General features: G+C 42.2%; 2 non-coding genes across 2 annotated transcripts; one reads left to right on the plus strand and one right to left on the minus strand.

Annotated features, from left to right (window-relative positions):
* Positions 1–24,089: 24,089 nt before the first annotated feature.
* On the minus strand, positions 24,090–24,164 carry Trnat-ugu (transfer RNA threonine (anticodon UGU)). The gene has a single exon. It is a non-coding gene; the product is annotated as a tRNA-Thr (tRNA).
* Positions 24,165–24,634: 470 nt separating this feature from the next.
* On the plus strand, positions 24,635–24,709 carry Trnat-ugu (transfer RNA threonine (anticodon UGU)). Its single transcript has one exon. It is a non-coding gene; the product is annotated as a tRNA-Thr (tRNA).
* The last annotated feature ends 47,380 nt before the right edge of the window (positions 24,710–72,089 follow it).

The following is a 72,089-nucleotide window of genomic DNA, read 5'->3' on the forward strand; positions in this document are numbered from 1 at the left end:
TAATATCAATATGAACCATGGACCTTGCCGTTGGTGGGGAGGCTTGCGTGCCTCAGCGATACAGACAGCAGTACCGTAGGTGCAAGCACAATGGGAGCGATATTCGTTGAGAGGCCAGACAAACGTGTGGTTGCTGAAAAGGGGCAGCAGCCTTTTCAGTAGTTGCAGGAGCAACAGTCTGTATGATTGACTGACCTGGTCCAGTAAAATGAACCAAAACCGCCTTGCTGTGCTGGTACTGCTAACGGCTGAAAGCAAGGGGAAACTACAGAGGTAATTTTTCCTGAGAGCATGCAGCTTTACTGTAGGGTTAAACGATGATGGCGTCCTCTTAGGTAAAATATCCCGGAGGTAAAACAGTCCCCCATTCTGATCTCCGGGTGGAGACTACTCAGGAGGACGTCGTTATCAGCAGAAACAAAACTGGCGTTCTACAGATCGGAGCGTGGAATGTCAGATCCCTTAATCGGGTAGGTAGGTTAAAAAATTTAAAATGGGAAATGGATAGGTTAAAGTTAGATATAGTGGGAATTAGTGACGTTCGGTGGCAGGAGGACCAAGACTTCTGGTCAGGTGAATACAGGATTATAAATACAAAATCGAATAAGGCAGGAGTTGGTTCAATAATGAATTAAAAATCTAGGAAGGCGAGTAAGTACTTCGAACAGCATACTGAACGCATTATTATAGCCAAGTTACACAAGAAGCCCACGCCTGCCACAGTAGTACAAGTTTATATGCCAACTAGCTCCGCACATGACAAAGAGACTGAAGAAATGTATGATGACATAAAAGAAATTATTCAGATAGTGACGGGAGACGAAAATTTAATAGTTGTGGGAGATTGTAATTCGATAGTAGGAAAAGGAAGAGAAGGAAAAGTAGTAGATATGAAATGGGTGTAAGGAATGATAGAAGTAGCCGCCTGGTAGAATTTTGCACCGAGCGTAACTTAACCACAGCTAACACTTGGTTCAAGAATCATGAAAGAAGGTTGTATTCGTGGAAGAGGACTGGAGACACTGGAAGTTTTCAGATAGATTATATAATGGTAAGACAGAGATTTAGGAACCAGGTTTTAAATTGTAGGACATTTCCAGAGGCAGATGTGGACTCTGACCACAATCTGTTATTTATGAACTGTAGATTAAAACTGAAGAAACTCCAAAAACGTGGGAATTTAAGGAGAAGGAACCTGGGTAAACTGAAACAACCAGAGGTTGTAGAGAGTTTCAGAGAGAGCATTAGGGAACGATTGACAAGGACGCGCGAAAGAACTACAGTAGAAGAAGAATAGGAAGTTTTGAGAGATCAAACAGTGAAGGCAGCGGAGTATCAAATAGCTACAAAGACGAGCGTATATAGAAATCCATGGGCAACAGAAGAGATACGAAATGTAATTGATGAAAGACGAAATTATAAAAGTGCATTAATGAAGCAGACAAAAAGGAATACAAACGTCTCAAAATGTCTAAGCAGGGATGGCTAGAAGACAAATGTAAGGATGTAGAGGCATATATTACTAGGTGTAAGACAGATACTGCCTACAGGAAAATTAAAGAGACCTATGGAGAAAAGAGAACCACTTGAATGAATATCAAGAACTCAAATGGGAAACCAGTACTAAGCACAGAAGGGAAAGCAGAAAGGTGGAAGGAGTATATTAGGAGTCTATGCATGGGCGATGTACTTGCGGGCAATATTATGGAAATGGAAGAGGACGTAGATGAAGATGAAATGGGAGATATGATATTGCGTGTTAAGTTTGACAGAACAAAGAAAGACCTAAGTCGAAACAGGGCCTCCGGAGTAGATAACATTCCGTTAGAGCTACTGGTGGCATTGGGAAAGCCAGCCGTGACAGAACTCTTCCACCTGGTGAGCAAGATGTATGAGACAGGCGAAATACCTTCAGACTTCAAGAAGATGATAATAATTCCAATACCAAAGAAAGTAGGCGTTGAAAGATGTGAAAATTACCGAATTATCAGTTAAACAACTGCAAAATACTAACACGAATTCTTTACAGACGAATGGAAAAACTGGTAGAATCTGACCCTAGGGAAGATCAGTTTGGATTCCGTAGAAATACTGGAACACGCGAGGCAATACTGACCCTACTACTTATCTTAGAAGATAGATTAAGGAAAGGCAAACCTACGTTTCTAGCTTTTCTAGAGTTAGAGAAAGCCTTTGACAATGTTGAAGCCAGCCGTTGTGGCCTAGCGGTTCTAGGCGCTTCAGTCCGGAATAGCGCTGCTGCTACGGTCGCAGGTTCGAATCCTGCCTCGGGCATGGATGTGTGTGATGTCCTTATGTTAGTTAGGTTTAAGTACTTCTACGTGTTGGGGACTGATGACATCAGGTGTTAAGTCCCATAGTGATTAGAGCCATTTGAAGCAGTTTGACAATGTTGGCTGGAACACTCTCTTTCAAATTCTGAAGGTGGCGGGGATCAAATACGGGGAGCGAAAGGCTGTTTAAAATTTGTACAGAGACCAGATGGCAGGTGTAAGAGCCGAGAGACATGAAAGGGAAGCAGTGGTTGGGAAGAGAGTGAGACAGGTTTCTAGTCTATCCCCGATGATAATGATTCTGTATATTGAGCAAGCAGTAAAGGAAACTAAAGAAACAATTTGGAGTAGGAATTTAAATCCATTGAGAAGAAATAAAAACTTTGAGGTTTGCCGATGACATTGTAATTCTGTCAGAGACAGCGAAGGACCTGGAAGAGCAGTTGAATGGAATGGACAGTGTCTTGAAAGGAGGATATAAAAATTAACATCAACAAAAGGAAATCGAGGATAATGGAATTTAGTCGAATTAAATCAGGTAATGCTGAGGGAATTAGATTAGAATATGAGACAAAGTAGTAGATGAGTTTTGCTATCTGGGGAGCAAAATAAGTGATGATGGTCGAAGTAGAGAGCATATAAAATATAGACTGGCAATGGCAAGGAAAGCGTTTCTGAAGAAGGGAAATTTGTTAACATCGAGTATAGATTTAATGTCAGGAAGACTTTTCTCAAAGTATTTGTATGGAGTGTAGCCATGTATGGAAGTGAAACTCGGACGATAAATAGTTTAGACAAGAAGAAAATGGAAGATTTCGAAATTTGGTGCTACAGACGAATGCTGAAGATTATTTGGGTAGATGACATAAATAATGAGGAGGTATTGAATAGAATCAGGGAAAGAGGAATTTGTGGCACAACTTTACTATAAGAAGGGATCGGTTGGTAGGATACCCTCTTAGGAATCAAGGGATTACCAATTTAGTATTGGAGGGCAGCGTGGAGGGTACAAATCATAGAGGGATACCGAGAGATGAAAACACTAAGCAGATTCAGAAGGATGCAGTAGTTAGTTGGAGATGAAGAAGCTTGCACAGGATAGAGTAACATGGAGAGCTGCATCAAACCAGTCTCTGAACTGAAGACCACACCAACAACAACAATATCAACAGCAGCAGAATATTATAACGTGAGTGAGACTCGTTATGAATAGGAAGAGAGGGCAGAGAGTGAGATACTGTGAACAGTTCAGTGACATGGCTATCGTATAAGAATAGACAGCTAACCAACACCGACAACGATAGTTTAGGTATAGGTGCCGACATCGCAATCTGAAGATGAGTAGATAGAGAAAGTATATGAGGATATTGAAAGGGTATACATTACGAAAATATATCTGAAAATCTAATAGTCATGGGGGATTGGAATGTAGCCGTAGAAGAAAAGGTCACAGGAGAATATGGGCTTGAGACAAGGAATGAGAAAGGAGAAACAATAATTGAGTTCTGTAATAAATTTCAGCTAGTCACAGCGAATACTCTGTTCAAGAATCACAAGAGGAGGAGATATGCTTGGAAAAGGCAGGGTGATAAGGGAAGATTAGATTACATTATGGTCAGACAGAGATTCCGAAATCAGATTCTGGATTGTAAGGCGTACCCAGGAGCAGATATGGACTCAGATTACAGTGTAGTAGTGACGAAGAGTAGGTTGAAGTTTAAGAGATTAGTCAGGAAGAATCAATAAGCAAAGAAGTAGGATACAGAAGTACTAAGGAACAACGGGATACGCATGAAGTTCTCTAAGGCTGTAGATACAACAACGTTTCATCAGGCAACGTCGGTCAACTGCTCTTTGTGTATGAGAAATCTGTTGGGAACGTTCCTCATGTCAGCAAGTTGTAGGTGTCGCCACCGGCGCCAACCTTGTGTGAATGCTCTGAAAAGCTAATCATTTGCATATCACAGCATTTTTTTCCTGTCGGTTAATTTCGCGTCTGTAGCACGTCACCTTCGTGGTGTAGCAATTTTAATGGCCAGTAGTGTAATATTTTCGTGTACCCCATATTCACTGTTGCAACAATAAACCTTGAGTGAACTGGAAACATCTGAAAGAATGTACTAATTTATTTCGGCTGTGTGTTAATGAATACTGTTGTTGGTTTCAAAATGTTATTTTTGCATCAGAAACTCGATTATGGAGTAAATTAACTCCGAGACTTTTGTCAGTATACAGAACTGTTTAAACAGCTATCTGAAACAGATTTTATAGCCAGTAGCATTGTATTATTATACCCTTTTATGTAACAAATATTATCTTCAATCAAGAGCATCGTAAGAATGTGGGACGTTAAGACATTAGCGAATTGAAAAAGAGAAAGTAAGCCAACTTTTCGCATGGTTATCTCCAAAGGCTCCTTTCACTTGTAATGCAAAAGTTTTAGAACTTAGATGTTTAATAAGATCTACTGCATATTACTTCCAGTTTTGGTTCTTTGAATGTTAGTACTCATGGATTTCAAACATTCTGTTTCATTTGTTTATGATACCCCAAGAATTATTTCTATCTGGATGGTCAGGCCTTGTTCAGTAGAGAGTTGCGTCTATTGTGTTTTATCTGAGTTGGATGACCGTTCAATTGCCAAACACTAGTTAGAATTTAAGGAAATTGTTTTTATTATTTCAGACATTAAAGTTTCTCTATCAACGCTCGATAATAATATTGCACCATCAGCAAAGAAAATTATTTCATTGTTTTGGAGGTACACCTGCAGTGATTATTCGCCACTGCGAAGACATTGTTTCGTTGTGTACTTTCGCTTGGTTTCTTAATGTGACACACTGCGTTCTCTTAGTTGAAAACTACTTCTCAGTGAGATCTCCGATGTTTGAATTTTTCTGGGTGTAGCTATACTATTAACTGCACAAACAAATGATTATGATAAGTCAAAGAAAATACCAACTGGACACATGTTGTTTAAATTTTGTGTAACATGTTCCGGTAATTGGTAAAAAACACGCTTTTTGGTGAGTCCCTTTCGGAACCCAAATGGTGACTGTAGGTATCTTATTATGCGATAGCTGTGTTATTGTTCTTGTGTACATAACCTTTTCCAGTATCTTCTAGAAGGAGCTAAGCTGCGAGAATCGTCACTGGTTATTAGTACAGCCTCACTATTTCAACGTCCCTCAAACCTTTCATAGTGATCTACTTCATATTGGTCAGTAAACTGGATAAGTGCTAAGAATGTGATTTCAGTAATTTATTCGAGATATTGTCGACCCCATAAACATTTTTCCTTTTGATAAAATTAGAAACAGTCTTAATTTCTTTGACAGAACGTCGAGTATTAGCGATTTGGACTATGTATGTGGCATTTGAAACACCCCCGTTATATCCTTTACTGGGTTTTGTGTGATTTACCGAAGCCGCCAAACAGTTAATTATTATGAATATATGACTGTGTGCTTAATGGATGAAAGGCCATCGGTTTTTCTGCTGTGGTTTCGGGGGTATTTCACCAGAGTGCGACTGTTCTGAGACGGAATAGTTAATGACTGAAAACTTTTCTATTATTAAAGACCACAAAGGTTGCATATACAAACTGATATGTATTTTGTTATTAACACACAAATTCTGAGGCAGTTGCTACCTTCGCCTTACACGTTTAATAACGGTTAAATCTTTTATTGGTTGCTGATTTTAAGTACTTCGTCACACTCAATGATGATAGTTAACATTCACAACAATCCTCACTGCAGTTCATGGTTGTTGCTAGCCGACGCGGTTGACGCGAAACACGCAATTCGGCACTTGTCACTTTTGGTTTTATATCACTCGCGAATCGGTATTGATGAGGGTCAACCCCACGACGATAAGGGGACGCGCTCATTTGTCACACTCCGGTGAATTTACAATTTACTCCTCAGTCGGCACATCCGCCATTGATGCCATACTCAGCTCGACCGCCATTTTTTATTCTTGCTAGTCTTCCCAGTACTGCTTGCACTCGTCACTAATCTCACTGCCTCCTGCAGCGCTCGACAATCGACTCCTGTCTGCTATCGATCTGGGTGTCGGATACTAATATCTTTGTTCGTGGGATCACGGATCCCTTACACATTGCTTCTCGTATGTATTCTATTGATTTAACTCTTGAAGTGCCCACACCAATCTTCTGAGCTACGTCCAGATGTTGATCACCTGACTTTTAAAACAATTATTATTGTGCTGTTTTAGTTATTAATTAAATCCTCAATTTCTTAACCGATGTTCTGGCGTCTCTTTTAACTATCCCCCAGATAGATTTCCTCAATACAACGAAGTATTTCTTCAAGTATGAAATCAGTCGCACCTCCTTACTTACTACAGTCATCTCATATAGTTTTCTCTTCCTTGCACGCGATATTTTGGTTACTTTTTTAATCCATGTTTTTTGTGGGTTGCTAATACCTCGCTTTACTTTTCTCTTAAGAAGCTCTACAAAAACTTCTCTCCATCGACTCTGTATGACTGCAAAATCTGTTGAAACAGATAAAATAAAAATAATTTCAATTTGAACAAAATCACAGTTTTTTTCATATTTGCCATGTTATTGACAAAGAACTCGCTAATAACATGAAAAATGCAAAAATATTATGATTTTGTCCAAATCAAAATCACTTTTAAAGTTTATTTCGTAGAAGAAACATAAATTGTTTAATGACTGTATCTATTTCAAATGGCTAGTCATTGATATTGCCAGTCAGTTGAAATCAGTACAGACAAGAAGCAACAGCAGTCCAAGTTGGGAACATTATGGGAGGGAATTTCCAGTTTTGGCATTTGTCTCTCGAAAATCTTTGTGGAAACCTGGGGATTAGAAGTATTTTAAATTTTTTTAATCCATGCCAAAAATGTATGTACCTCTAGTGGGTGTTCGAATAGGCGTTATGGTCTTCCAGACAGTAATATCGGTGTCTTGTTCGATAGGTACATTTTACGAAGGGCGTTTAATAAGTAATGAAACACATTTTTTTTCTGAAAGCGTGTTGGTTTCATTCAGCATTCCAGTACACCACATTATTCCCCAGTCTTTTAGCTACAAAACCGTATTTTTCAACATAATTTCCGTTAAATGTGCCGATCTTAAGCCACCTTCCTGGTCGGGCCTGTATGCCCGCATGGTAGCGCTCTACTGGTCTTCGTCGGTGCCAACGTCTTGTTGTATCTACAGTATAACCTCCGCATCATCCACGTACTACTTTCTGCGGAGATCGGAAAGTGCGAGATCCTGGCTATAGGATGGATGAGGAAGAACAATCCAATGAAGTTTTGTGAGCTCCTCTCGCATGCGCAGACTTCTGTGTGGCCTTGCGTTGTCATATAGAAAGAGAAGTTCGTTAATATTTTTGTGGCGACGAACACGCTCAGGTCGTTTCTTCAGATTCCTGAAGAGTCACAGCTTTGCGCGGCCGGCCCACACGCGCGATATCGGACAGGTTTGCGCGACCTTGTTGCGATGATGACAGAGGCCTTGTCCAACGACTCCTGTACTTTTGTTCACTGTCCGATCTCCGTAGACATTCTGCAAGCGCCTACAGATATCTGCAGTGTTTTGGTTTTACTGCAAGAGAAACACAATGACAGTTCTCTGCTTGGAATGCACTTCCGTTACAGGTGACTTTTGAAGAGTACTTATAGCGCCACCAACTATCGGAACTTCACGAAACAATAGGGCTGAAGCGGAAATATTCCACGATGTCCCGCAACAAATTCCATATTTTTTCAAGCGAAATTGACAGAGCAAAAAATGTGTTGCATTACTTGTGGAACGCCCCTCGTATCATTTTCACTATCCACTACGTGGAGCTACAGTACGAGCCAGTTTATGCCGCTCGTCATTGAAATTGCAATACCGTGAAGGCGACATACAACAAACGTTAAACTGACGAGAATTGTACTACACGCCTCAATATGGAAATCTTCGGCATTCCAGCCGAACCTCACATAATGGAGTAACGACATATATATTCTGTATACAAGGAAAGATTACACAGTGGGCTTCTCATTCAGGAGTCATATTTGAATATCAGTTTTTTTTTTGGGAAAATAGCGTTACGCCACGTGTAAGATAAATTAACATTTACCTTCATGTGTCGGAATTTGACACTAGAAGAAGATTGAGATATTCCATTGCACGTTATTGCTACTCACGTAGAACTGAATCGATGACTGTCATGCGAATATGGAATCGAGATGTTAAGGAGGTCCATATTTACTGGCATCCACGATCTCAACGACCCCACGCGACTAGTGCCCGAGTGGACAGACACAGTGTTCAGTCGCCTGGATCGTACTGCCACATCACGTTCATTGCGTCAGGAAATCAGGTTGTTTGCAGCAAGTTAAGCGTCCGCATGGACAGTGCAGCTATGCCTGGTGCACTATTTACTGACAACATCGCAACCACTGTAGCGGCTTCCCTTGATGCGGAAGCTGAGCGAGGCTCAGCGACAGTGGCGCATCTAAAGACATTACTGGTAACTGTACTGGAACCACGTTATCTCTTCAGACGAGTCCCGGTTCTGCACGTGGCATCACGGCGGACGTCTCTATGTTATAAGCTCCAAGGGGAACGAACACGGTTAAGTTCGAAGCTGCACTTATTGTCCGCAGCAATCAGGCAAAAAATCGGACTCCAGTTGTGCGCGGTCCACCTCCTCCTCCGGACCTAGCCCCAGCAGACGTTTCACTGTTTTCCAAAACCTCGTTGAGAAAACGTTGTTTCCGAACCATAGAGAAGATTGAGGACAATGCGACTAGAGAGCTGTCCGGTATCCCGGAAAGTGCATTCCAGGAAGCTTTTTAAAAGAAAATGGAGTGAACGTTGGGAACGGTGTACTGACAATGTAGGAGAATACTTTGAGGGAGAAAGTGCTTAAAATATAGTGCAATGAGCAATAAGGATGTTATAAACAAAGTTCGCTCTTTTTTTGAACTCCCCTCGTACAATTAAAACTGTTTGGCGTGTTCCGCGTGCATGAGAAACATTTCGCTTGTGATCTGTGTGCGGTATATTAGCATTCTTTTCTTTGTAAATATTTTTTGTGTAGTCTTGTTTTCTGGCATCTTCTACATCCTGGAAGATCTTCTTATTATGGATCTATTGAAACATTAAGTACATTTAATCAAAGCTAATCAAATGAAGAAATCATATCTGAGCAAGATATGTGTCTTGTTCTCTTTTCTCAAAACTAGAGTGATTTAATAAAAAAGAAATAGTCGTCAACGTAAGAAAGACCAAAGACGCTGTTGCGTATATTGTTTATTACTATGATTTGTTTATTAATATAGACCTATTTCGGCGTGATTGTTATCCTCAGGTTGTCTCTGAAAAATACGTAGTCTGGTATAACATTTCAAATCTATCGTAGATAATTTAAAGAAGTATAGAATTATGGTTTGCTACGTACATCAGATGGCCTTGATACCAATATGACGTCGATGTCTCAATTGCTGTCTCACTATTGTGCAATTCTGGTCCTTTGTTGTTGGGCTTTAGCAGATGTTGAACTTTCTTTGGAACTGTTCTTTCGTAATGACGTTTCGTGTCATCTGTATTGACAGTTGAATCAGCGATGTTATATCGTTACAGGCTGTTCGTTTCAATGGTATCCTTAGGTCATATCTTTGTTCTTACCAGCTATATTGCTTGTATGATTCGCGTGTATGTGGCTCTATGCTCATTTTTAATTTAATCCTATTGTATTTTTATGGAACTGGTTATGCTAGATAGTCTAGTGGTGCGCGAGGTTTATGACAATTCCCAGGTGTTTTCTTTTAAACGTACGCTTACCAGCGCTTATTTTTAATTTTGTGGTAACAAGATCTCTAATACGTTTGTAGATCTTGTTTTTCTATTCATGTCGTGTTTGGAAGCATAATTTCAATAAAAGCTTCTGTGCAATATTTGTGTTTCGAATCGATTCGTCGCGTAGAATTCTTTGAGGGTAAGTCTGTGCGTATGAATATATTTCGATTTCTTCTAGAATATTCATTAGTGGTCCTTTTTGAGCAATGTGTGAAACTTCAACAGTCCTTTCTGTATCATCTGCTGTTTGTCGTTCCGTTTACAAGTGCTTGAATAAAGTTCATGGGTTACTGTCGGTCTCTCTAATACGTTCTCGGTATCGAACACTGCAATTCCGTCCAGTTTGATCTATGCAGAATTCATAACATTCTTTATAATGAGTTTTATTATGCCTGAATTTGAATGTATGGTTGGCTCTGTCTGACCGGAATCTAGTACTGTTCGAAGATTGTGTCGTCATCTGGCGTAATTAATTCCGAAAAACAAATCGATTAAATAACATATGAGCGCAGAACCACATAAACACGAATTATACAAGCAATATAGCTGGTAAGAACAAAGAAATGACCTGCAGAATATCATAGAACCAAATAGAGTGCAAGCATATAACATCGCTGACTCAACTGTCAATACAAATGTCAAGAAACGTCGTTATGAAATAAAGTTCCATAATTTGACAGGTACACAAATAACTGCTCCAAAAAGTGTTTAACATCTGCTATAACTCCAGCAACTTCGAAGGACCAAACATACAATAGTGTGGCAGCAACCCAGACATCGAAGTCATATGGACATGAAGACCACCTGATGTCCGTAGCAAGTCATAATTCTATAATACGTTAAATTATTTGAAATACTGTATCAAACTATGTACTTGTCACAGATAACCGGAAGAACGCATTCACGGCGAAATAGGGCTGTGTTAATAAGCAAAAATTCTACGGCTCTGAATTCGAAAGCAGTCGCATTTTCATACTGATATTTATCTTCGAACTAAGACGCTGTAAACGACATTTGTCAACAAAAATCCGCCGTGCATAGTGAACTACGCAATTTACAGCAGTGTACCTAAGTGTGAGACGGAAGAGCTTTTATGTAAAAGAGAGGATTTTTCATTTGGGCTCCTGGGGTGGAAACATCGCATCTGAAGGGCAGTGCGAGCCGAGCCGAGCCGAGCCGTCCTCTGGCGGCTGTCCGGAGCGGCGTGAACACGGCGGGCGCGCGCTGCAAAGAGTTGACAAACGAATGCCAAACAAAATACTAATCAAATAAATAGCGGGAAAACACGGCGGCTAATGACGGCCGGGGGACCCGTCGCGTTACAGTGGTGGTGTGGGGAAGGGGGCGGCGAGGGGGCGGGGGGTGCCCGGTGGGGACAATTGAGCATCGCGGCGCTATGTCGGCGCCTGGCGTCGCGACGCACAGCCAACCAAGCCCAGAGGGCGCTCGCGCCGCTGCCAGCGACCAAAAGCGGCCCTGAGGGCGACGTGTCCTTTCCCTACATGTTCTGCACTTACTAACTGCTACACGTGTACTAGATAGGACATGCAGCAAGAGGAGCGTATCGTGCTGTAGGTACTGTTGAATGAAAACCAGTGGTCTCTCACTACCAGGATGGAGAGCTCCAGCGCACCTAGATACACTGAATGTTGGGATAACTCCTCATATCGTGTCGGACCTCCTTTTGCTCGAGGTAGTCCAGCAGCTCGACGTGGAGTGGACTCAACAAGTCGTTGGAAGTCCCTGCAGAAATTTTGAGCCATGCTGCCTCTATAGCTGTACATAATTAAGAAATTGTAGGCGGTGCAGGAATTTGAACACGAACTGACCTCTCGATTATGTTCCCTAAATGTTCGATGGGATTCATCTCAAGCGATCGGGGTGACCAAAGCATTCGTCGAATTGTCCAGAATCGCAAAGAATTGTGCCCCGCTGACATGGCGTAGTGTCATCCATAAAGCTTTCCATCGATGTTTGTAAGTATGGAGTCCATGAATGGTTCAAATGGCTCTGAGCACTATGCGTCTTAACTTATGAGGTCATCAGTCGCCTAGAACTTAGAACTAATTAAACCTAACTAACCTAAGGACATCACACAAATCCATGCCCGAGGCAGGATTCTAACCTGCGACCGTAGTGGTCGCTCGGTTGCAGACTGTGGCGCCTAGAACCGCACGGCTACCCCGGCCGGCTCCATGAATGGCTTTACATGGTCTCCAAGTAGCTGAACATAACCATTTCCAGTCAACGTTCGGTTGAGTTGGAACAGAGGACCCAGTCAATTCCATGTAAACACAGCTCACGCCATCATGGAGCCACCATCAGCTTGTACAATTCCTTGCTGCCAACTCGGGTCCATAGCTGCGTGGTGCCTGTGCTACACTCGATCCGTATTACAAGCTCTTTCCAGTTGAAATCCGGACTCATCTGACGAGGCCACGATTTTCCAGTCGTCTAGGGTCCGACTGATGTGGTCACGGGGCATGAAATTTACTGTAGGCGATGTCGTGCTGTTAGCGACCCGCCAGAGTGCTTCCTGGACTTGGGTAGACGCGCCGCCCCCGGATCGAATCCGCCCGGCGGATTAAGGACGAGGGCCGATGTGCTGGCCAGCCTGGATGTGGTTTTTAGGTGGTTTTCCACATCCCGCTAGGTGAATACCTGGCTGGTCACCATGTTCCGCCTCATTACATGGATAGCAGACATATGATCACATTCGCACTATTCCATGGATTATACTCGTTGCAGTCAGTTGGGGTACACTACTTCCGTCCCGGGGGGTACGGGGTGGCGGCACCCGGCCACCCCTAAAATATTTACATGCCAAATCCGATTAACGATGGCTGACCCTGTGTAACTGCGGGACAAGGCTCAAGTGATAGAATAGAATAGATGTCGTGCTGTTAGCAAAGACACTTCCACATTGATTTCTGCGGTTATTTCAAGCTGTGTTGCTTGTCCGTTAGCATTGACAGCTCTACGCAAACGCCGCTGCTCTCGGTCGTTAACTGAAGGCCGTCGGCCACTGCGTTGTCCGTGGTGAGAGGTAATGATGGAAGTTTTGGATTCACGCCTCACTCTTGACATATTGAATTCCCTACTGATTTGCGAAATGGAATGTCCCATGCGTCTATTTCAAAAAAACTATTCCGCATTCAAAGCCGGTTAATTCTCGTCGTACTGCCATAATCACGTCGGAAACATTTTCACATGAATCATCTGTGTACAAATGATAGCTCCTCGAATGCTCCCTTTTAAGCCTCGTTTGAGCAATACTACCGCCATCTACATATATGCATGTCGCTATACCATGACTTCTGTCACATGATTTACACACAGGCCATGGAGTAAAAGGAGCGTATCAGTGGGTTCTACATACCGTAGAATGAAAACCAGTGGTCCGTTCTCTACGAGGATGGAGAGCTTCAACGAGCCTACACATTCCTGTCGACTGCATCGTTCGATTCATTGCAGTTAAGTAATAAGTTCCTGCCGGCGTCTGGTGACTAAGAAAGTTTTATAATGTTGTGTTTATTTTTAACGGAATTACCAGCAGCGCGAAGTGTAGTGTAATCTGCCGTCAGAACTACAATACAGGGATGGGAAAAACCGACAACTTAAAACAAATACCGGTATTTCACCTCCGAAAGGCCGGTATTCTTCAGTATTTGGTCTCGGTTACAACAGGTGTTTTTTTATTATTTTTTTACCGAAAGCCGGGTGAAGAAACCGGAGTATCAATCAGCCATAGGACTGCTAAACTTTTTCGGTTTTAAATGACCCTTTTTAAAAAAGGAGGGATTTTTATTCCCAAAATCTGCATTGTTTTAAAATATTTCGTTTTTACAGAAATTGGGAAAAGCGATCAGTGCTATTTTAGTAACAGAGCCGACAGAAACGAGCAACAAACATATCGCATTACGGTTGGTACAATATTTCTGAGACAATAATGTGCCCCTTACCATGTTGCGTGGCCTTTTAAATGGTAAACGTGGACATGCAGTATCTAAAACTTGTCCCTTTTGGTCTGCAGGGTTATTTCTCGCTGTCATCACCAGAAATCCGTTGTACTGCAGAATGGCACCAACTCTAATCTGGAAAAACGGTACAAAATGATGTAACAATAAAGTACAATCCTTCATCTGCTTTAACACATTAAACATTTGCCTATCATTCGTCTGAAACAACAAAAGAGGAAGCAAATAATGATAGCAATAATAAATTAAAAACTTAACAAAAATTCATTCATGACTTAGAATAAAGATGCAATTAGCTGCTGCCTTAGTCTACACATTATATCTCTGTCTGCTTGTAGTCACTGAAAACGACAAAATATCGCGAAAAATAGAGTTTTTCAACCTCAGTTTTCACGCTTTCTCACGTACTATTCGTAATGCACAAATAGTTGTATGACCCCTAATTGCAACATGATTTTGAGCAGAGTTTCAAAAAGTTGGAACCGAACAGTTGTGATTTTTTGAAGTATACAATCATTTATCGCTTTTCGAGAATAGCAGCGATTCACCTATCGGACAAACTTTTCTTTTATTTGCCTATGTAAATTAATATTTTGATTCTATACATCTTGAAACACAGAGTCAAAATTTTTCAATCCGTTTTCGATTTCTACGTTTTTTCATGATGTAATAGTAATAAAAAAACGAAAATCGGTTATTTAAGAAAACAGTTATTTTAAGTGGTTTTAACAGTTGGGTTAAACTGGCGTGGAAGAAACCTTTATAACCGAAAATCGGTTATTTCAGCGTTAACTACTATCCCTACTACACTACAGGAAAAATAAAAAAAGCACTACCACGAAGGAAAAAAAAAGGTTCAAATGGCTCTGAGCACTATGGAACTTAACATCTGAGGTCATCCGTCCCCTAGAACTTAGAACTGCTTAAACTTAACTAACCTAAGGACAACACACACGACCATGCCCGAGGCAGGATTCGAACCTGCGACCGCAGCAGCGCGGTTCCGGACTGAAGCTCTTAGAACCGCTCGGTCACAGCGGCCGGCTACCATCAAGGACAAGACCATTTTATTGATAAGTGATGTGGCAGATAGTTCGTCATTGTAAGAGTATATCATTACAAATTTAGACCAAATGCTCAACTTGAAGAAAGATAACTTCTTAGGCAAGATCACATTTGTGAAACCTTTATTTACGATGGACGGTTTCGGTAAGCAGAGCTATCATCATTTGGTAGGTACAAGAGATCAGATGATAGTAGCTCTATTTACCGAAACCGGTCACCGTAAATAAAGGTTTTACAAATGCAATCTTGGTTGTGAAGTAGTCGTCCTTCAAGTTGAATATTTACAGATCACCCCTTTTCACTCAGTGCTAGCAAATGCGCTGCAGTCTGGAACCGCGAGACCGCTACGGTCGCAGGTTCGAATCCTGCCTCGGGCATGGATGTGTGTGATGTCCTTAGGTTAGTTAGGTTTAACTAGTTCTAAGTTCTAGGGGACTAATGACCTCAGCAGTTGAGTCCCATAGTGCTCAGAGCCATTTGAACCATTTTGCTAGCAAATGAAACACATGTGTCATTGTAAAGGGTGCCCAAACAGCCGCATCAGTAGCATGTGTAAGCCCCTCCCTGTTGGCGTTGCAGGCATGTATTCTTACATGCAAACGACAGTAAAGCTGCCGAAGGGCGTCCTGCGATACTTTTTCCCAAACACATTGATCCTTTTGTGGTACTTAGGCAATGGATTTTTTGCACGGTCTGGAAAAGGAGAGGGAGTGTGTTCCTGGTTCACCAAATCCCATACGTTGGCGAGAGATCTGGTGACCTGGCCAGGGAAATGGTTTTACAGCTTGAAGAGCACACGGTGTCATTGCCACCTGCTGAAAAAGCACATCACCTTCCTGTCGTAAAAACGGTAGAAGCACAGAGGTAACAACCTGTGGAATTTAGCAGGCACTGGTTACTATATCCTGGAGAAACAGGAAATGAGACTGTGAGATGAAACTCATTGCAACTCCGCCCCTCCCCCCCCCCCCCCCCCGCCTTCCCACACCATGAAGTACGTAGGCTGTGCAGCTTCTGCGACAAGGTGCCTCACTGATTATGTCATCGATGACATAAATACTGCATCATAGGATTTCCTTCCCCCTCCCCCTTCCACGTGTCTGACATAACCCAATTACCCAACGTATAAAATGGCGGAAAATTCAAATATTGGTAGAAAATTCAAAAACAGCTGGGTTTCTCCTTCCTCCATTCCTATGATATCCTGTGATAGTAGGGGTGTTATCCTAAATATATACTGGTGGGAAATTAAAAACTATCCGAGATGGAACATTGTCATACTGGTGGAAGTAGGTTATATGTGAAAAAAAAAATAGAATTCAAGGTTTCCACTGGGTTTTTCCCTGATGTCACTGTGAAAGTAAGTCATTTGTGCTGGGATACTGGCAGAGTCTCTATCACATCAGAATCAAAAATGCTACGACAAAGGAAAGCAACAAGCCTGCTGATCTACTTCACATGTTTTCCTCAATTTACTGTTCACTCTGACTTTCATGGCTATTTATATTAGTCAGATCACTTACAGAATTCGAGCTTTTTCTCCTCTGACATCACTGTTTAATCAGTTGTTTAAATATGGAAAAAAGCATATGTGATACAGTGTAGTGTTATTTAAATCCAAAAATTGTAAGCTCTATATTTAACACCACACTGAGGAGAAAGGGTCCTCGATGGTCTCTGGATGCGCTGCCCCCACTGGCATTGCACTTGCACTGGGCCAAGGCATTTACAGCCACTGGCGTTACGTGCGGGTTGTCGGCTGCACCAGGCTAGCAGCCACTACTACCACCGCCAAATGATGGGGGGGGGGGGGGGGAGTGGGTCTATTTCATGTATTTCACACAGACACCACTACTACTGCCACAGCACTCTGTCATCCAATCAATGATGTCACCATCTTGTACTGTTGCACAATTATGTACTAGACCAATAGGTCACCGACAGGATGGCATACCACATTACTTCAGTCGCCATCCTGCATCTGCAGACAATCAGGGCTGTACATCGCAGTCTATGATATCACAGTAATGGCTGTCCCCTATCGCCCCCCCCCCCCCCCCCCCTCCTGCCCACCTGCCTCTGGCCTACTCTGAACTTCGTATAGCCACAGACATACCCAGCCAACTCGCTACTTTCTGGAGATGTGTGACGAAGCCGTCAGGAATTCTCTAGGTCTTTATAGATGACATACAGTCATCATTATTGTTATTCATAATCAGGACAATAGATATAGTAACCAATTTGCTCTTTTAGCTGAAAAGTCTGATATATGTAGTTGACAACGCGAAAAACCAATTAACAAGAATTCCCCTCTCTATTTTTCACTCAACAGGAATTTCTGGTCTGTCTTCAGTGCTATTTATAAGTGACATAAAAAAATTCACTTCTCAAGAATCTGAAGAAATATTCCATATAATGAACAAATTTTTGTGACACCAGAGGAAGATAATTCGTGAAATAGTAATAATGAATGAAGCTTTCGGTGTGGCAGTCAAAGAATACATTTATTCAAAACTGGTAGGACTCAGTTACCGAAAAAAGTAGCTTAAAGACGATAATCAAACATTAATAGTCTTTCTGTTACATCATCATCCACCTAAGAAGTGGTTTAAGTCATGTATTTGGAGTAGTGCAGCTGGTTAAGTTGTAGTAGGTTCCACAAAGAGTTGTGGTAACATATCTGTTCCGCAGATTCAACGTAATGTCCTATCCTAGCAATTGTTCTACTATACATATACATCTGCAATACATCAATCACACATTTTTTTCCGTGAAGGTACCGACACTGCATTGTGAAATCAATATTATATACCATCGATAAGTAATGATTTTAGAAAGCAATGTGTGATCAGCGAGGTAACATGACCAACACGAACTGTCAGACTCCACCTAAACAATCAGCATCTTGTAAGCATTATCAAGGTCTGGGCTTTAACTTGTTTTATTTTCTTATTGCCAGCTGATGTTATGGAGCACAAACGCCTTGGCAGAAGTACATATCCGTTTCTAACATATCTTTCACCCTAAATTCAAGTGGATGTAAACGTGTCAGCTTCGGAATGTTCCCTGATCGTGAATTCAACCTGACTGCAATTTTCGAAAACCCATTTTATTTTGGCATGAAATTAATATTACCCATTGTAGCGTGTTATCGGTTGTGTGAAAGCTTATTAGTAATTTCAGGAATGTTTACTCAGAATACTCAAACAGCATCTACAGTGATCACAAGATCAGTGCTGGCGACTTCCGACGAACAATCAAAATTTTTAACTAAACATAATCGACTCACATGCAGGAACAGACCTCCAAGAACTTAAAGTAAGTCAGTTTCGCCATACAGCATACTACATACTTTCACCCAAGGTGATGATGCATCACCATCAGAAGCAAATCCCAATACAGTTGATATTCGATGATGTCATTGTGGAAAATCAAGATTAAATATGCAAAATACTTTTGTTTTGTCAGCCGTAGTCATAGGGGAAAATCAGGATTAAATACACAAAGGTAATTTTGTTTCGTCCCCCATAGCAGTGTTCATAAATTTTATCTAAGCCAGCCATATTCCAGGATCACAAAGCAACTGATAAGTGATGATGAGAACCTTATTATTGCCTTCAAACGGGATAACATAAATCTGAAACACATTTACCAGATACATGTAGGAACTGTTATAACGTTTGTTGCATTTACGTTATGTAAAGGTTTCTGGAATCACAGACGGTATACCTTTTTAGAGGATGTCAAATTAAACAACTTTCAGCGGTCAATTGTCTACTTTATTTAGTTGGGAAACCAGTTTCAGCGTTTTACTACGCCATATTCAGGTCCCTGACCGACAGGCAGAAATAATTTACTGGGATTGTGATCAAAACAGGGGCCAGCAACACTGTATTAGTAGATATTTGTAAAGTGACCACTGAGTTGTTGGTTGAAGTGGTCACTATAACAAATATCTACTAATATCAGTGTTGCTGGCCCCTGTTTGATCACAAGCGAGGTAGATTATTCCTACACGTCGGTCAGAGGCCTGAAGATGGCGTAGTAAAACGCTGAAACTGGTTGGCAATTAAAATAAAGTTGATAATTGACGGCTGAAAGGTGTTGAATTTGATATCCTCTATCTAACTGCCGAGTCCTGCAACCATCGTTAAAAAGATGGACATACAGTATAGCTTTTTATTTATCGGTAAAACGAGGCCTTTGTATGATGGTCTTTAGCAGCGGAACTTTCAGGATTTTTTTTCAAAATGATGGTACATATCGATATGTAACAAAACAACAGGGTAAATTCAACATTATACTTTATGGTATGGACACGAGAGCGTTCACCCACAATGTCTGAGAGAGGAAGGCAAAACATCCATCTGTACATTGATTTGAAAATAGAGACATTCAATGATAGTATTAAACGTTATATTATTAGACATGAAGCACTTTATAAGAGTATCAAGGAACTGAGTTAAATACTTATTCTCAAACCATTCTGAGGTTAATCAGTGGGTTAACTGCAATGGTTGAAGTAACTGAAAAGAAGACAAGTTAAGTGCACAGCTTGATGTAATTGAAAAGAAGACAAACTGCAGTGTATGTAAGCTGTATACTGTTCCAAAGTATACTTAGTATATAACAACGCATCAACAAAACATAAAGTCGTCGAAGCATGTAAGGCTATCTGAGGGAAAATTCGATTGCTGAAGTTAGACCATTTGAAAAGAGTCCAGTCATTCAGACACTCATTCAGGCCTGCTACAGAATCTCTCAAACGACTCTCAAAGGCTAAAAAAGAGAAGAAAGAAGATGCTGTTGGTGATTTCATTAAATATTACAACTACAATCAAACAGATACAACTAACAGAGTAATCAAGGAAAAACCATATATGCTTGATACTCAGCCAAAAATTTTAACCAAGAATGCAATACTGATCAGTGATAGAGAATTCAAAAGAACTGAGTCTAATATTCTTAAAAACTAGAAAACTAGATAACTATTTACCAAAAGGTATTGAGAGTTATGTTCAGATATTAAGTATGATGGAAATATACAAGAAAGCTAACTGAGTAGAAGGAAAATACACCAATAGTTCGAAATACAAAAACATTAAACATGCATAATCAGACATTCTTGGCAGTGGCATTCATAATAAGATAATTAACGATAGATTCCTCCAATACATTAACAAATTGAAGGATGGCATTCATGGGAGGAGAAAGGTTTCAAAAAGATTTGAATGGTTACTGATATGCACTCGAAATTTGCATGGGCTCTGCCTGTGAAAACAAGAATGTGGGAAGCAGCTACTCAGTTGTTTGAACAATTGCTGCAGACAGGACGAAACCACATCCCTCACAATCTACAAACAGATTGCGGTGGTGAATTCTGTAATAGATATTTCAAGGCAGTATTGGGATAGCATGGAAAACATCACTACTCGACATTCTCCCAGATGAAGTTATGTATTGTGGAGCATTTGGACAATGAAAGTGCAAATATAGATGCATTTTAACCTTCGTGGCTCCTATAAATGGACTGATATCCTCCCACAAAACAATGACATGTATAAACGCTCTGTTTAAAGAACAATAAAGATAAGACTAATTGATGTATGTGATAATGAACCTGTAAGTACCGTTTCAAGCCATATTAAAATGTCGCATCTATAAAAGTAGAAATTTAATCTAGGTGACTTTGTACATATTTCAAAACACAAAACAGTGTTTGGGAAATCGTGCCTCCCACGTTGTTCAAAGGAGATATTTACATAGTCCAAGGTGCAATGAACAAACCCTAGAACTTACATCTTAAAGGATAGGGTGGTAGTGAAACTGCCAATATCTTTTATAGAGAAGTATTACAGCGAAGCAGTGGACCAGACGTGTACTTTGTAGAACATGTCATAAGGTGACAGGGATAAAAGGCTTTTGCTAAATGTCTCAGATTCCTGTCACTGCAAAACAGTTGGATGTATGCTGCTGATATGCTATACATTAGGGCGTGTAAATCTCAAACAGCACAGCAACATAACATGCTTGATAGGAAGCACATCGGCGGAGATAGTAGTATTCACAATAAATAGAACTTCATATATGTACATATACCTATTGTGGACCTGGAACCAAACTTGAGACACAACTCACCCATAGTGACAAGAGAATAAATTTTTTTAGACAAGCACTGCAGACGTCATGATATTGCATATGAAGCAAATAAAGATCTCTGAAAACGTCAGACAGATGGCCAGCAAGGGCAAGGAAATACGTTAAAGTAGGGATATCAGTATTAGTCAGCATATTGCCGCACTTTTAGTAGATACCACAGCGTACATAACTAAAATTGGGTATGACACTAGATTTCAGTCGAGCGATAAATGCCACTCATCGCCCATGGAAGGATAATAATAATAAGAAGTTATCGCTGGATTAAGTTAAAAGAGCCTCAAAAGGAAAACTGTTTAAAACGCCTGGAGTCCTACCACTGCCAAGCATACTAGGTGGAATCCTTCCATCCTTAATTGAAACCTTGGCAGAGCTTTCAGTGGTGGCTTCCCTAGCCGGTTTGAGGCAGCTACCGCCTTAACAGTAAAAGCTATGGAAAACGCGCAGCAGCTTAACAAAACCAAAAGGCATAGTAGACGCAGGAAGTCTGTGGCTGTTGGGAAAGGACTGTATTTAAAACAGTACAGGAAATGGATTGGATTGTGCATTAAGATAATTAAAAAGAAACTATCGGCTATAATGCCCGCTTAGAAGTACGAGGGCTATCCACAAAGTACATTACGTTTTGGAATTAAAAATAAATAAAGTATTGAAAATTTTTTTTATTATATACAGATGAAAGCCACACTTAAATACTACTTTTGTACATAGTTGCCATTTAAATTAAGCACTTATCGTAGCGATGGACGAGCTTGGAAATTCCTTCGTCGTAAAATTCGGCCGCCTGCGCCTTCAACCTCGTGGTTACCTCTTCTTGAAGCTGTGCGTCGTCATCAAAACGCTGCATAGCCAACCACTTCTTCATTGCTGGGAATAAGTGGAAGTCGCTCGGTGCCAGGTCGGGACTGTACGGCGGATAAGGAAACAACTCCCACTTAAAAGATTCGAGAACTTCACGAGTGGCATTTGCCGTGTGGGCCCGGGCGTTGTCGTGACTCAGCAAGATCTTTGAGCCCAACTTTCCCCTGCGCTTCTTTTGTATTGCTCTTCTGAGGTTGTGCAGAGTTTGGCAATACCTTTGAGAGTTTATTGTAGTGCCTATTTCCAGGAAATCCACAAAAATCACACCTTTTCTGTCCCAAAAGACAGTCGCCATCACCTTCCTTGCCGTCATTGTCTGCATGCATTTCTTGGGTTTTTGGGGGGAATTTGTGTGCCCCCACTGCATTGACTGCAATTTTGTCTCGCAGTTCACATGCTTAACCCATGTTTCGTCACCAGTAACGATGCGATCGAGTAATGAGTCGCCATCTTTCTCGTAAGCGTCAAAAAACGTTAACGCTGCAGCCATCCGCTGATTTTTGTGAATCTCTGTCAAGATTTTTGGTATCCATCTTGCACAAAACTTGTGGTAACCAAGCTTTTCGGTAATTATTTCGTGCAACAAACTTCCTGATATTTGTGGAAAACTCATATAGAGTTCCGTTATTGTGAAATTACGGTTTTCACGGACCGCGGCATCGACTTTTTCGACAAGTTCGGCAGTCACTATGCTGGGTCTTCCACTTCGCTCTTCGTTGTGAACGTTAGTTCGGCCATTTTTAAATTTTATGACCCATTGACGCACTCCACCTTCAGTGATTATGTTGTCCCCATACACTTCACAAAGCTGCCGATAGATTTCTATCGGTGTACAGCTTTTTGCAGTCATAAACCTTATTACAGCATGCACTTCACACTTCACGGCATTTTCAATTAACGCTGACATTTCAAACTGTCACAGTAACTCAACGGAGTACAGCACGAACCTCTCACTAGCACGGCAGGATGCCGACTGAGCGGTGGAATGCCATGACACCAAGATGGCCGCGCTAGCCTCGCCCCTAACGGACACAAACGAAAACGTAATGTACTTTGTGGATAGCCCTCGTATGTATTTCCTTCAATTCGTCAAAAAACTCTCTATCCCAAGATGTAGTGAGTTCACAGCATAGCTGCTAGCCATTAATAGTTCCCACCATTTTGTTTCTCAAGCCTGCCTCCAAAGTGTTTTAATATGTACCAATTTAATAACTAACTTTCAGGCTATAGACCGACGATACTCTCGTCACCCTTTGGTCTGTGAAATCCATGACCACTCTGCCCTTGGCCGTGCTGACTGCTCCGTATTCTTTCTCTGGGTCCCAAGTCACGTGAACATCCCTGGGGATGAACTGGCTGACCGTTTGGCTAGAGAGGCAGGTACTTACGCCTCCCCCCCCCCCTCCACCCTCATGCCCTTTCATGACTCCAGGTGCAGATATGCGGATATATATCAGATCTCTCTTTGCCCAAAAGTGGAATGACATGTGGTGTGCTACTGCTCTCAGTAATAGACTCCACACAATGAAGGAGACTATTGCAGTTCGGCGTTCTTCCTTCTACTCCTCTCGGGAGGAATGCACTGTCTTATGCCATCTACGCATCGGTCATACTAGGCTCATTCATTGTTTTCTCTTGAATGACGAGCCGTCCCCACAATGTGGCTGTGGAGACAGACCGTTGGTATGCCATATATCGGTGGAATGTCTTCTAATTTTGGCCCTTCGTAATGAATACAGCCTTTATATGACGGTAGTATCTGTTCCCGAAAGAAGTTACCGTGGATGACCATGCAGCTTTGCTAGAAATGAAATGATAATTAAATGGACACCCTAGCTGCAAACAGGCGTTGATGTACTTCATTGGGGACATATTGAAAATGTGTGCCCCGACCGGGACTCGAACCCGGGATCTCCTGCTTACATGGCAGACGCTCTATCCATCTGAGCCACCGCGGGCACAGAGTATAGTGCGTCTGCAGGGACTTATCCCTTGCACGCTCCCCGTGAGATCCACATTCCCAACATGTCCACATCACTACATTCGTAGTGCGCCTAATAGATGTTTGCCCATCATACTCATTACTCGTGGCAGATTAATCTACCAAGCCCCGTACGAGTTCGGGCATAGCGTGTGCGTTCGCACAAGAAGGTCAAAGGCCGGGAACCAATATTTTTAACTATATATGACGGTAGTATCTGTTCCCGAAAGAACAGTTACCGTGGATGACCATGCAGCTTTGCTAGAAATGAAATGATAATTAAGTACACACCCTAGCTGCAAGCAGGCGTTGATACACTTCATTGGGAACATGTTGAAAATGTGTGCCCCGACCGGGACTCGAACCCGGGATCTCCTGCTTACATGGCAGACGCTCTATCCATCTGAGCCACCGCGGGATAAGTCCCTGCAGACGCACTATCGTCTGTGCCCGCGGTGGCTCAGATGGATAGAGCGTCTGCCATGTAAGCAGGAGATCCCGGGTTCGAGTCCCGGTCGGGGCACACATTTTCAATATGTCCCCAATGAAGTACATCAACGACTGTTTGCAGCTAGGGTGTCCATTTAATTATCATTTCCTGAATACAGCCTTCCTTCTTTGTCTTTAATATTAGAAGACGATTCACAGATGGTTGATCTGGTACTCAGTTTCCTACGTGAAAGTGGATTTTATTTTCAATTATAAGATTTTGCTTCAATCCTGAAGCAGGGCAGGGTGGTTGCGGTTGGGAGCTCTCTTCATGTTTTCTGGTTCTGGAACCCATAACCACTCCCTTGCAAAGACTGCTTTTTTATCCCTCTGTTTTTCCAGTTTTAGGACTTGGGCTACCCTTTACTCCTTTTTCTGTGTGTGTTTTTAGATTCCTTGTTTTGTAGTTTGACCTCTCTGATTGGATCCGCCCGCTTTTAGTGGACCATCTTACGCAAGTAACTTTTGAATTACGTGACAGATGATCTCTCAGTTTATTCCCATAATCCCCCCTCAAACAATCAGTCAAACAGGCACGAATTACTTCTCGCTAATCGAATTAATGAAAGGGAGTTGGAGGGGAAGGGAATTGGAGTATTATACTGGCAAGTCTAGAAACATGCAACACCATTTCTAATACCACTCCATCAAACTGCGGTCTACATGCGAGAAGAGATACTATTCGAAACCCCATAATTGCCTCCCATAGGGACACATAAGTTTGAAATTTAGCTCAAAGGTTCCTTCAACCTTAATTGCCTCCCATAGGGACAAATAAGTTTGAAATTTAGGTCAAATGTTCCTACAACCGTCCTCTGTAATAGTGCAAAATCATGGCGCTCTGCTATGTCATCCTCGGGCTCGGGGACGCATCAAACAGCAAGTTGTCGACATGTGCGAAAAAAAGGCCATAGCTCAGAAGTTCAAGTGATCTATAAGGTGGGTTAATGATGTCACATTCACACCAAATTTCGCCACAATTCTATCCAACACCACAGTGCACGATCACACGAGGAGAAGGTCGTCACAGCTTCTCTTACCCACATTTCATCCCTTCTTTTAACGTCTCTGCGATGGAGATCATAACCGCGACAACCAACTTCGAAATCGCGCGATTTTCTTATAAGTGACTGAGGGAAACATTTCACTTACACCGTCGCTCAGAATCGACCCGAAAAAGGCCTCAGGGGGTTGAATAAGGAGGGTGTAGAATACTAAACTACAATCCAAAAACAAAAACGTGGGAACTTAACGATGTTTGAAGAGGCGTTCTGGGATTCTAAATATGAATAACAAAGAGAATAGACTCACAGTGGTAATCATGACTGAACATGGGAGTAGTTGGTCAAAGAAAGTTCTAGGGGCACTTTTGATATCAAATTAATGTGCTCATTAATGAAACTGATCAATTACACCACCACCCCTCCACCCCTCCCCCCTACCCATGACCTGTTTTCTGCTAAGTGGCTTATGACCACTCGAGGTTGCTTTATGACACCCTGGGGATAATCAGCTTCTGAGAAACCCCCCACCCCTTTCTCTCTCCCTCTTCCTACTCTATATCCACTTCTCCAAGTATTATGGGGAAAAAATGGCTCTGAGCACTATGCGACTTAACTTATGAGGCCATCAGTCGCCTAGAACTTAGAACTAATTAAACCTAACTAACCTAAGGACATCACACACATCCATGCCCAAGGCAGGATTCGAACCTGCGACCGTAGCGGTCTCTCAGTTCCAGACTGTAGCGCATAGAAGCGCACGGCCACTCCGGTCGGCCATGGGAAAAGGGGCACTTGTTAAGTTCTGAGCCACTTGCCCCCCCCCCCCCCCTGGGAAATCCCCCAGCCTTCCTCTTGTCCCTCTCCCCTCAGAAAAGAAATTGGCAGGAAAATTGAGACATGTGCTGCCCCACCACTGTGGAAGATAATATTAAATGTAGAAATCATCATCTTGGGACAGCTGTTTGTAAATGCTCGATAATGCCAGAAAATCTTCCAGTTTACATATTCTGCGACATCTTCCACATTATTTGTCATAATGAAACACCGCCTCTGTCTGTAGTTCTACCATTCTGTGTGTTGCGGGAGCACCTTACCTTACATCATACGATGTCGAGCTTTCTGTTAGAGCCAATGGACCGAAACGCCTTAATGTTGCCTTAGCACCTGATGCAGAGGTCAAAGTCACGGTAGAAAAACAACACTTGTGGCTGTGTACATAGCTGTAGTCATACACTGTTTCGATGTGTTGCAGCAAAAAACAATGTATCAAACTGCTTATAAAACAACAACATAAGCACCATCTGTTGAGTGATAGTCTGTGGGTATGGTCTTTCTACATTAGAGGCGACAAAATTTTGCACAGGTCTGTGCTAGTGATTTCAATCACCGGCTGCCTGCTCCAGTAGACCAGTGCAAGTGTATTTAATGAGATCACCACATGTGGTTGATGTCAACACGCAGATTTTATTTGTTTTCGATACATCTGAGGAGAGTGAGGTAGTAAAAGCTTATTGAGTTCTCTACCAGGTGGGGTTAGTGAAGATTTTATAGTTCGTAGTTTTACTCCTTTGGATGCTACAGAAATAACTCAGAGAGAGAGACAGAGACAGAGAGACTGTGCTGTCAACAAAGACTCTGACACTGTCGTATTTCTACAATATAATCATAAGAATACTATAAAGGATAGTAGCACATGTACAGGGAGATATTTATAGACAGTAATTCGATATTAATGAATTGTATGAGTGATGTTTCTGAAGTTATTTGTGCTGTCCACGAATACTGTGCATGGTCGTGAATTTCCTCCTATACATTAGTGTGCAATTTTTCTCGTTTGATAGCTCCCTACTTGATTAGTGACTGGTGGAGGACTACACTGTCTTCTAACTAATGGAACAGTGGTGTCAGAACGTTATGGTCTTTCGAGAGGATTATCAGGCGCCTCTAGCTTGGCGGGAAATATCTCTTACTTGTCGAAACCAGGTGGATTCAAATGCTAAATATCAAAGACTGGAGGATTCGTGAGAATACGGCAGGTAAGGGAGACTCTGACGAAAGCTAAATTGAAGGGTGGGCTCTATACTGTTTCTTCTAATTATTGTGGACAGATATATTTCAACCTCTCTCATACTTCTCGCGAAGTGACTTTATTGAGAAAATTAGAGGCTAATACGAAGGTTATAACCGAGAGACAATCAGCAGCACAAGTTCTGTATTTTGTTTTCTCGATAAATAACAGACAACAGTTTTCTGTGAATTTTATGTGCTTATAAATGGATGGGCTGACGTATTGCTAGAGTAAATTTACAACTATATCTGTATGCATACTTTGCAGACCGTAGTTAGGTGCATGGCAGAGTGTACCCTGTAGCACTACTAGTCATTTCCTTTCCTATTCCACTCGCAAACAGAGCGAGAAAAAAAAAGACTTTATGTATGCTTTCATATGAGCGTTACTTTCTCATACCTTATCTTCATGGTCCTTACATGAAATGTATGATGCCTGCAGTAGGATCCTTCTGCAGTTAACTTCAAATGTCTATTCTCAACCGTGTTCCTCGAAAGGGACATCACCTTTCCTCTAGGGATTCTCATTTGAGTTATCTGGCGAGTGTAATCCGACTGTAGGAATAAAATTACTCAACATGCAAACGCGCTCTCATGGTCAATTTAACTGATTAGTCAATCGACTAATATCAACGACGTGCCACCGGAAGAGGAAATGAAGGTGAGAGTATCAAGGATACAATTTGTGAGTTGGCATGATAGTCAGGCGTTTTTGCACTGTGAGAGATCTTTTAACGAAATTTCTTTTTTCCACCTACACAAGGAGAGGTGGCTGTTGTAATAAAACCAGCTATGTCACTGAATATATAAAGTTATTTATAGCATTAACCTGGTAGTAGAGCATAGCCTCAGCACTCTGTCATGAGCCGAAAGCCGAAAATGACATTCATATTCTACTCCTGCAATGTAGGGTCTAGCAGTCATTAAGCTGATAAGAACAGATTTTTTACTGGATGAGAAAATACTGAGAGTAAATATAGCCTCTACCATACTGTTTTACTGGATTTTCTCAACAAGTGATAGTACTTAAGTAATGTGAAGACGCCCGTGTGCTCAGATTTCTTCTGTCCTTGAAAGTAACTCATAGAAAAGGAAGAAATCTACGTTTCGTGTGAGAAGATTCAATATGGTGAATGTTAACGCTGGACGATTATTCCCCCTCATGTAAACTGATCGCTTGACAGCTGGGCAGCCACAGCGATAGTTTCTCCAGCCCGAAAGTGTCTGGTATCGCAGGATGCGAATACAGGAGGATTGGTGCTTCACTGGTGATACCATCATTGCATGAGGCACAGCTATTTCTCCATAGTGCAGTTCATCTGTGAGCCCAGCGGTGTATGGCGCGTGATGCGGCCCTGCAGACGGCTGACGGCGCGCGATTGACAATCGCGAGTGTGTGCGATTGGATCGTTTTCTTCGCCAGGTATGTTCAGTGAATCACTGTGGTGGAGAAGGGCGCTTGTGTTGTCAAATGTTTGTACATAAAAAAAGTTGGATATATTGAGCGCTACGATCTATTTGTGGCGGGAATTGAATTACTTGATTTGCATAGTGTTTGCGTGTGATTCTCAAATGGTGAAAATATTTTTTTAATTAAGAAGGATCATCGTAAGTGGACGGTGAGTGTTTTAAATGATCTACTTGACTCCTGTAAAGTTAAACAATCAGTTTGATAGGGTAGTGCAAATGAACTATTTCCCAACATTTTTTATATCGCAATTGTGCGAGATCTCCCTTTGTCCCCAGCATTAACCAACAGGAACACGTTATTATGAGGAGGGATGAAAATCTCTATCTGCATATCTAGAGCCATTGGTTCACACACAAAAAGAAAGTAACTAATCGAGTGCAAACAGTGCCGGTTTGGTGGGAATTCCCCAGGTATCAGATATCAAAGGAAAGCTGTCATCAAATGATTTGTTGGGGGTATGAGATCATAGGGGGCCGAAATCCAGTGTGTGGTCTGAGGTATTTAGTTGAAATTAATACACTGGGCGGTTTTTGACCTCAATGGCGGTGACAGAGACACATGAGAGCGACCCAAAAATGGCGGCTAATATACTGCATTTCATTCCATTCCTCAGTGCTTACAGCTATTTCATTTGGGAAGTTGGGGTAAGGGTTGTACAGACGTAACTCTACCCAAGTGGGGGAGTCCTGTCGCCCAAACACTTATTAAATATAAATTAAGGATCAATATACTACACTCCTGGAAATGGAAAAAAGAACACATTGACACCGGTGTGTCAGACCCACCATACTTGCTCCGGACACTGCGAGAGGGCTGTACAAGCAATGATCACACGCACGGCACAGCGGACACACCAGGAACCGCGGTGTTGGCCGTCGAATGGCGCTAGCTGCGCAGCATTTGTGCACCGCCGCCGTCAGTGTCAGCCAGTTTGCCGTGGCATACGGAGCTCCATCGCAGTCTTTAACACTGGTAGCATGCCGCGACAGCGTGGACGTGAACCGTATGTGCAGTTGACGGACTTTGAGCGAGGGCGTATAGTGGGCATGCGGGAGGCTGGGTGGACGTACCGCCGAATTGCTCAACACGTGGGGCGTGAGGTCTCCACAGTACATCGATGTTGTCGCCAGTGGTCGGCGGAAGGTGCACGTGCCCGTCGACCTGGGACCGGACCGCAGCGACGCACGGATGCACGCCAAGACCGTAGGATCCTACGCAGTGCCGTAGGGGACCGCACCGCCACTTCCCAGCAAATTAGGGACACTGTTGCTCCTGGGGTATCGGCGAGGACCATTCGCAACCGTCTCCATGAAGCTGGGCTACGGTCCCGCACACCGTTAGGCCGTCTTCCGCTCACGCCCCAACATCGTGTAGCCCGCCTCCAGTGGTGTCGCGACAGGCGTGAATGGAGGGACGAATGGAGACGTGTCGTCTTCAGCGATGAGAGTCGCTTCTGCCTTGGTGCCAATGATGGTCGTATGCGTGTTTGGCGCCGTGCAGGTGAGCGCCACAATCAGGACTGCATACGACCGAGGCACACAGGGCCAACACCCGGCATCATGGTGTGGGGAGCGATCTCCTACACTGGCCGTACACCACTGGTGATCGTCGAGGGGACACTGAATAGTGCACGGTACATCCAAACCGTCATCGAACCCATCGTTCTACCATTCCTAGACCGGCAAGGGAACTTGCTGTTCCAACAGGACAATGCACGTCCGCATGTATCCCGTGCCACCCAACGTGCTCTAGAAGGTGTAAGTCAACTACCCTGGCCAGCAAGATCTCCGGATCTGTCCCCCATTGAGCATGTTTGGGACTGGATGAAGCGTCGTCTCACGCGGTCTGCACGTCCAGCACGAACGCTGGTCCAACTGAGGCGGCAGGTGGAAATGGCATGGCAAGCCGTTCCACAGGACTACATCCAGCATCTCTACGATCGTCTCCATGGGAGAATAGCAGCCTGCATTGCTGCGAAAGGTGGATATACACTGTACTAGTGCCGACATTGTGCATGCTCTGTTGCCTGTGTCTATGTGCCTGTGGTTCTGTCAGTGTGATCATGTGATGTATCTGACCCCAGGAATGTGTCAATAAAGTTTCCCCTTCCTGGGACAATGAATTCACGGTGTTCTTATTTCAATTTCCAGGAGTGTATTAACATTGATTTAAATTTCGTGTTGTGAGATCAATCTTCTCCAGCACAGAGTGAGTGTTTTTCGCTCCAGTTTTCATTGGGAGGGGTGGGGAGGGAGGGTGCAAGGGGTTGAAGCGTGGGACATTATCTGGTTGTGGCATCGTGCACTAACTCAGTCGATCCCTATTCGTCCAGATGAACGAAGACACGAAAATTTTTCAACAGGACAACAGGTCCAATTTGCAGCTTTGTAATTACCTAATTAGGACACCTAATTGCTGGACAGAGTAAGCTTGCACCTTCTGCAACAACAGCTCTGCACAGACTGGGCGAATTTCCTGACAATTTTTTTTTCTGGGGGAAGGGAGGGGGGGGGGTGGAGAGGAAGGCTGGGGAATTTTCCAGGAGGGGACAAGGGGCTCAGAAGCGAACAAGTGTCCCCTTTCCCAGGGGGCTGGGTGTGAGGAGGCGATGAGGGAGATATTGGGGGTTTCTCAGAATGTCTGATCATCCCCAAAAGGTCAAAAATCAACTCTCAGGAGGGCATAAACCACTTAGAAGAACAGTAGGTTAGAAAGAGGAGGAAGGGGTGTGGTTTAATTGAACAATTTAATAACTAGCGAATCAGTTTTATATCAAATGTCTCCCAGAACTCTCTTTGCGCTATTATTCATGGAAACTTTTTAGTTACACCTACACACAAAGAGTATAGAGATATAAACCTTTAAGTATAGACTATTATGTGAGGAGCTCTAGTGGGGCAAAAGACAAAATAATTGAGTCTGTAGAATTCTGAAGAAATCATGTCAAGTAGTGAACAAGTAAACAGTCACTTACTTCTTAAGGGTGCCAGTCGACTAGAATCATAGGGAGCAAAACAGCACAGTAAACTCACAGCACAGTTGCATTAGTCAAATAAGATCTGAGACCGAACTGTCATAGAGAAGTGTTAAGTCAATGCGCCATCCCATGCACATTCCAATATTGGGGCAAGGGGGACACGAGGACACTCTGCATTGTTGCCAGAGGTATTCAAGATGGCAGCGAAGACGTCATCCAAGATGGCGGCGTGTAGACTTGGCAACAGCACATGACATCATCCAATATGGCTGCCATGACGTCATTCCAGATGGCTAATTTTGTGGGAAGTTTGAATTTTGGTGGAAAAGTGCCACCCCCCCCCCCAGAAAAATGGCAGGAAGTTCAAATTCCAGCAGGATAATGCATCACACCTTGGTTATCTCTACTAAGCTACTCCCACTAACCTAAGTCAGCTGACCACCACTTACTCCTATGAACTGGTGCCAAGTTTGAATTTTTGTGGTAAACAAAGGTCACTTGGGGTTTCACTACCAACCTAAGAAAATTGCGTGAAAGAAAGCACACTTGTACTAACTAACCTCAGTCACCCGACTGCCACCTCCCCCAGAAAAATGGCGGGAAGTTCAAATTACGACAGGATAATGCATCACACCACAGTTATCTCTACTAAGCTGAGAAAATCGTGCGAAGATAGCTCACTTGGCGTACCTCCACTTACCTAAGTGACCCGACCGCCACTTCCTCCTATGAACTGGCGCCAAGTTTGAATTTTGGCGGTAAACAAACGTCACTTGGGGTTTCGCTACCAACCTAAGAAAATCGCAGGAAGGTAGTTCACTTGTACTAACCTCAGTCACCCAACCTCCACCTCTTCCTAGGAACTCACGCCAAGTTTGAATTCCAACAGGATAATGCATCACACCACAGCTATCTCTGCTAAGCTAAGAAAATGGTGTGAAGATAGCTCAGTTGGCCTACCTCCACTAACCTAAGTCACCCATCCTCCACCTCTTCCTAGGGGTAGGTGAGAAAAGGACTCAGCCTGCACTGGGATGGTGGAGAGAGGAAAGAGTGCGCTTTATTTATTGTGGATCAATTTATTTAGCGATCGAGTGTATTTATTACACTGATACAAAATACATATTCTGACATGTCTGGGGTCACATCACACAGCCTACAGACATGCGAACCACTAAAAGACTCTACAAACATGCTTGCTAATCGTCAACTGTTGAAATGAGGCACCAGTCTTTATTTAAACAATTTGACCCACTACCACCATCCGGTGTGTCTGCCATGAGGCCCAGAGCCCAACTGAGCTAGTACACAGTACCAGCACCAGAGGGCACTGTCGTCCCTGATGTCATCTGTTCGACCGCTTTCTCTCAATCGCCATTCTAACGGGATATGTCCAACACGCGCTATTGATGTCACAGCGCCAAGCCTGTGCACTCATACTGACGACACAGATCGTGCAATAGAAATCTGCCCACAATTCAAGAGGAACACGTGGACGCTGCTGCCCCCCGATCCCGACCTCACACCGGCCGTGGCCGGGCACTCCCCAAAAAGTGACGCGGTCATCAGCTGTCAAACCACACCCACCATGCTTGACACACCTGAGAAGTTCCTCTCCAATCATGTGATCACCTAGGCGCCTTTGATGATGTGATAGTACCGGAGCGAAGACCTATTTTCAAAGGGCAATCGCTCCAAGGTGGCCTGCGCAGGCGTACACCCTTGCGAAAACACCCTTAATCATAAGAGCATTCTCCTTGTTTGGAAACAGATCACTGTCTAAGCACAGACGGGGGCAATCATTGCAAGCGCATCTAAAAATGTTCTAAACCTTATACTGATACCAGATGACTATGAGAAAATAAGAACCGAGTCGACGTCACGGAATATGTATATTGTCCCAGAAATAGTTAACGCTCGCTTTCTTGATGTCTCAGCTTGTAAACACGGAAATTCTAAACCTAACAGAATCTGTTAACGAAAATAGCGCAGAATAACGTCCAATGCAGCCTTCCTCGCGGTCCTAACGAGCTACACCCTCCATCACGTGTTACCCTTCCTGCTTCCAACACACACAAACGTTCTCTCTGCTATGTAGAGGCTCCTATATCCCAGGACAAAGGATGTAAATGAATCGAGCATTATGATTGACTCTTATCGAATTTACCCGCCGAATTACTGATGCCGCCGGTATCAAAGCACAATCCACCTTCTCTTTCTTTCTCCAGACGGGACTTTCAGAGGTAAAATTATTTTGCACAGATCGCTAAATTGCACTCACAGTTAAACCCGCCAAGTTGTCTACAGATAATCAAATACATACTAGACTCACAAGAATGAGTGTGCTCCCTGCCGCCGTTGGATAAGCAGCTGCAGCAGCAAGTCGTATACTCCTAGCTCACTCATTTGTTACATAGTTTAATTCTTAATTTCTTTGCGTGTTTTTGGTACTTGCATTGTTTAATTCATAAATTTCGGGCGTATTATAGTATTTGAGAGTTGTAGCATCGCGTTTTAGTACCTGAATAGTGTAAATTCGCGTAGTCGTTTGTCTTCTGTTTTTGTTTTGAACGGCCAGTGTCGGTTGGTCACAGTCAGTGTGCTCCCTGCCGCCGTTGGATAAGCAGCTGCAGCAGCAAGTCGTATACTCCTAGCATAGTTTAATTCTTAATTTCTTTGCGTGTTTTTGGTACTTGCATTGTTTAATTCATAAATTTCGGGCGTATTATAGTATTTGAGAGTTTTGGCATCGCGTTTTAGTACCTGAATAGTGTAAAATCGCGTAGTCTCCTTCCGCCGCCGAGCAGTGTGTCAGCAGTGCGCAAGTAGCAGCATTACTGCATTTACTAGGCAATCTTGTATTTTAATAACCGTTTAAATTTTGTCGATTTGTTTGCGCTCTCTGTAGATTAGTTCAGACGTTCTTTGCACAACAGTTTTTAGCATGGACAGGGACTGCAACTGCTGTGTTCGGATGCAGGCTGAGTTGGCATCTCTTCGCTCCCAGCTTCAGGCAGTGTTGGCTTCGGTCACACAGCTTGAGGCTGTTGCCAATGGGCATCACTGTGGGGGTCCGGATGGGGGTTTGTCGGGGACGGCCAGCTCGTCCCACGCATCCCCCGATCGGACTACGACTGTGGTTGCCCGGGATACTGCCCGCATTGAGGCTGATCCCTCACCTGTGGTAGAGTTGGAGGTCGTCTCAAGGTGTGGCAGGGGGCGAAAGACATTCTGAAGGGCTGAACGGAAGGCCTCTCCAGTTTGTCTGACGAACCGGTTTCAGGCTCTGTCTCAGGCTGATACTGATCTTCGGCCTGACATGGCTGCTTGTCCTGTTCCAGAGGTTGCCCCTCAGTCTGCAAGATCTGGGCGGTCGCAGAGGGTGGGCTTACTGGTAGTTGGGAGCTCCAACGTCAGGCGCGTAATGGGGCCCCTTAGGGAAATGGCAGCAATAGAGGGGAAGAAAACCAATGTGCACTCCATGTGCATACTGGGGGGAGTCATTCCAGATGTGGAAAGGGTCCTTCCGGATGCCATGAAGGGTACAGGGTGCACCCATCTGCAGGTGGTCGCTCATGTCGGCATCAATGATGTGTGTCGCTATGGATCGGAGGAAATCCTCTCTGGCTTCCGGCGGCTATCTGATTTGGTGAAGACTGCCAGTCTCGCTAGCGGGATGAAAGCAGAGCTCACCATCTGCAGCATCGTCGACAGGAATGACTGCGGACCTTTGGTACAGAGCCGAGTGGAGGGTCTGAATCAGAGGCTGAGACGGTTCTGCGACCATGTGGGCTGCAGATTCCTCGACTTGCGCCATAGGGTGGTGGGGTTTCGGGTTCTGCTGGATAGGTCAGGAGTCCACTACACGCAACAAGCGGCTACACGGGTAGCAGGGGTTGTGTGGCGTGGGCTGGGCGGTTTTTTAGGTTAGATGGCCTTGGGCAAGTACAGAAAGGGCAACAACCTCAACGGGTGAGGGGCAAAGTCAGGACATGCGGGGACCAAGCAGCAATCGGTATTGTAATTGTCAACTGTCGAAGCTGCGTTGGTAAAGTACCGGAACTTCAAGCGCTGATAGAAAGCACCGAAGCTGAAATCGTTATAGGTACAGAAAGCTGGCTGAAGCCAGAGATAAATTCTGCCGAAATATTTACAAAGGTACAGACGGTGTTTAGAAAGGATAGATTGCATGCAGCAGGTGGTGGAGTGTTCGTCGCTGTTAGTAGTAGTTTATCCTGTAGTGAAGTAGAAGTGGATAGTTCCTGTGAATTATTATGGGTGGAGGTTACACTCAACAACCGAGCTAGGTTAATAATTGGCCGCTTTTACCGACCTCCCGACTCAGCAGCATTAGTGGCAGAACAACTGAGAGAAAATTTGGAATACATTTCACATAAATTTTCTCAGCATGTTATAGTCTTAGGTGGAGATTTCAATTTACCAGATATAGACTGGGACACTCAGATGTTTAGGACTGGTGGTAGGGACAGAGCATCGAGTGACATTATACTGAGTGCACTATCCGAAAATTACCTCGAGCAATTAAACAGAGAACCGACTCGTGGAGATAACATCTTGGACCTACTGATAACAAACAGACCCGAACTTTTCGACTCTGTATGTGCAGAACAGGGAATCAGTGATCATAAGGCCGTTGCAGCATCCATGAATATGGAAGTTAATAGGAATATAAAAAAAGGGAGGAAGGTTTATCTGTTTAGCAAGAGTAATAGAAGGCAGATTTCAGACTACCTAACAGATCAAAACGAAAATTTCTGTTCCGACACTGACAATGTTGAGTGTTTATGGAAAAAGTTCAAGGCAATCGTAAAATGCGTTTTAGACAGGTACGTGCCGAGTAAAACTGTGAGGGACGGGAAAAACCCACCGTGGTACAACAACAAAGTTAGGAAACTACTGCAAAAGCAAAGAGAGCTTCACTCCAAGTTTAAACGCAGCCAAAACCTCTCAGACAAACAGAAGCTAAACGATGTCAAAGTTAGCGTAAGGAGGGCTATGCATGAAGCGTTCAGTGAATTCGAAAATAAAATTCTTGACAGAAAATCCTAGGAAGTTCTGGTCTTACGTTAAATCAGTAAGTGGCTCGAAACAGCATATCCAGACACTCCGGGATGATGATGGCATTGAAACAGAGGATGACACGCGTAAAGCTGAAATACTAAACACCTTTTTCCAAAGCTGTTTCACGGAGGAAGACCGCACTGCAGTTCCTTCTCTAAATCCTCGCACAAACGAAAAAATGGCTGACATGGAAATAAGTGTCAAAGGAATAGAAAAGCAACTGGAATCACTCAACAGAGGAAAGTCCACTGGACCTGACGGGATACCAATTCGATTCTACACAGAGTACGCGAATGAACTTGCCCCCCTTCTAACAGCCGTGTACCGCAAGTCTCTAGAGGAACGGAGGGTTCCAAATGATTGTAAAAGAGCACAGGTAGTTCCAGTCTTCAAGAAGGGTCGTCGAGCAGATGCGCAAAACTATAGACCTATATCTCTGACGTCGATCTGTTGTAGAATTTTAGAACATGTTTTTTGCTCGAGTATCATGTCGTTTTTGGAAACCCAGAATCTACTATGTAGGAATCAACATGGATTCCGGAAACAGCGATCGTGTGAGACCCAACTCGCTTTATTTGTTCATGAGACCCAGAAAATATTAGATACAGGCTCCCAGGTAGATGCTATTTTCCTTGACTTACTGCAGGCGTTCGATACAGTTCCGCACTGTCGCCTGATAAACAAAGTAAGAGCCTACGGAATATCAGACCAGCTGTGTTGCTGGATTGAAGAGTTTTTAGCAAACAGAACACCGCATGTTGTTATCAATGGAGAGACGTCTACAGACGTTAAAGTAACCTCTGGCGTGCCACAGGGGAGTGTTATGGGACCATTGCTTTTCACAATATATATAAATGACCTAGTAGATAGTGTCGGAAGTTCCATGCGGCTTTTCGCGGATGATGCTGTAGTATACAGAGAAGTTGCAGCATTAGAAAATTGTAGCGAAATGCAGGAAGATCTGCAGCGGATAGGCACTTGGTGCAGGGAGTGGCAACTGTCCCTTAACATAGACAAATGTAATGTGTTGCGAATACATAGAAAGAAGGATCCTTTATTGTATGATTATATGATAGCGGAACAAACACTGGTAGCAGTTACTTCTGTAAAATATCTGGGAGTATGCGTGCGGAACGATTTGAAGTGGTATGATCATATAAAATTAATTGTTGGTAAGGCGGGTACCAGGTTGAGATTCATTGGGAGAGTGCTTAGAAAATGTAGTCCATCAACAAAGGAGGTGGCTTACAAAACACTTGTTCGACCTATACTTGAGTATTGCTCATCAGTGTGGGATTCGTACCAGATAGGGTTGACGGAGGAGATAGAGAAGATCCAAAGAAGAGCGGCGCGTTTCGTCACAGGGTTATTTGGTAACCGTGATAGCGTTACGGAGATGTTTAATAAACTCAAGTGGCAGACTCTGCAAGAGAGGCGCTCTGCATCGCGGTGTAGCTTGCTCGCCAGGTTTCGAGAGGATGCGTTTCTGGATGAGGTATCGAATATATTGCTTCCCCCTACTTATACCTCCCGAGGAGATCACGAATGTAAAATTAGAGAGATTAGAGCGCGCACGGAGGCTTTCAGTTAGTCGTTCTTCCTGCGAACCATACGCGACTGGAACAGGAAATGGAGGTAATGACAGTGGCACGTAAAGTGCCCTCCGCCACACACCGTTGGGTGGGTTGCGGAGTATAAATGTAGATGTAGATGAATATTGGAATCCAGGAACATATTTACCAGTCTAACTGCAATTAAATATTATTATGATTGCCGCAAAAGTCTGACACCGATCGATGTACACTTAATTTCTGCTCTTGACGGTTGTGCTTCTGGAACGAATCTGAGTATCTATAGCACCCATAATTTCCCACGTAAAAAATCTCTACCAGTTATCGTTGTGCTGAATCTACACATCCCTCATGATAGGACACACATAATCCTCTCTAGTCATGCCAAAACATGAAGCATAGTAACTTTAAAATATAATATATACACATTTTACACGATGTAAGCCACAGTAACTTTGCAATAGAATATGTATACATTTTACGCAAACACTGCAGTTATCTCTTATATCGGTACAGCACCCGTAAAAATTATCCTATGCTTACACCCACACCAGTTATATGTCACAATTCTCCTCAGTCCTAGGGAAGCACAATCAGCCTTTTCTTCCTTTCTACTATTTGACATTTAATGGCAATAAGCTAGTTTACACTGATTACCGTATTACACTGACATCTAAACCTTGCAAAGTACCATACATATCGTAAAATACGGAAAGAGTCTTACACAGTTCACTGCTCTCCCACTGGGGACGGGAACTTGAATATTAGAACGTGAAACCAATATCCAACCCAGCAATATATCACTGCGTACCATGTCGATACAATTCGTATCTTGTGCCAAACAAAATCATCCCTTTCACATCATTCGCACATATACCGTGAAGATGGGCAGTACCATATATTCTCTTCACAGCACCAGATATTTTGCGGCAGCCGATGATCACAAGTCATCCACCCCCGAAACGCGCGACCAGCGCACCCTCAGCGGACCAAAGTCGCTCTCAGAATTGTTCTACAAATTCGGGATCGTTTCCCCTCGGCACAGACGAGTTACTGTTTCTGCTCCGAACCTGCTTCCTTGCTTGCTCGCTTTTCTACACTCATCTCCAGACTCGGGGATTACAAGAACACACGTATTTTCCCCAAAATATTAGATCATTTTCGCTGTACTTTTCGATATCAAGGACTAGGCAGCATCCTACCGATAGCTACCGCAACATAATTCCCAAGATATAGACTGGAAATTAATTTCTTTACAAACCTCAAACTTTATCCATGTACTGCATGCTGTAAACCACTGAGTAACTAGAAACAAACAAAGGATAGTGATATTTCCACTCTTGAATACCGATGTCGGTAATGTAACTGATTCCAAATCATCCCTATAATTTACACGCCAACTAAGGTCTTTCCCATGTCTAGAGAACAGGTAAGCGTGTATTCCACATGCTAGATTCACACACCACAATCGATCTTCTTTCAACTTAATAAAGGCACGAAATGTGCAGATGCAGTGAACCGAACAATGTACATGGGAGACAATAACGGTCCAGCGCAAACGCATCTCCGTACACAATCTTCTGAAAATTCCACTTGATCACGAAAGCAGCCCAACACTTACTAAGTTTCAGTTCGCTGTTCAGACGTCTAGACAATAGCAAAGTGAACTCAGATACATTCCTACACTCCAACAGGCTTCTGCATTTGGACGGCTGCTGCCATTAACGGGAAATGTGAATCATTCCCACCATATGCCATGCATACACGGAATCATTCTAGAAAACCAGTCACATGTATTTTTTATCATTATACTTACAATTAAATGTTACGATCACAGTCTCAATTGAAGGGCATTCGACAGTGAGCGAAGTATTGGAAATACACCCTGCTGTCGGCAATCGCTCTGGAAACAGAAATATCATTACGTTTCTTATGACTTGATATACTCTTCCCTTCGCTATCACAGTACTCCAAGTCAAATCCATACCCTCCTTACGACTGGACATAGTCATTTCCCTTACAAAAACACGTACTTTATAAACCTCATGCTCAAATGCGAACATATGGCGCATCCCCTACTACTAAGTATAATACTTCGTCAATAGCTGATTGGCTATGATACGAAATAATACTGATCGAAAATCAACGATGGATGGACATGTCTCTTAGCTTTTTCTTGCGAGTGCTACCACTGTACCTTAGAAAGAGAGATGTAATAGGCCAGATGTTAAAAAAAAAAAGATCGCAATAACTACTGCATGTTACTGTCACAAGCGATGTTGGTTCTACAAGTGCACACAAGTATCAATGTTAAAAGCTATACCTGCTTTACGAAGCGAGGTACGACACCACCTCTGAATGAGGTGGTTTTTATCCGGCCAAATACCGTGACGGTGATCATAAGAATGTGTATTATCAACCCACAATGCAACCTCATGATAAAAATACCACATTTTGAAAGTGATTCAGCTAAGGAACGTAGTATGTAAGCGGTATTTGCCACTCTCTCATACCGATTATTGTATAGTGTTTGTAGCACATTCTGTCTCGAGACCATATCAGAGGTTCTGCGATGTATCCACTGAGTTAAGGTCTGTGACTGATTGAGAAAGAACACAAACAATAGCAGTAGATAATGTACCAACTGAGGTTGTAAGAAAAGGTATACTAGCTTCTCAGATCTCTAGTGTTACGCTATCTACTAGAAATGATGTCCATGGTTTGGAATCGGATCTTTCCATACAAGCACCTAGCTGCGTTGGATCCTATTGACAATTGCTTTAATTATTAGAACCACTACTCAATCATATTTCTGGCACTCTCATATCTCGAAACGAGTCACTTTTCCTGAACCTAGCTGCTACAGTAGAATTCCAACTTGGTTTTAGTCACCCCCTATGCATCTTGCAACTGCTCCCATTTCTACAGCTTTCCGCATGTGATGGTTCCAGTTTAAGTCGTAACTGAGCATAAGTCGGAGAAAGACATATCCACCACCTTCTGCAACCCATGTAGAAACAGAACGACCTGAGTTACTGCAACAGGACCGTGTTTTGTCCATTCGGTGGAAATGCATACAATGTGGTATGTCTGCAAACTAGATACAGATACTACAGCCCGAAGCAGATCCGCGCCCATTCAAATCAGTCAGCCCAACATGCTATCATCGTTATTCTCTATCCCCTAAAAGAGAAAAATTACGAACTATGAAAGCTCAACTAACTTCATCCGATATAGAAGTCACCTAGGCACCGATGCAGGTGCGATGATGCAAAGCTGCGGTCGGGCTCCAGTGCGGAGAAAGAAATTTCGAAATACTCCCCAGAATAGCGCAACGCGCAGCCATCCAAGCATTCCTAACGATATACGTAGTCCCTCACCGAATTTATACCTCAAACTGCTGCTGCTACGCCACACATCAGCTGATTTTAAATATAAGGCACTTACAACATAAGGAAACCGGAAGAGTTTCCTCGCTTTGTGCAGAGTCCCCAAACTACAGTCCGAAGGTCATTCATGAGCTCTACATTTAGACTTGTCTCTCACACCGACGGAATAACTGATAACTCTACATTCCGTTTCGACTGATTCCTCATACTGGAGTCATGTCCGCGAGCACTGTTTCGCTGCTAGCAGCCCTCAAAAGGTGTTCACCCATCCACAAAACTCATTCCCCAACTCAGACAAACTCCGTCAGTCAATCATTATATGGTAACCAACAGCGCGTTGTTGCATGGATGGGATGGAGAAGACACCGCGCATGTACTGTAATAATAAGCATCACAGTTGATAGTGCGAACAATTTTAGCAATTTTACAGTTACTTCAACACCAGCCAATAATGTAACAGCATATCTCCCCAATTTCAGTATCATAGCTAAACCAACCCTTCTCCACTCTGCGAGTATCATTGCGAACATGGATTGATGACTGTACAGTACGTCCATTCAGTATTAATTCTCAAACACATAAATCATCAAAGTATACCTGACAGCGCTCCACATATTTCTAACACATCGAGCATAGTGCTTAATTTACGATCTATCTCTATGCGCATGGGAGTCACAGAGCGTTCTCGCTGTCTTTCATCGTGGTAGTTGCTTGAAGTTCTGACGAGAGAGGAGGGAGAAGGCATGAAGATGCATGGAAGGTGGTATGTGAATATAGTGGCGCAGCAGGGTGTCTGCACTGATGGTTAGGGGATAGGGTAGAGACGAAGTCGTGAGAAGTGAATGAGCTAGTATAGAATGCGAGTTGAGGAAGATAGATGGGTGCAGAAGACGAGGCAGAGTGTATATCATTCCAGGATTTCAAGGAAATTGTATACAGAGGCAGTAGCTGAGGATGTGGCAGATTAGAGATATATAGGTGTGGATAATGGTAGACATATGTAGACCTCATTAGAGACAGTAATTATAAAAGTTTTAGTCGATTTTGGGCTTTGTTTTACATGACAAGATAGTGTGCATTCCTTGTTAGGTTTCTGTCGGTAGATAGTCCTATATACCTCGCTGTGCTAGTCGAACGAATGGCATCATTTGAGATGAAGAGGTGCAGCTTTGGACAACTGTGTCGCTGAGTAGTGCGACCAGGAATGGTGACTTGGCTTTACAATGTGTATTTCTGGTGGCAAGCATGTGAATACCTAGGACGAACTTCTGTCTCTCAGTGACTCTAAGACACAGAGACATGAGTTAAGTGGAAAATGGGTCAACATAATACATTGATTACACTGTTTCTTGTATTCTAAAGTGATCTGATTTACAAAGTTGAATCAAACGTGACGACTCGATGTTAATTATGACTTTAAATGGATAACGTGATCTGACTGTGGTTAATACGAGTGGCGGTGATTGTGAACTGAACGCGGAAAGACACTACTGCAGTGTGCTTCAACTGGACAAGAGCTGCTGCTGCCATGGATGTGCAGTCAAGTAAGACAATCCACTCTAAAGATTCCCAGAAATGCTCAACATAAACATGTAGCAAACTTGAGATTTAATGCCCATCTTGCCACTGCGTCAAGTCAGATGGTGGAGCTCCGTCACCTCCTCTCATTCGTATACACCAGACTTCAAATCCAAAGAACCCGATCTCCTCCATGGGACGTGATCAAATCTCGTCTGCGCTCCTCTGCAATTTGCTCCTCACGTTATCTGCCAGTTTGCGGAAAACTCTGCGTTAAGTTTTCGCCAAAAAAATTAAAAACCCCCAAGGCTGGGAAAAAACTCCTGCGGCGATTGCACATCACGCGGAGTACTGTACAACCACCCTCCGTAAGATGGGAAAAATCTGTTCCTCCAATCCCAGTACATCGAAAGGCGTCCGTGGTGACGATCTCTGACGTTAAGAACCACATCCCAATCAACACACTATTATTTTGCGTGTGCAGGAAATCGCACAATCCTTTGTGTGCACGAGACTTAAAAAAGAAAAAAAAAAAAAAGCTACAGCGTCCTCACCACCCAGTGTCTGGCCACCAGCAGTGCTTCAGCGCAATGTTTCCGCCGGCCAAGATGACACCGATCTTAGTGCAAGCAGGAAACAATGTGAGGCTCAGCCTACCACTTCGCTCATCCAGGAACAACTGCAGCTCTCACTTTCCTACGCAACCCTGCAAAAGAAGTTATGAGAACCATTATTTGCTCTGGCTTTAGGGACATTATGCCGAGGCCCTCTGCTCCTCGCTCTTCGCTCTCTGTGACTCGGACCGAGTCCTCTGCGGCGGCTTTCGGTGCCCTTCTCAGAACTGGCACTATGAAGCCTCACCTGCTAGCGTTGTGACTACCCCACCATAAACAAGCGCTCGTCTCCTCTACCTGAAGAACTGCAGGCATCTACCTATGACTGAATTCAGCATTACAGCCGCTGTCAATGCTCTCTAATAATCTCAGGGACCGTAGAGCATGGAACTGTGCATGGGGGCTTAATTAAATAAAATGAATGCAAATACTTTTTATTTTTTTTAGTAGCTGTCTGTTCGGTTACGCAGTCTCGTAACCGGTTGGCCCTGACTAGTATTTGTACGCAATCTGACTGCATAGAACAACAACAAAGAATGAAAGAAAACTTCCGTTAACACAATTAATTAATTAAGTCCCCAGCAACTATAAAACCTAGGAAACAACAAAACACAAGTGTAGCTGTTCTGTGTGTGGAAGTGTGATTCAACGTACACATCTGGCACGGTTCTTCCTCAATACGACAAGATATTTTAAATACCATTTATACTGAAAAATTAAAAAAAATAAACAGAAATACTATAATTGTACATAGAAACCAGAAATACAGTCTAATACAAGAACACGAGCCAGATGCTTTGTTGACTGAACCTGTGACCAAGAGGCATTATTGTTTAAGAGATTGAAATAATGAAAAGAATTTTTTTACCTTCATATATATTGACGAAAAGCACACTCTGATCATTACAGCATCCCCAATCCAACAACATCTGGAGTCTAGCACATCAAAACAATACTACAAGTTCTGAACAAGCACTCACTACCGCAACTTCTCAACTACGACTCGCTACTGCTACATCTCAACAAGCACTCTCCACCACGACTTCTCGATAAGAACTGCCAGTGGAAGCGGCTGAATAATACTCTTTGGCGCAATCTCTGGCGCTGTGGCTCAGTGTAGCCACCTTTCATATGCCCCTCCTCCACGGGCCAGAATTTGATGGTATTTTTGCCAGCATTGGTGGTGAAAATGCCACCAAATTCGTGCAAAAAATACAGACAAAAATTAAAAAGTATTATTAATAAATAAATATCACATAATTAAATAAATTTTGGCTTTGCACTGACCCTCCAATAACCTAATATATAAAATACAGTAAGGAATACAAATGCTTGCATACATGTGATTTTACATAATAGTTTACATAAATATTATTCAATCAATGGCACCAGAAATGACGAACAGGTGCAGATAAGAATCTCATAATATTTCATAAACAGTAAACACACAGCCGGCCGCTGGTGGCCGAGCGGTTCTGGCGCTACAGTCTGGAACCGCGCGACCGCTACGGTCGCAGGTTCGAATCCTGCCTTGGGCATGGATGTGTGTGTTGTCCTTAGGTTAGTTAGGTTTAAGTAGTTCTAAGTTCTAGGGGACTTATGACCTCAGCAGTTGAGTCCCATAGTGCTCAGAGCCATTTGAACCATTTGAGTAAACACACAAAAATCAGTTTTTACAAATATTCACATAAAATCTTGTCAGTATATCAATAAACAAGTAGTTGACAGTTCCAGCAGTAGCACCCAGCAATGGTCAACAGGTGCAGACACCAACGAGTGACATTATTTCAGTAGAAACAGTTCAATCAGTGGCACCCAGCAATGTTGAGCAGGTGCAGACACCAACAAGTGATATTATGTCAGTAGAAGCAGTTCCATCAGTGGCACCCGGCAATTTTGAACAGGTGCAGACACCAACAAGTGCCATTATGTCAGTAGAAGCAGTTCCATCAGTTGCACCCAGTAATGTTGAGCAGGTGCAGACACCAACAAGTGACATCATTTCAGTAGAAGCAGTTCCATTAGTGACACGCAGTAATGTTGACAGGTGCAGACAGCAACAAGAGACATCTCATCACAGGTTGAGCAGTTCCAACAGTGGCAGCCAGCAATGTTGAACACGTGCAGACACCAACAAGTGACATCATTTCAGTAGAAGCAGTCCATCAGTGGCACCCAGTAATGTTGAGCAGGTGCAGACACCAACAAGTGACATTATCTCAGTAGAAGCAGTCCATCAGTAGCACCCAATAATGTTGAACAGGTGCAGACACCAACAAGTGCCATTATGTCAGTAGAAGCAGTTCCATCAGTGGCACCCAGCAATGTTGAACAGGTGCAGACGCCAACAAGTGACATCATTTCAATAGAAGCAGTCCATCAGTGGCACCCAGTAATGTTGAGCAGGTGCAGACACCAACAAGTGACATTATCTCAGTAGAAGCAGTCCATCAGTAGCACCCAGTAATCTTGAACAGGTGCAGACACCAACAAGTGACATTATGTCAGTAGAAGCAGTTCCATCAGTGGCACCCAGCGATCTTGAACAGGTGCAGACACCAACAAGTGACATCATTTCAGTAGAAGCAGTCCATCAGTGGCACCCAGCAATGTTGAGCAGGTGCAGACACCAACAAGTGACATTATCTCAGTTGAAGCAGTCCATCAGTAGCACCCAGTAATGTTGAACAGGTGCAGACACCAACAAGTGGCATTATGTCAGTAGAAGCAGTTCCATCAGTGGCACCCGGCAATGTTGAACAGGTGCAGACACCAACAAATGACATCATTTCAGTAGAAGCAGTCCGTCAGTGGCACCCAGTAGTGTTGAACAGGTGCAGACACCAACAAGTGACATTATCTCAGTAGAAGCGGTCCATCAGTAGCACCCAGTAATGTTGAACAGGTGCAGACACCAACAAGTGACATTATGTCAGTAGAAGCAGTTCCATCAGTGGCACCCAGCAATGTTGAACAGGTGCAGACACCAACAAGTGACATCATTTCAGTAGAAGCAGTCCATCAGTGGCACCCAGCAATGTTGAGCAGGTGCAGACACCAACAAGTGACATTATGTCAGTAGAAGCAGTTCCATCAGTGGCACCCAGCAATGTTGAACAGGTGCAGACACCAACAAGTGCCATTATGTCAGTAGAAGCAGTTCCATCAGTTGCACCCAGTAAGGTTGAGCAGTGCAGACAGCAACAAGTGACATCATTTCAGTAGAAGCAGTTCCATTAGTGACACGCAGTAATGTTGACAGGTGCAGACAGCAACAAGAGACATCTCATCACTGGTTGAGCAGTTCCAACAGTGGCAGCCAGCAATGTTGAACATGCGCAGACACCAACAAGTGACATCATTTCAGTAGAAGCAGTTCCATTAGTGACACGCAGTAATGTTGACAGGTGCAGACAGCAACAAGAGACATCTCATCACTGGTTGAGCAGTTCCAACAGTGGCAGCCAGCAATGTTGAACATGCGCAGACACCAACAAGTGACATCATTTCAGTAGAAGCAGTCCATCAGTAGCACCCAGTAATCTTGAACAGGTGCAGACACCAACAAGTGACATTATGTCAGTAGAAGCAGTTCCATCAGTGGCACCCAGCGATCTTGAACAGGTGCAGACACCAACAAGTGACATCATTTCAGTAGAAGCAGTCCATCAGTGGCACCCAGTAATGTTGAGCAGTTGCAGACACCAACAAGTGACATTATTTTAGTAGAAGCAGTCCATCAGTGGCATCCAGCATTGTTGAACAGGTGCAGACACCAACAAGTGACATTATCTCAGTAGAAGCAGTTCCAACAGTAGCACCCAGCAATATTGAACAGGTGCAGGTAACAGTCCATAATATTCACTATCACTAATTAGACAGTTCATCAGAGTTCATTAGCACAAATTAAACATCTCCTAGTGGCACCCATCATGTTGAACAAGTGCAGGTAACAGTCCATAATATTCACTATCACTAATCAGACAGTTCATCAGAGTTTATCAGCAGAAATAATACATTTCCAAGTGGCACCCAGCAATGTTGAATAGGTGCAAGCTCGAACAACAGTTTGAAGGCACACACAATTGCTTTTACAAAATTATTATCAATGCTCTTACACTAAACATACAAATTATAATAAACACACAAATGATATCAGATAATTGTCATATTAAATATTACAAATACACAGATATCATTAAACCTACAATAGTTATGGGTGTCAGTGCAAGCCACAACAAACAAGTAAAATAATATTTAGGAGATAGGTCGGTACCAATTATTTGGGATTAGGAAAGGAAAACACACAAAACACACTCACTCATCTTTCATCCACATTAAGTGCTACTGTGTAACTGAATAGTGTTAACTGTGTAAATGCAATTCTGTCAAAGATTTGATGTTCGACATGTGTATCAAGTAGTAATGGCAGCAGTGTATAACAGTCAATAATAGTTAGTCAACGTCATAGTCATCATGTCAAGACCAATGTTTGCCAAGCCAGATCAAAATGTACGGTTGCTGAAAAACCGTCAGTGTGCCAAGATTTGCAATTACTTCCTCTCTCCAAAAAAAAAATATATATATACTGCTTAGTGATTTAACAAAGTGTGTGTGTAGACAGTCTTCTTTCCACTTGAGTGTTCTGGTCTGCCATCTTCATCCTCCTTGTTCCATATAAACCAACAAAAAACTATGCTCCTCACTTACTTTACCTCTTATCCATCAAAACTCCAATTATCATTATCATCACATAGTCTTAATACTTCAATAATACCTCTTACATAGATACATATAAACCTTATAATCAATATCATTTACCTAACCTCTTGTCCACCAAAACTCCAATCATCATCAACTTCACACACTCTCAATACCTCAATAATACCTCTTCAATACGTCGCCAATATCATTTCACTTCCATAACAACTCTTTCCTCTAGTCAGTCTCCTCGAACAAGTACAGACAAAATCCTAGTGCAGACTTCAATTCATCATCCCATACAATCCGAAGACACAACATCCACACACAACCTCTGTGTAATCCATCTGACCCAAATCTTCTACTCATTATGAATTATAAAATACATTTTGGTTACCTTGTCCATCATTAAATAGAAGAAATGCATACATGACCTCTAACAGCCTTTAGTTCGAAGAACTTTCAGCAAGTAAGTACGATTACGGAGTGTGAATGATAATAATATTTCACAGTGTGTACACCACTTTAAGAATCATGGCAAAACAGAAGCAATCATGTGGAGTATTTCTTGTGTCAAGTGTCACTTGCTATTTCAAATGCTCACGAAGAATGCAGTGTAATAACTGTCAACGGTCTAAACCTAGTGTTGGTATGTCATGTCGTTAGCTTCCTTCCTATTAGCATAAATTTATACAGCTTCCATAAAACCTCCAGCTCATGTGACTTCAACGAAGTTCCTTGTACTAATGTCGCTTCACAGGTAAATTCATAGAACATAAAATTCAGCACAAAGTATGAATCACGGAAACCAGAGCAGCAAACTACGTCTAAAGTACGTACCTAAGTGGAAATATGTTTCCTGAAAAATAAACTCAATTAATAGTTACCTTTTTGGTTTATTAGTTTCTTCTTCGAAATTACATTCTTCCTGAAATTTTGTCCATAGCAAGTCCTCTTAACGTCGGAGACACACAGAATTTACCTGAAGTTCTTAAATATTTTATACAACCGTATCCTGAAAAATATTGAACGTTAATAACATAATTTATCAAGTCACTATAGCTTCATACTGAATTTATTCGGAGAAATTACAATGTGTATTTGTTTACGGCTGTCAGTGCATTCGCACTGAGCGCTCGATCAGCTGTAGGTACGCGTGACGTAGTTAGTAATTGTTTACGGTCAACGACTGCCTTGTGCGGCGCGCAGACTTGACTGTTGCTTTGAGTATGTGCCGCCGCCAGAACACGGCGCGGTATGCTTGTACTCTCCGTGTGTTTACGTATAACTGTTAGTTTTTCGAAAGTATGTCATTCCACAAAAATTTTAACGTTTGATATATGATGTATTCCTTTAGAGCGTCGAGATTTAAGAGTTTCTACTTCGACAGTGTTATCATGAATAATTTTGCGAACTCTATATGGACCGTTATAAAGCAGAAAAAATTTGCGACACAAGCCTTTTCCTTTGTGAGACAAACTATGAGATTTAATTAACACCTTTTGACCAACTGACAAGGTTTTTAAACGACCAGGACGCTTAGCTGATTTCTCTCTTCTAGCAGCCGCAGACGCAATATTTCGTAGAGCCAGGTTGACAACTTCAGAATGCCGCAGTTTCCGTGTAGGTGGAAAAGGAACGATTTCAGAAATGCGATTTGTCGGTGCGTTATTTTTTAATATCAATATAGGCGGTAAAGAAGTTGAATCATTAGGGAGTTCATTCAGAATGTTTTGAAATATATGAAGATACTGATCCCAAGTTCTGTGATTCTGATGACAATAAAGTCGACACAATTTATTGATTTCCTTCGTCCATCGCTCTGAGGCGTTAGATTGAGGGTGAAAAAGTGAAATGAAAATTGGTTTCATCTTAAGACGCCGTAGAGTACGAAGCCAAATTTTAGAGCGAAACTGTGATCCATTATCTGATATAACCTTATCAATATGACCCACTTCTTTAAGAAAATGTTTGATGAAAGCATTAGATACTGAACGAGCTGTTGCTTTGCGTAAAGGTGTAAAACACACATATTTTGATGTCAATTCCACTGCTACCAAAATGTACGCAAAACCGTTAGTAGAACGAACCACTGGACCGAACAAATCGACTGCAGCCATCTCCTTTAATTTCGCTGGAATGATAGGAAACAACGGTGCTCTGTGAGAAATAGTTGGCGGCTTAGCCTTTTCACATAATTTGCATTTGGCAAGAACAGATCGAATACGTTTTTCCATATTACTGAAGTAGCAATTTTCTCGTAATTTATGAAAGCATTTTCTGGGACCAAAGTGTGCATGACTGAAATGTATATACCAAATCAATTTATTAACCCACTCATCAGGAATGCAAACTAACCAGAGTTGTCGACCGATTTTCGTTTAAAAAGAATATCATTGCGAACTAAATAATACTGTCTAATCGCTACGCTTTCCTTTCTCCTCCACTTCTCCTTAATGTCCTTCCAGATTGGATCCTTATTTTGCTCCTTAGCGATGTCCTGGAGCGAAGACGAAATAAAATTCTCAAACGCAACACCTTGAATATACATCAGACAATAATTGTTTTCTTTGCAATCCTCTTCAGCACTTTGTTTCAAACCCATCGGTGCACGTGATAAAGCATCAGCAATAATATTTGAAGAACCCTGTATGCAAACAATACTAAAGTCAAATTCCTGAAGATACAGCGCCCATCGTGACAATCGTCCATGAGTTAATTTTGCTGACAAGAAATTCCAGACCTCGATGATCGGTGTAAACCTTAGTATGACTCCCATACAAAAATATGCGAAATTTTGTGAAAGCCCAAACAACAGCCAAAGCTTCAAGTTCCGTAATCGAATAATTCTTTTCTGATTTAGAGAGAACACGACTTCCAAATGCAATAGTTTTCTTTACTACAACGCTGTTTTCTTCTATCTCTTGAAATAAATGTGCACCTAGGCCTTTGTATGATGAGTCCGTCGCCAAACAAACATCTTTAGATAAATCCGGATGTGAAAGAAGTGGAGCAGCAACTAAAGCATCACGAAGATGTTCAAATTCTGACTGAGCTTCCTCATCCCAACACCAATTAGAATTCTTTCCAGATAGTTCACATAAACGAGGTGTGGCCAAATCGTCCAATCTAACAAAGCGTCTAAGAAAATTACAGACACCAAGGAAACTACGAACATCACGTTTTGTAGTAGGGACAGCATAATTACGAACAGCGTCTAGTTTCTCTGGATCAGGAAGAATACCTTCTGTAGAAATAATATGACCAAGAAATTTCACCTGAGAACGACCAAATTCAGATTTTTCCAAGTTCACTGTAATGCCAACTCTTGCAAAAATACGTAATAATGAATCCAAAATTTTGTTGTGCTCATTCCAAGAACGTTTAGCAATAATAATATCGTCAACATATGAAGTAATATTGTCACGAAGATAAACAGGTAAAATTTCGTTTAAACTACGAATGAATGCTGCTGAAAATATAGTAAGTCCAAACGGTAGTTTCGGAAATCACTTTTGGGTAAAATAGTCATATCTGGTCATTCTTTACCGACTCTCTGGATAGATTGATAGTTGAAGAGTTGTTTTGATAGATACAAATAATAGTAAAAGAGTAGGCAGCAGTGCAGAAAACTAAAAGGGAAATAGCACTACTACAGCTCGGGGCCCTGTGCACGCTACGGCACATATTCACTTAGTGTAGCGAATCCCCTGAGGACACTGATTATTCGCGTCATTTCGCGGATCAATTTCTACGATTTGCACTTGTCTGTCAGAATTTCTGTCACGCGGAGGATGCCAATTAGGTCCCTCCTGTCTGTTACATGTAAATTCTTGGTTGCGTCTGTTATTAAAATTTCTATTTTCCTGGCTATCTGCATGACTATTTCTTGTATAATTTCGACTGTCACTTCTGAAATTATTGTTGTATCTACTACCCTGGTTATTTCTGTAGTAAGAATTTCTATTATTGTATGAATAATTTCTGTCTTGATGATACCGATTACTGTTTCCGTATGATTGATCATTCCGGTAGGAATTACCGTTATTATAATTGTCTGTGTAATTTCTGTTAGAACGTCTGTTATTGTCATAAGGCTGGTATCTATTGTCCTGTCTGTTTCGTCTGTCATTCTCAAAATTACCCATATAACGTCCGTTCCGATCACTGTCCCTTTTCTCTGAATATCTATTGTGATTACGGTTACTGAAAAAATTACAAGAAGTCCCGTCGTCGTTGTCATACTCAAGTTCTTGTAGCAAAGTCTTAAAAGTCTCAATGTCGTCTTTACATCTTCCGGCTAAAGCAATTTGTCTTATGGATTGTGGCAGCTTAGTTAAACAAATACGAATTAATTCAGTCGGGCTATAAGGGCTGGAAAGGAACTGATTCTTTCGAATCATGTCTTCAAAGTATTCTGCTGGCGTGCGGAACTCAGACTGTTTAAAATTACGCTGCATAATAAGACTGTGTTTGACTCTGTCTTGCGTGTTTTCGGACCAATATGCCGATAGAAATGCATGATAAAAATCATTTAGAAAGATCTTAAATTTCCGAACAGTTAAGAAGTGTCTATAGTCAAAGTTTTCTCCTCGTGGCGACAAAGACCTACCGCGTCTGTCCCAGTCCGAATGTCGATTATTGTCAAGTTCGCGCGCCTGGCGCTCTCTTGTTGCTTCTCGTAAATGAAATAAATTACTTTCTTCAAACCCCTCTGCTATCTGTGATTCTAAATTTCTTCTGCTGTCTGTTCCTACGATTTCGCCTTCAATTTGTTTGACTTGCTTTCGTAATGCCTCAAATTCCCTTTTGACGCGTTCATTAAATTTTCCCTGATTTTCAACATGCTTATTCATGTTCTGGTACTCTTCGGTTTCTGCAAATGGCAATGGAGCTGTATTATCTGAATCTCTGTCCCCATTTAAACTAAGACTTGTCAATTTATCTGCAATCTCCTCAACTCTTTCCGATAAGTCACCTATTTGTTCTTTCTGTTTATTTACGTCTTCCGTAAGTGTCGCGACTCGGGTTTCAGTATTGACACATTTAGTAGTTAACTGTTCATATTGTTGTGTTAGGTTATTTATTCTGTCATTTGGTACGGATTCCTCGATTCTCTCAAATATTTCTTCCTTATCGTGTGCACGTTGTAAATTTAACTCTGAAAATTTTTGTACTATCACGCGATCTCTTTCTTCCTGTTCTCTATCCTGTTCCTTTTGTCTAATCTCTACTGCAAATAATCTATTATTGTGAGAATTCAAAATCGGTTGTACTTCTTCTCTAATTTCTTTCTTTAATTCATTTTTCATGTTTTTGAAACATGTTCCTATTCGTGAGTCTAACCGTGTTTCCATTGTTCCCATCTCAGTTCTAATTGTTCCTATTTGTGATCCCACTGAGTCTAACCGTGTTTCCATTGTTCCCATACCAGTTGTAATTGTTCCTATTTGTGATCCCACTGAGTCTAACCGTGTTTCCATTGTTCCCATACCAGTTGTAATTGTTCCTATCTCTGTTTTAATTGTTCCTATTTGTGATCCCAGTGAGTCTAACCGTGATCCCATTGTTCCCATATGTGATCCCAAATTTAATATAGCACTCATCAACTGCTCCATGTTAATTGGTTCGAAATTCTTTTCACCCCTAACATTTCCCGCAAAACCAACTTCTTTCGTCATAGCTGTAAAGCTATCTGTGTTCGATACTATTTCAGAATCTTCTATAGTTAATCTCGTTTTCTGTGAATTTTCTGATTGAGAAAAATTTTGAAATGGTTCCGGGCTATTTTCCCGACTTATTAAATTGTTTCCCACTTCATTATTCATCATACTGTTCTCCTGTGTCGGCGAGTTCGCCATGTTAACAACTTCGTCATTCTCACTATTCATCATTTTTGCCTTTTTCGTCGATCGCGTAATCATTTACAAAACATACAAAACTCGTCACTATACGAAAATTACACACAATGACACTTTATCACCAACAATACCATTCATACGAAATGCTTCCCTCAAACACGATTAGCGAACAATTGAAATCTTCATAATTGCACAAAATTGTCAAACCCGTATACAAGACAACAAAAATTAAATTCTACAAAAAAAGATACCATTAGAAGAATGACAATTACCAAATCTACACATGCAATATAGACTACAATTACTAAACTACAAATTACTACAACAATACTACTGTTTGCTATTTTTACAATCAGAAGAATTCCAAGGGACGATCCGAAGCAGCGGTCGCCACGTGCATGGGGGCTTACTTAAAAAAAATGCAAATAATTTTAAGTTTAGTAGCTGTCTGTCCGATTACGAAGTCTCGTAACCGGTTGGCCCTGACTAGTATTTGTACGCAATCTGACTGCATAGAACAACAACAAAGAATGAAAGAAAACTTCCGTTAACACAATTAATTAATTAAGTCCCCAGCAGCTATAAAACCTAGGAAACAACAAAACACAAGTGTAGCTGTTCTGTGTGTGGAAGTGTGATTCAACGTACACATCTGGCACGGTTCTTCCTCAATACGACAAGATATTTTAAATACCATTTATACTGAAGTAATTAAAAAAAACAGAAATACTATAATTGCACATAGAAACCAGAAATACAGTCTAATACAAGAACACGAGCCAGATGCTTTGTTGACTGAACCTGTGACCAAGGGGCATTATTGTTTAAGAGATTGAAATAATGAAAAGAATTTTTTTACCTTCATATATATTGACGAAAAGCACACTCTGATCATTACAGCATCCCCAATCCAACAACATCTGGAGTCTAGCCCATCAAAACAATACTACAAGTTCTGAACAAGCACTCACTACCGCAACTTCTCAACTACGACTCGCTACTGCTACATCTCAACAAGCATTCTCCACCACGACTTCTCGATAAGAACTGCCAGTGGAAGCGGCTGAATAATACTCTTTGGCGCAATCTCTGGTGCTGTGGCTCAGTGTAGCCACCTTTCAACTGTCAGGTCGTCTGAGAAAATAAAGTGGAAGAAAGGTATGTGGAAAAGGCTTGCCATCTTTCAGCTTCACTGTGGATTTACTTGAAGTTTCCATGTGGTAAACCACTCGACTAGGAGACTGGAGAGTGGCGTGGGAAAGTTGAAGGGTGTGGTGGAAAGCTAGGTAGGCTGTGGCGTCAGCACATTGCAGGAGGCAGGTGGTGCTGATTGTTTGGGAACGTCTGTAGCATACAGGATGTAAAGGAGGAGGGACCGGTCAGAGCCTTCAGGAATACTTGCAGTGGGGTGAAATACATGGAAGCATGTGTAGTTTATTGTGAGAAATGTATGATGGCGCAGAAGGAAAAATTTTTGTGGTAAGTTCCTATGGGACCTGCTGAGGTCATCGGTCCCCAGGCTTACACACTATGTAATCTAACTTAAACTAACTTACTCTAACGGCAACACACACATCTATGCCCGAGGGCGTACTCGAACCCCCGACGGGGGGAGCCGCACGAACCGCGTGGCAAGGCGCCACAGACTGCACGGCTACCCCGCGGGGCTTGTGGAGAAGGAAGAGTGTAATACGGCAGATATTGTTAACTGGGAGTTCATGGGTTTGCAGACTGAAGGACATTGCAGAATTCTATACTCGCTCAAAAGCCTTCTGGGTATCTTCTTGTTGTTGCAGTGTGTCTAGGCCTAGCACCGATTCACTGCCCCCCCCCCCACCCCCGCCAGTTGCCATCTTCTTCTGTCTTAAGTTTCCTGAGTCTTCATACTCCTTACTTCCATTGCCTCCTCAACTTAATCTTGCCTGTTGTTTCGTGGGCTCCATCTTTTACTCCACCGGGATGGATTTATAAGGTAGTCTGAGTTTTCCACAGCTATATTTACTTCTCCATCTACCTCCAAGTTACTTACTTTTCCCATTCTTCATCTTCAGGCCAACTTTATTCCATTTCTGTTTAAGCCTTGTTACCATATAGCTCGGATGTTCACATCTTCTCCCATCTGGTCACATCTTCTCCCATATGGTCATCTGCAAAACTCATGCTAAATATCTTGCTGCCCTATACTGCCACTTCCATGACATGGCGTTTTCTACAAAAGTCTACATGATTCTTTCTAAATACAACTTAAAGAGTGTTGGTAACAGCTCACATTCCTGCCACGAACCCTTATAAACGTCGAATTTTTCTGTTCAGCTATTCCTAATCATTAGTCCCGCTGTGTTATTTCCAGGTAATTTCACAACAGCTTTTACTAATCTTTGATCCTGCTCTAGCACTTTCATCATTTTCTGACAGTTTATTAGTGGGGTGCGTTACTATATGCTTTTTCTAAGTCATTCAATGCAATATACGTCTCCAAATCAACCTTCGTGTGTTTTTCGCATATTACTTTCATTGTGAAGGTGTCCATTACAGACTTCCCTGCTCGGAATTCTGTTGCTCCTCTTGCTGCTTCTGACTTGTTTCTTTCTCCATCAGATCTTCATGTATCTTTCAGTACAGCCTTCTATGGATCATTGCTAGTCCTCCATAGTTATTTCCATCTTTAATTGGTCCTTTCTTATGCATCGGTTTTATGTAACGTGTTGTCCATTCCAATGGTTCATTTTCTACCTTTGGTATTCTTTGAAATAGCTGTCTTAGCTTCTTGAACAATTGCAATGGTCTTAACTTCGTCAGCTCTGGCTTATTGATCCATATGCCTGTGACTTCTTGATATCAGAGCACTTCAAAGTCTCCTGAACTTTCATTATGTCTAAAGGCCATAACTCCTCCTGTTGCATCCTAACATCTTATCTACATGAAAATTCACACCGATTTTGCTGGAATAAATCCTTAAAATATTTTACGTGAAATGTATTCGCAGATGCGAATATGGACAACCGTCAGCGGTACAACGTGATGACAATGAAAATTTGTACCGAGCAGCGACTGGAAATCGGATTTCCCGCTTATCGAGAGCGGTCGCCTCGCCATTTGGCTATCCGAGGACGACTCACAGCCAGACCCAAACTTCCAAATGTCGTCAACCATGTGTCTACAACCTGTGCTCGTATATCCATTATGCGTATTCCCGTATAGGCGAGACATTTTACTTGGAAGTCGCTTGCCAGGTGTTGGCGGATGAATAGGATATTGCAGTGCCTGTGTTATTCCGAATTACGATCTAAAATTCCTTCGGACATGCATGCATGGTAGTATAAGTCCTTAGTACTGTCTTTGCTTAGCTTTACCAAGATAAACCTTATGATCTCAGCTTGGTCAGGAGTTGCGTGCTCTTACTGCAGAAGGCATAGGGAATATAAATTTTACGGTTCACCAGATGAAGCTCACTTCCTCAACCTGTAACTATTTTAACTCCGACATCATGAATTTTGAAATTGGCCTTTTCCCTCGAGAACAGATAACAATGGATTTCTGCCCTCTTGTGTGGTTAGCACACGTAAATTTATGTAGATCATTGTGAGCAAAGAATTTATTTACCAGTTGTAGTTCGTATTGCTCCAATACATCCATTAAACTTTTCCTATTCTCATTTCTAACCTCCTCGCCATGTATTCCGCTCATAAATTCCTCTCTTTCCCTCCTCTACCATTAAAATCTCCTACCAGTATCAGTTCATAGCCACGTAGACAGGCTTCTATAGTCTCCATCAGCATCTATTCAAAATCTACTTCGCCCTACAAGAATGCATCTTCAGTAGGGACATACAATCCCACTAACACTATGTTCATGGCAATACATCTCTCGCTGAGGTTCATCAGCCTTTCATTAAAGGCTTCCCACGAGGTTACATATATTGACCACGAGTTATTCAGGATGATGGGGGCTGCTGCTCTCACCCTACTGCTTTTAACAAATGGTTCAAATGGCTCTGAGCAGTATGGGACTTAACTTCTGAGGTCATCAGTCCCCTAGAACTTAGAACTACTTAAACCTAACTAACCTAAGAACATCACACACATCCATGCCCGAGGCAGAATTCGAACCTGCGACCGTAGCGGTCGTGCGGTTCCAGAATGTAGCGGGTAGAACCGCTCGGCCACCCCGGCCGGCACTGCTTTTGTCCACTCAACTAAAATAATGGACGAACTCCAGCACATATTCGCAATCGGAACCTTTCTTTTTGTTTCGTAAAGCACAGCCACATCAATGATGTGCTGTCTTGTACCCATTGAAACTTCTTGTTGTTTATTCCGGATGACCTGTAAATTCCAGGTATCAAAATGCAAAGTCCAGCTTCATTTCCGTTTCCAGAAAGAGATTTTCACTCTGCAGCGGAGTGTGCGCTGACATGAATCTTCCTGGCAGATTAAAACTGTGTGCCGGACCGAGACTCGAACTAGGGACCTTTGCCTTTCGTGGGCAAGTGCTCTACCAACTCTTTTTTTCTTTTTAAACTCATTTTGTTTGTTAGGTAAAGAAGATGATCGTTGGTGGAATACGATGTATTAAGTACGATGAAATGTTCCTTCGGACATGCATACATGTACGAAGGAACAGACACTTCATAAAGTACAAGAAGTGTACACTGAAGAGCCAAAGAAACTGGTACACCTGCCAATATCGTGTAGGGCCCCCGCGTGCACGCAGAAGTACCGCAACATGACGTGACATGGACTAGAGTAATGTCTGAAGTAGTGCTGGAGGGAACTGACACAATGAGTCCTGCAGGGCTGTTCATATGTCTGTTCATAAGTCCGTAAGAGTATCAGGGGGTGGAGATCTCTTCTGAACAGCACGTTGCAAGGCATCCCAGATATGCTCAATAATGTACATGTTGGGGAGTGTGGTGGCACAATAGACATGGATGGATGCAGGTGATCAGACAGGATGCTTACATACGCGTCACCTGTCAGAGTCGTACCTAGACATATCACGGTTCCCATATCACTCCGACTGCGGACGCTCAACACTATTGCAGAGCCTGCTCCAGCTTGAACAGTCCCAAGCTGACATGCGGGGTCTATAGATTCATGAGATTGTCTCCGTACCCGTACACGTTCATCTGCTCGATACAATTTCAAACGAGACTCGTCGTAAGTAGGCTGTTTAGGTTTTTTTATTGGTAACGCCACCTCTGTATAAAAATCACTGGCTGTGCTGTGTGCAATCTGTGGCTGCTTTGCATTGTTGTAATACTCGCCATTGTAGTGTTAGGCAGCTGGCTGTGAACAGCGCGTAGCGTTGCGCAGTTGGAGGTGAGCCGCCAGCAGTGGTGGATGTGGTGAGAGAGATGGCGGAGTTTTGAAATTTGTCATGAACTGCTATATATATTATGACTATTGAGGTAAATACATTGGTTGTTCTCTATCAAAATCTTTCATTTGCTAACTATGCCTATCAGTAGTTAGTGCCTTCAGTACTTTGAATCTTTTATTTAGCTGGCAGTAGTGGCGCTCGCTGTATTGCAGTAGCTTAAGTAGCGAAGATTTTTGTGAGGTAAGTGATTTGTGAAAGGTATAGTTTAATGTTAGTCAGGGCCATTTCTTTTGTAGGTATTATTGAAAGTCAGATTGCGTTGCGCTAACAAAATGTTGTGTGTCAGGTTAAGCACAGTCATATATAATTGTTGAAAGGGGACGTTTCATATGTCGACCCTTAGCCTAGGATACCTCACTGTAATCTTCTGATTTTTTTTCTTGTAGTTTGTCTAATTAGTGTAGCTTTTGTTTATTGCTAGCGCGTAATTGTAGAGAAAATCTCCTTTGTAGTTGCAGTCTTTCATTGTTGTACAGTAAAACAGTTGTGGCATGCATGTAGATTTGCACCAAGTATTTCGCAGCTGCAATTAACTAGATATTATTTTCAGTGTTATGTTAATGTGTTCTCTTATTTTTGCTCTTCAAATTGTGTTTTTCTGTGTTGTCGTGTGAAATACTGTGACAATAATGGCGTGTGAAAAACGTAATACTAGGCTCCAAAGTAAACTGAGAAATGACAGTGAAAACGAAAGCAGTGTGTTAGCGCCACCGAGTAATGAATTAACTGATGTTCAGAGTAGTAATTTGGTGATTGTGCATAGGGAAATGGAACGGGCGGCAAACAATGGCGTGGACAGTGAAACAATTAGTGAAGAGGGAAGCATTATCGATCGATCGGTCGGCAACAGCCCGCCTCAGGAATCGGGAATGACAGGACACAATTTTGCAAATATTGTAGACTCAGGTTTTGGGTTCTCACCGTTTTCTCAAATGAGTCAAGACACATTTTCCGCTTGTCAAAATGTGAATGTTGCCGGTGCAAATTTACTGCCGAAAAGCACTGAGGAACATGTTCCAGACACCAGTGCATTGTTATTACAATTAATGCAACAAATGGGACAAAAGCTTGAAACGTTAGACACAATGGAACAAAATCAGAGACAAACACAGCAAAAGCTTCAAAAGTTAGACACAATGGAACAAAATCTTCAAAAGTTAGACACAATGGAACAACACCAGAGACAAACACAGCAACAATTAGACGCAATGGAACAAAAGCTTCAAAAGTTAGACTCAGTGGAACATAAGCTTGAACAAACACGTGAAGATTTAACTACTGAGTTACATAACATCGAATCGAAATGTCAAAAAGTCTGTAACGACGTAAAAACACAAATTTGTGAGCATTTTCAAGCTATTTTTTCGCGGCATGAAAATGCATTACAGAATCACGAAGCAGCCATAAAAGAACTGCAAATTATTGTTCATGAAAATCATGAGACCTTGCAAGCTAAAATTGACTCAGTTGCATCTACCGATACGGTTACGCAACTTGCAAAAATTCAGGAAAACTTGAAGGACACAGTAGATACGATTTCAACACACTCTGAATGGACACTCTGAATGGACACTCTGAAACTTGGTTCAGAAAAACATACAGAGGAAATAAGTACACTATCGGAGAAAGTAGCCGAACTTTCGGATCAGTTCACTAACTTATCTACGAAGGTAGATGATAATCTGAATGACACGAAACCGGTAGTCTTTAATGACACAGAAGAGAGCGAACAAATTAGCAAACTGAAACAAAATCTGAATCAAATTAATACGCAACACCAAAGAGAAATCCGGGAAGTACAAGATCAGCTGACACAGGTAATACAAGAATTACGTATTTCAGAGGACACTCGCGCTCCAATACGGGAAGAGGGACTTAGAAATACGGAACAACCACAAAATAATAACACAGGACACTTCGGAAATTATGAAAGAAACTGGCAAGGCACACCGAATTTTGAGATGGAACCGCCGAAACGACGTAATAATGACCGACATGCGACTCGCCGACATGATGATTTTGACTATAAGCTGTTCATTACTACACGTAAATTCAAAACATTTAAGAATTCCGGCAACGACATTCATCCACAAGCGTGGCTTCATCAATTCTCTCATTGTTTTCCTCCCAACTGGTCATTAGAGCACAGATTAGAATTTATATGTGGCTACTTAGAGAATGAACCAGCTGTAAGAATGCGGTCGGTCATTCACGATTGCCACAGTGAAGGAGAGTTTTACCATGCCTTCCTCTCAGCATATTGGTCTCAAGCCACACAAGACCGAGTAAAACATAGCATCATAATGATGAAACATTTCGAACAATCTGAATTTTCCAGTCTTGTGAAATATTTTGAAGACATGTTGCACAAGAATCAGTACCTGACAAACCCATACAGCCCCTCAGAACTCATCCGCATTTGCTTAATCAAATTACCTGAACATTTACGACATATTATTTTAGCAGGACGTTGCAAAGACGACATTGAAGCTTTTCAGGGACTGTTACAAGAACTGGAAATTGACACTGACAATCGCGGAACGCAGGAGCACAACAATTACAGGTCACATCCGTCGCAATTCCGCGATGAAAGAAATAATAACTGGACACGACAAGGCTATTCTTACAACGTAAATCGTGACCAAAACAGACACCACCCGTATGCCAACCGTTGGCAGAATAGTAGTTACAGAGAAAGATCGCATTTCCGTAGTAACGACTATCACAGAGACAATCAGAGAAACAGACAATATGGGAACCAAAACAATTATTATTACGAGAGACAGAATAACTTTAGACGCAACGGTCCAGCGCGCAGTTACGATTCAGGGAGAAATTCTCCACCACTTAACCGACAAGAAAGAAACCACAGGAACTACCGACATGACGATAGACGATATGATCGTAACGACAGACCTGAATTGCATCAGAACTGGCGGGATTCAAACAGAGCTGGGCCCTCTCGGCTAGGCGAATTTGTAGAAGTTAGGTCTCCTAATCCCAGTAACGACGCGCGCCAACAAAGAGACAGACAATGACTCACACAAGCAGGCAGCCGCGTGCGCCCACTGGCTCCGAGAAAAATAACATAAGACGCTAACCTTGAGAAAAATTGTAGCATTCTTTGCTGATGTATACAACATGATAATTGCTTTGAAGTTGAAACTCTGTGCACTAGGAAGAGTAAAGGTTTACACCACATTTCACATGTAAAACCGTTTATTGAAAGATAATCTGCTTTTTAACTTTTTTTGTCAGACTTAGAATCTGTTGACATGCAACAATGTTTGAAGTTAAATATCCAGTCAAGAGCCAAGAGAACTTATTTAAACAGAAATTACGAATGCATTGTTATTGTGAACAGACGACACAGTGTTATTGTGTGTGTACATTCTTGCTTGTTAGTTGCACGATTACGTAACGACTATAAGGCTGCCATACTTAGAACATATACCGGCACTGCTAAAGAGATTTTCATGTAACATTTTGGTTTACTTGAAAAGACATTCTTTATTTGAAGTACTTTCTGTGGGATTAAAGATGACTTACCACTTGGTTTCTTTGACAGCTACACAATTATATCACGACGCTACTAATGTGTGACACAATTTACATTGTTGCTTTTGTGCTGTATCTGCTTTATATCTGCACAGTTTTTTTGAATTCTTCTGGAAAGTAAAATATGTTTTAGTAGTAACTTTTGTGGTATAGCTACAATGAGACTGCCTTTCCCGTAGCACAACAATACGTTACAGCACAGTACTTTCTTCATCATGGCAATAAGCCTAATAACTAAGATATCTATACGCAAAGCATTTCACTTTCGTTTATGATGAGGTAAGTACATTGACTCCAGCAGAACTTAGCTTTCGGAGGACGACAACTACGACACTTTCACAGAGATTATCTTACAACAAGACGCACAGTTTAGCGCTACAGGACACGTATTTTAGTGATTAATTTTGTACTCAAAACATTTATTTTTAAAGGTCTTTGAATTACATAGAAAGTTTTCCGTGATACATTTTATTCCATTGCAATAATCTGTAACACCTGAGGGTATAATTACATTAATCCTCAGGGGGGTACACGCTTACTTTGTGTACCATGTGTTTGGCAAGCACAAGGAGCCCTAGCTAATATGGTATTTGCTTATACAACTTTACACATCGGTACCATATTTCTCCAACACAGAATTACACAGCTATCTGATTACTTAACTGAGAGAGACAAACATTTTTTTTTTTTTTTTTGCTACGTCAGTGACAGATGTTTACGCAATTACACAGCTGGATAACTTCACACTTACGAAATTGTATTTTGTCTGTACTTTGTGAACTGTTCATATTTTTTCGGAACCATTGTGATACTATAAGAGCTTTGAATGATGTATTTGGTATGGGATCATGATTTTTAAAGTATGTTTGAGGTATATGACACTATTGAAATGAGCAGAGAATTTTTTTTTTAGGTTTTTAAATTATTGGAGGAAGCTACGACGATTTTGAGAGTTGACTGAGGTGTTATGATGTTATTATTACGATGACTATGTGTATTATGCTGTTGCGGTATGTTTATGATCAATAAGCTGATGCTATATGAGGAATTTGATTATGCTATGTATTTAGTATGATGAAATATTGTAGTGTCGTCGCAAGATTGACGTGTCGACGAATATGTACATGTGTAATAAGGTAAGGAATAAGGAGTAGTGGTTAGGGACTGTGATTTATGAAAGGATGTTGGAAACCAAGAATCGTACTTTAAGAGTTATGAAATGTGTGTAAATGCGTGAATGTATCACAATGCCGGCGAAAAATTTTTGGACTCTGTTATATCAATAGGATTTTGTTTTTACAGATTTGTAACGCAAATTCTTGACCTGTGAAATGTTTTTATATGAGACTGCCACTGTAGCGGAAACTGCTGTCGTAAATATTTCAGTAAGAAGGGTAAGTGACCTTGATGTAATGCGTTGTGGCGGCCAGGTGTGCCAGCTGCCTGGAGAAAAAGCCATTAGGTGGAGAAAAAAAAAGAGGCCATTAACCTCGCTTCTGCCATTCCTTTGTAGAAAGCATCGCAAAAACGACACGGTCGAACTTGAAAACATATGATTACACTGTGGAGCTCTTAATTTATGATATTTACAGAAATGCCTAATGAAATGATGAGAAATATTTTTACATCTGCACACCTGATTATGACAAGCGTCTTTCTACAAGAGTTGAGAGATTTTCTGTACTACCTTATGAAATGCCCTATGGCTAATGAATGATGTTTCATGCCTTCCTTTGTACATATTTACTCATTTTGTTTAATATCTATTTTCTAGCTGCACTGCAGCATTGGTTAAAATAAAATTTAATAGATGTACTAATATAAATATTTTATGCCTACAGATCCAGTAAATAATTTTATGATCTATTCAAAAAAACGAAGGAGCATAAAAAGACATTTCCCTTCACAGGAATTGCATACGGAATTTTCTTTTCAAGTACTTGGTAATTTCTTTTGTAGAATAAATTGTGATGCATCACTCTAGTGTTAAGATGTGACATAGGTATTAGACATGGCCATTTTTAGTGTAATACTTTTTCTGCTTGAGCTATGTCATGTTTAGATATCTGCTGTTTGCCAGGCATAGTGTTACTGAATATGACTTTGTATTATTCTGTTAAGCCAGTTTTACTAATGATTTATTTTTATTGTTTGCTGCACATTGCCTTATATTAGTTGTAATATTGCTGCTTGCTTTGCGAATTTGAATATTTTGTCATTGCTGTTTGTGTTAATTGTTTTGTGCTGCTGCATTGCCTCGTCCCTTAGTTTAGCATCTGAGCTCAGTAGATTTAAGTTAGCTTAAGAGGGGGTAGACTATATAAGAAACTAACTATGATGAATTGGAAGAAATGCATTTAGAAGCTATAAGAAAATGGTTTGGCCAAAAAAAAAAAAGAATTTTGAAAGAGGATATGAACCAAAAAAAGTAGGGTTTAGGGACAACAGGTTTAGGTAGGATTTTCTTGGAAATAAATGATGAGGTAAGATAATGGAAAATAAATAATGAGGTCAGAAATGTGTGAACATATAAATACAGAAAGCATGCTTGGATAGAATTTTTTTTGAAAACAAACCCTGTCCTTTCCTTTTGTGTTATCCCACTATGTGTTTGTGTACCCTTGTGTATTTCTTTTCTTCCTGTCTCTGTGTACTGTTTCATAGAAATTTTTTTCTCTTCTAATACTATTCACTATGATGAGGAATACTGATATCCTCAAATATAATTGGCATTAATAATATGTTATTTACCTTGTAAATATGGTTAGACATTATTTATTCTGTTTTTTTTTTAATGCTCATGTATGAAGTTGATGTTTCGAAAGTTATTCTGATCTTTTATGTATGTACTCATGTCATAATTCCTGTAACACTGACGTATATGTTATTTCGATTCTTTTGTAAAGCCTGTATTACAAATGTTCTCTGTATTGTTATGTTCTTTAATGATGTATTTTGTACCTTTGTAATTGTATTCTTATGTTATAAAATAGTAATTGACACCAGGTCATCAAATTACTAACTTGTAAGTTACATTTCACTGCACACGTTTCTGTTGGTCATAGTATATGGACAATATGTGAGAAGTAGGGACTGTTAGTGTTTGCACGTGTGTTAATAATTCAGCAAGGGACTGGTTAACAGCATTGCTGGTTCTAAGGACATTTCAAAAAAAAAAAAAATTGTGAGTGCACAAGTGGTGGTTTATGGACTTGCTATATTGTCCGCAAGACTCTTCGATGGTGATTGTGCACCTGCACAGTCGCAACAGATGGCTGCTGGCCTTCTCTACAAGGACTACAGTGGGTCTGCATCTTTGATGACCCACCAGTACCATTATTTCTACAAGGACTGCAGTGGGTCTGCACCTCTGGTGGCCCACCAATACAGTAATCTCTACCAGGACTACAGTGGGTCTGCTCTGTGATGACCTACCTACCAATATTCTTCAAAACGTCGAATGACTCTGCTGTGGGTTTACTCTGTTGTGGCCCATTACCTGTCTGCATGTCGAGTCAGCACTGTCTTTCCGTTGGAAGGACAACACTACTTCTTCAAGACTGCATGGAAATCCACTACGTCTGTGTGCATTGTCTTTTACTGCTCAGACTTTGAGAAAAACACGGCAATTTTAGTGTGATCAACGATCAGGACTGTCTTTATGGACTGTGAGAAAATTTTAGCTTTTGACCAACATTGTATCAATAAGTGTGTGCATTTGATTTCTTTGTTATTGTAATTGTGAAAAAAATTTTAACAAATATGTATTGGCCAGTGCCCAAAAGAATTTGTAAAATTTTTTGTGGGTAGCATGGGGGCTATGTAAGTAGGCTGTTAAGGTTTTTTTATTGGTAACGCCACCTCTGTATAAAAATCACTGGCTGTGCTGTGTGCAATCTGTGGCTGCTTTGCATTGTTGTAATACTCGCCATTGTAGTGTTAGGCAGCTGGCTGTGAACAGCGCGTAGCGTTGCGCAGTTGGAGGTGAGCCGCCAGCAGTGGTGGATGTGGTGAGAGAGATGGCGGAGTTTTGAAATTTGTCATGAACTGCTATATATATTATGACTATTGAGGTAAATACATTGGTTGTTCTCTATCAAAATCTTTCATTTGCTAACTATGCCTATCAGTAGTTAGTGCCTTCAGTACTTTGAATCTTTTATTTAGCTGGTAGTAGTGGCGCTCGCTGTATTGCAGTAGCTTAAGTAGCGAAGATTTTTGTGAGGTAAGTGATTTGTGAAAGGTATAGTTTAATGTTAGTTAGGGCCCATTCTTTTGTAGGGATTATTGAAAGTCAGATTGCGTTGCGCTAACAAAATATTGTGTGTCAGGTTAAGCACAGTCATATATAATTGTTTAAAGGGGACGTTTCAGCGTCACCTGTCAGAGTCGTACCTAGACATATCACGGTTCCCATATCACTCCGACTGCGGACGCTCAACACTATTGCAGAGCATGCTCCAGCTTGAACAGTCCCAAGCTGACATGCGGGGTCCATAGATTCATGAGATTGTCTCCGTACCCGTACACGTTCATCTGCTCGATACAATTTCAAACGAGACTCGTCCGACCAGGCAGCATGTTCCCATTCATCAACAGTCGAATGTCGATGTTGACGGGCCCAGGCGAGGCCTAAAGCTATGTGCCGTGCATTCATCAATGGTACACGAGTGGACCTTTGTCTATGAAAGCCTATATCGATGATTTTTAATTGAATGGTTCGCACGCTGACACTTCTTAATGATTTAGCACTGAAATCTGCAGCAATTTGCGGAAAGGATGTACTTCTGTCATGCTGAACGATTCTCTTCAGTCATCGTTGGTCCCGTTCCTGCACTATCTTTCTCCGGCCGCAGCGATGACGGAGAGTTGATGTTTTACCGGATACCTGATATTCATGGTACACTCGCGAAACGGTCGTGCGGGAAAATCCGCACTTAATCGCTACCTTAGGATGATGTGTTCCATCGCTCGTGTACCAACTATAACATCACGTTCAAACTCACTTAAATCTTGGCAACTTGCCATTGTAGCAGCAGTAACAGATCTAACAACTGTGCCAGACACTTGTTGTCGTATATAGGCGTTGCCAACCACAGCGCCGTATTCTGCCTGTTCACATATCTCTATAATTAAATAGGGAGTGAGACGAACATAGTAAGTAGTATGGTGTGCAATGTGATAGAGTACTGCATTTCATATGCTGTGTTGTAGGAAATCACCGTGAGAGATTCCAGGGCACTCTCACTTTTGATACGGTGTCGTGCTGGTTAAAGTCCTTATGGAAGATGACCTTTATTACTTGATACGATCTGACTTGTCCGCCCCGGGTAGCTAAGTGGTCAGCGTGACAGACTGTCAAACCTAATGGCCCGGGTTCGATTCCCGGCTGGGTCGGAGATTTTCTCCGCTCAGGGACTGGGTGTTGTGTTGTCCTAATCATCATCATTTCATTCCCATCGACGCGCAGGTCGCCGAAGTGGCGTCAAATCGAAAGACCTGCACCAGGCGAACGGTCTACCCGACGGGAGGCCCTAGCCACACGACATTTCATTTACGATCTGACTTCATTCATATGATGAAATGGTTGGCAGTAATTAATGCTCTTGCTTGTGTGCTTTAGTGAAGGCATAGCGGTAAGCTCTACTGCGTTCAAAGGAAGAGGGTGCCGAGTTAATTGACTGCAGTAGAAGTGTACGGTGGGTGAGGGCCGAAGAGAGCGTTTTTCTTTTTTGAAAAACCTGGATGAAAACGTTTGCGGGTAGCCAAGACCCTCGGTATCAATGTGCTGACACATTGGGTGGCACCGGTTGGTCGGCGGGCATATCCAGGTAGGCTGACTAGCGCTGAGGAGTCGCTACAGCTATGAGCAGAGCATTGATGACCGGCAGTACAGCAGAGCATGGGCCCTTGTTAGGTAGGAAAATGAAATTAAATGTCGTGTGACGAGGGCCTCCCGTCGGTTAGACCGTTCGCCTGGTGCAAGTCTTTCGATTTGACGCCACTTCGGCGACTTGCGCGTCGTTGGGGAGGAACTGATGATGATTAGGACAACACAACACCCAGTCCCTGAGCGGAGAAAATCTCCGACCCAGCCGGGAATCGAACCCGGGCCCTTTGGATTGACGGTCTGTCGCGCTGACCACTCAGCTACCGGGGGCGGACTGTTAGGTAGGAAGCTGATAAGATAGCTGTTAGTTTCTATGAACTTCCATGGGACAGGACAGAGGCGCCCAGGCGTCCATACTCTGCTTAAAACATATTTGTGAAGGCACGAGGCTTTTAGCGAGTTTATGGCTGTTCTTTGGAAAGTTTGAAATGGAAGAAACAGGAGAGATAACGATCTTTTTATAGAGCGCTGTGTTTCCATCCAACAAAGACACAGCGTAAACGTGTGGGAAAGAGACCATGAAGCTGAATGTTTCTCCTTAATTTTTAAAGTTGCTGGTTGGTCAAATCTGTGTATGTAGAGCAGGGGGCAGTCTCCCAGCATCGAATGCCAAGCTCCAGCTCGTGATTGGCTTGGGCTTAAGTGGGCGTAGAATGATGTATCATGAGAGACAGGTAGCTGCTCCTGCTTGTCGCTATTGGGACAGCGTCTTAATGGAATCACATGAAATTAGATTGGCAGACAACATCAGAGACATCATAAACAGGGACTAGGGTAAATATGGAATATTGTTTAATCTCGCATAAAAAGTAAACGCTTTGTTTGACTCAGGCAGATGGATGAACGGACAAAGGTAGTCGACAGCGATTCGCCGTTCCTGCCAGTCTTCATCACTCAGTTATCTCTGTACTACCTGTACGCTGAACTTCAGCTGTCTGATCGTGCCATCCATGGATGATCACATTTTGTTTCTTGCCAAACTACAACAAGGCTGCTAGGAAATGTCAATAGAACACGAAAAGAAGATACTTTTCGATTCCGCTACATCTGCCTATTACATCATATAGTGACACAAAGTTCAAAAGAAGACATCAGTCTGCCTTTTTTTGTCACGTACAGACCATTGGAAATTTGTTTGCCAAACTTCAACATGGCGAACGTTGGAAAGCAAAGCACATGAATCTGCAGAGACGCTGCAGTTTTATATTCAGAGACGAGACTTCCATATCCAGGTTGTATAGAGATCACTGTCATCACTGGAACACTGTACCTTCACTTGCGTGAGGAGGCAGCAGCGACGATTTCTGCCGCGCACGCCGTTGGTCTTACACGGCGTAGGGCGTACAAAATGGTCGTATGAATCAGTTCTGGTGATATTAGCAAACAGTGTTCTCGTCTGAACAAGGTAACCAGATGGACCGCTGAAACAGTGTGTCTATATTACTGTATTATTAGGCTGCACAACTGATAAGAATATAATCGTAGTTTAATTATAGCTCTACAATGGGGCACTGGAGATCACTAATTCCTTGCGCGCGCGGGATCGCACACACACACACACACACACACACACACACACACACACACGCACGCACAGGAGGAAAAAAGAAAGAAAATGGCTCTAAGCACTATGGGACTTAACATCTGAGGTCATCAGTCTCCTAGAACTACTTAAACCTAACCAAACTAAGGACATCACACACATCCAAGCCCGAGGCAGGATTCGAACCTGCGACCGTAGTAGCAGCACGGTTCAGGACTGAAGTGCCTAGAACCGCTCGGCCACAGCAGCCGGCGAAAAAAGAAAAGAAATCATCCCTCAACAACACCCTAAATTTTGTCGACAAAGCTCAGATTCACCATGTATAAATAAATAGATCATGCTCTAAAAAGAACGTATTATCTTCATCATCAATGCTGGTACAGTGCACATGTTTTTTTCTTTTTTCAATTTATTGGCTTTCGGGACCTGTCCATACAGCCATCTCAATAGCGGAATATCAATTATGACGATATTAACTTAAGGACAACCCAACACCCGCACATCTGACCCGTGAGGGAATCGAAACCAAGCCCCTTCGATTAGCAATCTGCCGCGCTGACTGCACGGCTACCAAGGCGGAGAAACTGCGTATGGTTACGGAGGGAAGTTGAAGTGACGCTCGCCGCAGATAGAGGCAGTCCCCAGTCTAGCGGGTGCCAGCTGACACTGACCTGCACGCCGCGCCGCGCCTGGGGCCGCCCTTCGCCTCCTGCCCCCACTACCCCTCCCTCCATCCCTCACCCCCCCCCCCTGCCGGTCCCGGCGAACCCCCTGGATATAATCGCG

This window comes from Schistocerca nitens, chromosome 4 (genome assembly GCF_023898315.1).
Source record: "Schistocerca nitens isolate TAMUIC-IGC-003100 chromosome 4, iqSchNite1.1, whole genome shotgun sequence".
Lineage (NCBI taxonomy): Eukaryota > Metazoa > Arthropoda > Insecta > Orthoptera > Acrididae > Schistocerca > Schistocerca nitens.